Genomic DNA, 72089 nt, shown 5'->3' with positions numbered 1-72089 from the left:
AAAGCACAGAAGAGCAATAGTTATAGGGGACTCTATAGTCAGGGGGACAGATAGGCGCTTCTGTGGACGTGAAAGAGACCCCAGGATGGTATGTTGCCTCCCTGGTGCCAGGGTTAAGGATGTCTCTGAACGGACAGGGGACATTCTGAAGGGGGAGAGTGAACAGCCAGAGGTTGTGGTACACATTGGTACTAATGACATAGGCAGGAAGAGTGATGAGGTCCTGCAGGGGGAGTTTAGGGAGTTAGGTAGAAAGTTAAAAGACAGGACCTCTAGGGTTGTAATCTCAGGATTACCCCCTGTGCCACATGCCAGTGAGGCTAGAAATAGGAAGATAGTGCAGCTAAACAAGTGGCTGAACAGCTGGTGTAGGAGGGAGGGTTTCAGATATCTGGATCATTGGGATCTCTTCAGGGACAGGTGGGACCTGTACAAGAAGGACGGGTTGCATCTAAACCGGAGGGGCACAAATATCCTGGCTGTGAGGTTTGTTAGTGTCATTCGTGAGGGTTTAAACTAGTGTGGCAGGGGGGTGGGAACCAGAGCAGTAGGACAGCAGGTGAAGTAACTGAGGGGGAACCAGTAAATAAGGCCAGTAAGACTAAGAGGAAAAGCAGGCAGGGAGATGTTGCTGAGCACAACGGGACTGGTGGTCTGAAGTGCATTTGTTTCAATGCAAGAGGCAGATGAACTTAGAGCTTGGATTGGTACTTGGAACTATGATGTTGATGCTATTACAGAGACTTGGTTGAGGGAAGGACAGGATTGGCAGCTAAATATTCCGAGATTTAGAAGCTTCAGGCGGGATAGAGGGGGATGTAAAAGGGGTGGGGGAGTTGCATTACTGGTTAACGAGAATATCACAGCTGTACTGCCGGATGACACCTCGGAGGGGTCATGCAGCGAGGCAATATGGGTAGAGCTCAGGAATAGGAAGGGTGCAGACACGATGTTGGGGGTTTACTACAGGCCTCCCAACAGCCAGCGGGTGGTAGAGGAGCAGATATGTAGACAGATTTTGGAAAGATGTAAAGGTAACAGGGTTGTAGTGGTGGGTGATTTTAACTTCCCCTATATTGACTGGGACTCATTTAGTGCTAGGGGCTTGGATGGGGCAGAATTTGTAAGGAGCATCCAGGAGAGCTTCTTGAAACAATATGTAGATAGTCCAACTAGGGATGGGGCCAAACTGGACCTGTATTGGGGAATGAGCCCGGCCAAGTGGTTGAAGTCACAGTAGGGGAGCATTTCGGGAACAGTGACCATAATTCCATAAGTTTTAAGGTAATTGTGGATAAGGATAAACGTAGTCCTCGGGTGAAGGTGCTAAATTGGGGGAAGGCTAATTATAACAATATTAGGCAGGAACTGAAGAATTTAGATTGGGGGCGGCTGTTTGAGGGTAAATCAACATCTGACATGTGGGAGTCTTTCAAACGTCAGTTGATTAGAATCCAGGACCGGCATGTTCCTGTGAGGAAGAAGGATAAGTCTGGCAAGTTTCGGGAACCTTGGATAACGAGGGATATTGTGAGCCTAGTCGAAAAGAAAAAGGAAGCATTCGTAAGGGCTGGAAGGCTGGGAACAGACGAAGCCCTTGAGGAATATAAAGAAAGTAGGAAGGAACTTAAGCAAGGAGTCAGGAGGGCTAAAATGGGTCATGAAAAGTCATTGGCAAACAGGATTAAGGAGAATCCCAAGGCTTTTTATACGTATATAAAGAGCAAGAGGGTAACCAGGGAAAGGGTTGGCCCACTCAAGGACAGAGGAGGGAATCTATGTGTGGAGCCAGAGGAAATGGGCGAGGTACTAAATGAGTACTTTGCATCAGTATTCACCAAAGAGAAGGACTTGGTGGATGATGAGTCTAGGGAAGGGAGTGTAGATAGTCTGGGTCATGTCGTTATCATAAAGGAGGAAGTGTTGGGCGTCTTGCAAAGCATTAAGGTAGATAAGTCCCCAGGGCCTGATGGGATCTACCCCAGAATACTGAGGGAGGCAAGGGAAGAAATTGCTGGGGCCTTGACAGAAATCCTTGTATCCTCATTGGCTACAGGTGAGGTCCCAGAGGACTGGAGAATAGCCAATGTTGTTCCTTTGTTTAAGAAGGGTAGCAAGGATAATCCAGGAAATTATAGATCAGTGAGCCTTACGTCAGTGGTAGGGAAATTATTAGAGAGGATTCTTCGGGACAGGATTTACTCCCATTTGAAAACAAACAAACTTATTAGCGAGAGGCAGCGTGGTTTTGTGAAGGGGAGGTCGTGTCTCACTAACTTCATTGAGTTTTTTGAGGAAGTGACGAAGATGATTGATGAAGGAAGGGCAGTGGATGTTGTCTATATGGACTTCAGTAAAGCCTTTGACAAGGTCCCTCATGAGAGATTGGTACAAAAGATGAAGTCACACGGGATCAGAGGTGAGCTGGCAAGATGGATACAGAACTGGCTCGGTCATAGAAGACAGAGGGTAACAGTGGATGGGTGTTTTTCTGAATGGAGGACTGTGACTAGTGGTGTTCTGCAGGGATCAGTGCTGGGACCTTTGCTGTTTGTATTATATATAAATGATTTGGAGGAAAATGTCGCTGGTCTGATTAGTAAGTTTGCGGACGACACAAAGGTTGGTGGAGTTGCGGATAGTGATGAGGATTGTCAGAGGATACAGCAGGATATAGATCGGTTGGAGACTTGGGCGGAGAAATGGCAGATGGAGTTTAATCTGGACAAATGTGAGGTAATGCATTTTCAAAGATCCAATACAGGTGGGAAGTATACAGTAAATGGCAGAACCGTTCGGAGTATTGACAGGCAGAGAGATTTGGGCGTACAGGTCCACAGGTCACTGAAAGTGGCAACGCAGGTGGATAAGGTAGTCAAGAAGGCATACGGAATGCTTGCCTTTATCGGTCGGGGCATAGAGTATAAAAATTGGCAAGTCATGCTGCAGCTGTACAGAACCTTAGTTAGGCCACACTTAGAATATTGTGTGCAATTCTGGTCGCCACACTACCAGAAGGACGTGGAGGCTTTGGAGAGGGTACAGAAGAGGTTTACCAGGATGTTACCTGGTCTGGAGGGTATTAGCTGTGAGGAGAGGTTGGATAAACTCGGATTGTTTTCACTGGAACAATGGAGGTGGTGGGCCGACATGATAGAGGTTTACAAAGTTCTGAGTGGCATGGACAGAGTGGATAGTCAGAAGCTTTTTCCCAGGGTGGAAGAGTCAGTTACTAGGGGACATAGGTTTAAGGTGAGAGCGGCAAAGTTTAGAGGGGATGTGCGATTCAAGGTCTTGACACAGAGGGTGGTAAGAGCCTGGAACTTGTTGCCGGGGAGGTGGTGGAAGCAGGTATGATAGCGACGTTTAAGAGGCATCTTGACAAATACATGAATAGGATGGGAATAGAGGGATACGGACCCCGGAAGTGCAGAAGGTTTTAGTTTAGACAGGCATCAAGATCGGCGCAGGCTTGGAGGACCGAATGGCCTGTTCCTGTGCTGTACTGTTCTTTGTTCTTTGTTCTCCCTTAATGCCCAAGGCCCATCTGATGCAATATTCAGGCAGGTCTGTAAATGGTTGAGCAGCCTGCTGGACTGAAGCAAGCATAAGGCTGGTTAAATATTTAAACCCGGGCCAAATGCCAGTTGTAGGACCCTGATTGAAATTCTCAGTACAAAAAGATGGTGTATGTACCGTGTCCAATTGTACCAGGCAGTGAAGAGATAGAGGCCCCAAAAAGGTAAGTGAAAAATTCATTTTGTGGACTCAGGAAGGAGGAGGAGTTCTCCATCAGTTTTCATTAGGATAATATAGGCCATCGCTGACACAGTTGTCGCACAAGCGTCTGAAAAGATTAAATTTGAGAGAGTGTTAAGAATACTTCCTACCATGATAATGTAAGAGGTCACATGTGAGAGAGACTTGAAGATAGATGCACTGTGGTTTTAGATGAGTCACACATACTGGTGTGAAACTGTACATAGTTTACTTATTTATTTAGAGATACAGCACTGAAACAGGCCCTTTGGCCCACAAAGTCTGTGCCGACCAACAACCACCCATTTTTACTAACCCTCCAGTAATCCCATATTCCCTACCACCTACCTACACTAGGGGTAATTTACAACGGCCAATTTACCTATCACCTGCAAGTCTTTGGCTGTGGGAGGAAACCGGAGCACCCGGCGAAAACCCACGCGGTCACAGGGAGAACTTGCAAACTCCGCACAGGCAGTACCCAGAATCGAACCCGGATCCCTGGAGCTGTGAGGTTGCGGTGCTAACCACTGCGCCACTGTGCCGCCCTCAAATTGCAATGCAATATCGGTTAATGTTCTGATTACTCAAGACTAAAGAATCTCTCTCAGCTGGACTAACTATGGTGGCAGTATACCAAACAAGCATACAACAACGGTCACAATCCCCTCTCACTCTGTGATTGGTTCCCCCACCCCACCACCACCCCTCACTGAGGACTTACTTTTCTGTCGGCTGGATCCATCTCCAGGCCACCTGATACTGCTTTTCCCAAAACCAACAAACTGCATCAGGGTCCAGAGCTCATAACAATAAAGCAGTCTGAACCTGATTTTGATTTGCGCCTCAATCTAATACAGACAGATGAGTGAAACAACAACACAACTTGCATTTATATTGCATCTTTAATGTATTAAAACATTAAAACAGGGTGCTTCACAGGAAGATTATCAAACAAAATTTGACACCAAGCTACATAAGGAGATATAAGGACAGTTGACCAGAAACTTGGTCAAAGAGGTAGGCCTTAAGGAGCATCTTGAAGGAGGAGAGAGAAGTGGAGAGGCAGAGAGGTTTAGGGAGGGAATTCGAAAGCTTAAGGACCAGGCAGCTGAAGGCACCTATTGGTGATGTGCAAGAGGCCAGAATTAGAGGAGTGCAGAGATCTCAGAAGGTTGTCGGTCTGGGGAGGTTACAGAGCACCACAACCTTATCTCCATGTTGGGTGGAAGTTGAATTGCTCCCCCACAGACTCCAGCTACTCCCCCTCCCCCACCCCCTCCTGCTGATGTTACAGAGATCAGATACCTCAGACCCAGAGCCCATCCTTAAACTGACCAAATATCAGGCACTTCAGATGTATAATCAATAAAGTGTCAAGGAGATTAAATATACTGCCCCTAAAGCATCAGGCAAGTGAACCCTGAGACATTGACTCATCCTCTACAGGAAACAGATAAATAATTTAAAGAACAATGCATTCCTTGCCTTCTGTTTTAAAAGAAGTCATAGTTACACACGCATATACATGGAAGCACGCTAGCTCTTTCACTGCAACACTGGCAGCACTGTGCCATACAGACATAAAATGGATGAAGAAAAACAGGAGCTTTCCCTTATCCAGTTCCCATATAAAGCAGTAGTCCTTCCACGTTAGGTCAGTGACAGTTATACAGTGGTAAGATAAGTTAACCAATATATGTTGCTCATAAGCCCACCTCGCCATATTTGCAGCTTGTTATGTCGATCTGACTGCACACAAGCCACCTCCTTTCCTTGGTTTGTCACCTCAGTCACCTCAGTGACCTTCAGAGATGCTACGAAGAGCATGTGGAACCACAGACCACAAGGGGGTTGAGGCTGTACTCTTAGTCAATAATGTGGCTGGGTGTTCAAGAGGAAGATTTGGGGAAGCTTAGTTATTTTTTAATCAATCTTATCCTTACCCTCTCACTTAGTCAATGACAAATGCTATCTCAAGCACATTTTCTAGAACTTTTTCAGATAAACATTTAGCAAAGTATCTCTATTTGGTTGTACTTTTTCTTCACCATTCCAAATGTATTATAAATCATCTCAGCTCAGAGATTGAAGCAAGTGTTCCAGAGCCTTACTGCTTGTAATATATGTAAAGTACACCATAGCATCCATGCAGAGGGGTCCTTTTGCTGAAATTTGAAATCAAAGCTTTGTGGTGCGGGAAAATCTACAATTCCTCTTTTTTATATTTGTCTATGGAATCTTGAGAGTTGGTCAGGTGGTGATGACACTTTAATTGTTAATGTTGCCTGGAAACAGGCTGCCGCAGTGGATAGTTAAAATATGCTCTATTTATCACACATGTTATTGTCACTTCAAAGGAGTAACTGAGCTTACACTCTGACTTTACAACAAGTATTAGTTCCCGATAATATTACTGAGTGATACTATGAGTCACACAGGTGCTGATTGCAATTGTACACAAATAAGCTGGGGTCAGTTCATTTGCGTGATTCTGTGGTGCCCCAGGCACATCTCCCATGACACACTGAGAGCTCCAGGACCACAAGTCTAGCAGCAACTAGTAAAAGGATGCTGGCTGCCCCTTGTGCGATGGGCAATTCTTCGCCCTGACAGGAAGGACACCGGACATGAGTGGAGGTGGAACATGTAAAGCGCATTATTGGGTGGTCAGGTGGAGGAGGCAGGAGAGCCAAGAGGAAGGGGAATTTTGAAAAATCGTTTAACGATGGCCTCCCATTTAGTGCTAAGGCACTCCAGCTGCAATTTCTGATTGAATTTCTGTCATGGTCGTGGGTCTAATAAGCCCACAGCACAGCTGAGTGCAGCCTCCTAGTCCCTTTTGTACTCACAGCCCTGCATTGTAGGCCTCAGTTCTTCATGCACAATAATTCAGGGAGTGGAAGCCTGACATGATTCAATCATTGCATGTTCAAGTCTGTCAGAGTTTTATTTGTCTATGTAAAAGATCTGGAGACAAGGGCATATTACCTCTTACTGGGTTGCTTTCAATTCAGTGGATGATGCGTTTATGATGGGCACAAAAAGTGGTATATGGGGCATGGAAGAATTTTAGCATGACCCTTACATGGATTTTTGGGTTGGGAGTACATATCATAGAGTGATAAGCACAGAAGGAGGCCATTTGGCCCATTGTTCCCATGTAGGATTTGACCACAGGCTCCTGCAGCTGCCAGCATCTTCATGAGGGATGCAAGAGACCCTGGATCATGGACTGACTGAATATTGATGGAAGCTTCATGGCACTCTGCTCTAAAGTTCCATCCTCCCTCACATATTCTTCACAGGATCAAAATCAAGTTAGTTCTTTCCTGATTACTCCATGGGCTTCTGAAGTAACCAGTGCACTTGGGGTTCTGATCGGACATGGTTCTTCAGGACAACATTGAGAAGGGTGATGGATTGCTTCTGCTTGTCAGATATTCAGCTGACTAATAAAAGAAAAACCTGAATCTGATGAATCTTGCATATGCTCGTTCTTCTTGGGCAAAGCTGTAATGCTATTTATGCTGCATGAGTAATCCACAAAACCATTTAATCACGCTTGTGCAACCTATTTGCTAATAGTCTCGTCGTGACTGTGCCGCAGAGCATCCCATATTGCACACAGGGCTCCACACACCATGCGCCAAACCTTAGACTCAACCACAAATAAACACCCACCATTTGCCTGCTCACTGCACATTACTAAAATGTCGGAAAGAAATATTAAAATCCACCAAATTATTAAATAAACAGAATTTTGCCAAACAAGCATACTGAATATCAAGGAGATTATTTGCAATGGATTATTTCAAATCTAGTTATATCTTTTCCACTCCAGAATTGAATGGCGTACACATTTTACACAGTGACAGCAGAACTTTTAACTGCTCTCCCTGAAGTCAATTGCGAACACTTGGCTGTAACACTCTCCATATTCCCAGTTTCATATTAGCCCCCATCACTAGCTGTATAAAACTAGCTGTATAAAAATTATCTACTTTACAAACTTCAACTGTCCTCACAACATTAACCAAAGTGACAGAAATTGCAGAAATCAGAACCAAACTGGGGCACTGGATATTGCCACAGCCTTAACCTTCACATTGGCAAACTCATCCAGAGACTTTCCAAATAAAATAAATTACACTTCAGAAAACTTGTGGTAAATCTTTATTTTTCCCCTGAAAGGGAAGTCTTACTAGTACAGGAGCCACAGGTAAGCAATGGTTCATATCAGTTCCAGTATGAACTGACACTTCGCAAACACACAATGAATCCTGAAAGACACTCAAAAACAGTAAATAAATTCCACAAAGTGTCACTCAATGTCTCTCAGTGTGTAATTCCACCATCACACTGCCATCTAGATTCAAATAAATACAAAATCATGACTTTGGGAATTATATAAAATACCAACTAAAAGCACTGAAGGGAAACCAAAGCTGCCGTGGTGCCTGCTTATTACCCTTCATTCACCTCAGCATACAGTCGGCAACCTTCAGAACTTCAGTCTGTGTTCTTGAATCTGTCACCTGCTAATGACCAGCCTCTCAGTGTGTTCCTAACTTTTTCCTCTAGTACCTTTTCAACATGTAAACAATGCAGAAGAACATATCTCACAGGAGTACCAACATAAACATTGGCACTTCCTGTGAGTTAGATAGTCATCCAGAGCGGTCTGCAGGTGGTGAAATACCCAGTACGAGTGAGCAGCAACAGGTACCATTGGTAGAGACGGCTCAGGAGATGCTCAACGAGTGGAAGGTCCTGAGCCAGCTCTGATAAACAGGACAGAGATGAGGGCTTCAGGGGAACCAACCACGAAAAGAAAACAACTTGCCTCACAGAAGCAGTTATACCACATATTGAAAGGCCCGCCAAAGGGTTTCAGCACTATAGCTGAAAGTTTGAAGGATTCTGCCTGCAGCCTATTTGATGTCATCTCGCATGGAATCAGCACTCTAGAGTCAAACACGGAGAGTGCAGTCACCTCCAGGGATGCTGCAGCTGGGAGTCAGTGTCACCAGCGTTTGCAGCTTTGTTGGAAACTTAAAACGGCTCATTTGCAGACTCTGGGTTCGAACCTATGCTCTGCTTTGGAAAGGTAGACTTATACTTTGGAGAGACTGGTGGAGCAAATAGATGTGCTTTTAAGGCAGCACCCATCTTTTGCAGTCTGCTCTTCCTCAGTGGAAGTGATGAGTCCCAACCCCAAGGGAATAGTACGTGTTGGCCTCTCAAGCTGCCAGCTTGTTTGTTCCTTTGCCACCCAAACCATCAATCTGGGCCAGACTGATCCAACAGCCAAGATGCAGCAGTCTGAAGCCAGGCCCTTATGTTACTGAGCACACAGAAGTTACTGGCTTTGAGCATCTCAAGGGTCCTCATGTGACCATCAACAGCCATGCACCAGCTTTGCTGAGGCCATCAGGGGAGAAACGTGTAAAACTGGTGGCGATAGGAAACCTTCTTGTAAGAAAGGCAGAACAGGTTGACATTTGAATGAGAAATGAATGCAAAGCAATTATTGTTTTGGGATTTAAATTCATTATCTTTATCACATGTGGCACTTTGGCCCACAGTGTGGTTTTATTGCAGCTTCTGAGTCGGCATTGTCAGTACGTCATTGATATAGAAGCTGTCCAAATGTTTTGAATGTTCTTTAATGCAAGATTAAGGGAATGATGAAGGGTCTAATAAGGACTGTTAATGCAGAAGGGTGTTGTGTAAGTTTTCAGAGGAGGGAAATAAGCTGGTCACTGGAATCACAGTGCAATGAACCATCCCTGACATTTCTTGCTTAAAGGTGTTGAGGTGATTTTCCTTCTGCTGTTTCTTCGCATTCGCCCTTGTCTTCCTTGTCTGATGAGGACTGATGCTGTTAGTCTGCCTGCTCCAAATGCAGGTCTCTCTGTACTGTGACATGTTGCTGGATGCAGCACACCACTATGATGTAGAAGATGCTTTGTGGGGCATTAAAGTGTGTCCCAGACTTGCCTAAACCACTGCTTCAGCATCCCTGTGTTGCTCTCAGTAATGGATCTTGATATAAAAGCAGAAAATGCTTTCATCAGAACTGTCACAGACTTGAAACGTTAACTCTGTTTTTCTTGCTACAGATGCTGCCTGACCTGCTGAGTATTTCCAGCATTTTCTGTTTTTATTTCAGATTTCCAGCATCCTCAGTATTTTGCTTTTGTGTTGAAATGGCTCCTGATAATCTCTTGACTTTGATTATACCAGTATTGCTCAGGTGTAGTGGGGTTGAAGAAGCCTATCATGAGCCACGTGTGTATGGGGTATCCTTTGTTTCCCAGGCAGCACACTCCCGGTACAGCAACTTAAGTGTCAGCCTAATCATGTGCTCAAGTCGCATGAGACATGGGGCTTGATCCTACGAAGTCTGACACAGAGGTCAGAATGCTGCCAAAACTGAATTTATTGCAAGGTGAAACATATTCACAGTTTGCTAAGTGTACCCCATCGGCTATAGAGTTTTTGGAGTCTTTCATGCACTTTTATTATTGCTATGTAGCAAACCCCAGTTATTTGTCAAAACATCGCAGACACTTCAGAGTGCCACTGCTCACTAGATCTGATTTTACAGTGTGTACAAGGAAGTAATAATTAAACTGCACATTTTATAAATAGCTTTTACTGAGCATCATAAAATGGTGTCCCTGAACTGTGTAAATAATTATGAGTTACCACTTAGCTTAACTATTTTTGTTTCCAATCCTTTTTATCTTTAGCAATGGCTCACTAAATGCCTGTTTTTACTGACTCCAAATTTACTTAGGTTTCTGGGGGTTCACTTTCCCACACCCCCCCAAATTTTCTCCCATATTTTGACTTTGAAAACAGAGCTGAGAAAAAAAGCCATAGTTGTTAAATTGGCAACAAAGAAAGAACTTTAATGATCTGTATATATACTGCAGATATACACAATTGTTGTAAAAAGAGACATGCTGTCAAAGCTTTTCGTCTTGCACTCATCAGGACAGATGCAAGAATGCCAAATTTCAAAGGGGGCAACAATTTATATTGCAAGAGAAAAAGGTGCTGATTGGTTGGGAAGTTGACTCTGGTTGGTCGAGGCGTTGCCATGGAGAATGTCCCCCATGCTTTTGTTTAATTCAAAAAAAGGCTCAAAGCCTGGACATGTTCCTTTTGCCTGCAGAGGATAGATCCCTGCGTATGAATATATGTAGCTTCAAGCAAGCCTGAGTGAACCACATTACGAACCTGACTGATAATCTTAAATTGGTTCTTAATGCAATTCTTAGCACTAGGGATTGTTCAGTAAGCGCTGCCCAATTACGGAATCACATCTAACGTTAGACATTGCGTTCTGAGTTTTGCAAGTATGGGCTGGTTGAGTACAGCCAGTACTCTGCCTATTGTGAACAGCTGAAGGGACGTGCTGTTTGATATGATCTGCCAGTCATTGAGATGTACCTGGCATCGCACCAGCACTGAAATTCATACACCACATTACTCATTTGTGTGGTAGGCAGAATGTCTTTTTAGCTGGACATCAGCATCCTGTTAGTGGAAAATACCACTCGTGTTCGTGTTGCTACTGCATAGTATCATCGTGAAGCGGCTAGCTTCACCTGTTGCTGGTATTTTTGAGCTACCTTACTCTTCCAGGGTAATTTGAGGTAGACTGTGCATTTTTCAGGTCTGCAAGTGGTGGCCTTAGGCCCATTCGTGAGTATGCGCGATACAAAACCCTCAAAAAGGTAAGTCAAAATTAAAATTCAGGATGGTGGAGGAAGGTTGGACATGCCAATCTGATGGGAAACCCCCCCCCCCCCAACCCTCAGGGGGCTCGTTGGAGCTACGAAGACTGCCTTTCATGCCAGTGACACACTCTTTGGGCCATGGAGCCTCCAGCTCCGATGGTCCCTGGGCTGCTGCAGGGAGGATTCCTCCATGCGGATTAGTCCACCTTCGGCAAAATGCCGGTACCCCATACAATGGTCTGTAATTGCGGCCTTAATTATGCAAATTGGCTGCCCGCCTCCGTGGAGAGGGCACCAATCTGCCTCGCAATCCGCCTCCTGCCTGTTGCTGTGAAACATCCCCGGTGGCGGGACTGCATCGGGAAGCTGTCCCGACTTGGCTCCCTGCTATTTCACCTTCCCCCTGCCTCCATTCCTGCCAACTAGGGACAGTAAAATTCAGCCCAATATACCACCCATCAGAGTCTATTCTCAGACAACTTATTGGGCTTAAAATAAACAAAATCACAACAGTCTTGTTCATAAATTACTTTATTTTTCAAAATTACATTTTATATTTTTAAGGTATTCACATGACTGATGTGTTCAGCTGATAAACAATATGACATATTCTTAAGGCTATGCCTCTCATCACAATGTATGGACAATACTGCAGATCAGTCCAGCACTAGTACAATACAATGATAAGGCTGTATTTTTTCCTGAAGAATCACAGTAACATCACTCTGATAAAGCATTACTCTTACTTATGAATTATTGTTTAATGGCATTTCTTTTCCTGAACCATCCCTGTCTGTCCCCTTGAGGTGGCTCAGAGGGCAAGAAGATGTCAGCATATCCTCTTGGAGACCAGAACCTCTTGAAAACGTTGATGATAACACATGTAAGTAAATGGATCTCTGCTCAGCAGTGTCGACACACTAAGGCATAGCTATTCTCTCACTGCCCATCACCCCAGGTGAGGCAGTCTACCATCACTAAAACACACTGGATGGCACGCCATTCCACACAATTACAACTGATAGATATAGTTCAAATAACCTTTTCCTATAATTTTTGCACTTAAAACAATTATTTTTTAATTCTTTAAAGTTAATGTATCACTTACTCATCTACTGTGTGAAGAGTCAGTGTTTTATAGTAATAGTTTTGACCTCTGTGAAAAACTCAAATGAGTCTTTGCCCCCTTCCCTGCCAACTCCAGAGGCTTTCATGCCACCAAAAGGCAAATTCAAATCACGAATAAGCCAGCAATTGGTCCATACCATTCCGGTATGAAGCTTCTTGGCAACCCGATGTACACGGCCTACATCACGTGACCACACGGTAGCAGCCAAACCATACTTCACATTATTTGCTCGCCGAATAACCTCTTCTTCAGTTTCAAAGGGAACTACACAGGTCACTGGACCAAAGATCTCCTCTTGCATACATTGCGAGCCATCTGTTATTTCTGTGATTACTGTGGGCAATAAAAAATAGCCCGTTTTGTTTTTCTCGGGAATTTCCAAGGAATCAATTCCTTCACCACAAAGGATTTTAGCTCCTTCATTCTTGGCTAGATTAACATAGCCCTTTACCTGTTCAGGGAAACAGTGAATTCCTTATTATTGGCAGAGGGACAGATATCATTATTGACAGACAAATCATCCAGTAAAATCTACTGCTAAACTTGCAAGTATATAGTGCCTTTGCCACAGTAAAATGGTCCGCAGGTGTTTGACAAGCACAAGAATAGATGCTGAATAGTAATAGTGGAAGGGCATGATCAAAGAAATAAGTTTTCAGGAGGCCTCTGAACACAGGGAGAAGTAGCAAGGTGGAAAGGTTTAGGGAGAGAGATCCAATGTGTAGGGCCAAAACGACTAAAGGCTCTGCCACTGAAGGCCGAGAGAAGGGAAGGAAGAATGCAAAGGAAGCCAGAGCCGGAAGAGAAGAGGAAAGCCAGAGAAGGTTGTAAAGGTGTGGGGGCCAATAGCGTGGAGGCATTTGTGAAGAGGGTTGAACGTTTTGAATTCAGTACCAGGCAATAGAGCTAGTAGGAACAGAAGGGGAGATGGTGGTGTAGTGGTAATGTCACTGAACTAGTAATCCAGAGGCCCATGTTAACACACTGGGGACATGGATTCAAATCCTAACATGACAGCTGGTGGAATTTAAATACAATTAATAAAAATATAGAATTGAAAGTTAGTCTCAGTAAACTGTCAGTGATTGCTGTTAAAGCCCCATCCGGTTCACTAATGTGCTTTAGGGAAGGAAATCTGTTGTCCTTATCTGGTCTGGCCTACATGTGACTCCAGATCCACAGAAATGTGGTTTTCTTAAGTGCCTTCTGAAATGGCTGAGCAAGCCACTCAGTTGTCAAGGGCAATTAGGAATGGGCAATAAATGCTGGCATTGCCAGTGATGCCCACAGCCCATGAAACAATAAAAAAGTGATAGGGTAGCGGGACTTAGTGTAGGACAGGATATGTATGGTAAGCTTTTGGATAAGTTGGGAGCCTGTGTTGAGTGAAGCCTAGTAAGGAGAGCATTGAAGAAGTCAGGCCTTGAGGTGACAAAAGCATGGATGAGGGTGTTGGCACTAGTGGGATGAAGTGAGCAATATTGTAGAGTGCTGATGCAAACTGGGGTGTAATTTTATCCTCTGGTATGTCAGCGACTGGTCATTCTTAATGTGTGAGCCCAAACAGTGTGACACCAACCTATTTGGCCATGGTATCACAGTCGTGCCCAATCCTGTCCTCACCCAACTTCCACACTTGTACATTTTCCAACATGAATCACTGCATAGTGTTTAGCTGCAAACACCATGGCTGAAACTTTTCTCTCTCTAGCCCATGGGCAATGAGGTCAATTGCAGCTTGCTTTTTGACACATAGGGTTAGATCTGTTGATTCAGCACAGAACAGGGATCAAACCCAGACCTGTCTGCTGTGCATGGCTCTGGCTTTGCCAACTGAGTTATTTAGCCCAGAGTCCAGAAACTCTGGTGCCTTCTGTCATCTGGGTGGAAGGCTGCCCACACCCATTCACCCACAGGAGAAACCTTTTCCTCTAACCTGCAGTCCTCTTCGTAATAAATATTTTACTTCAGAGGTCTAGGCAGCTTCCTTGTCCTGGACACCTCCACCCCAGTGGAATCCAGTTGTTTCTTTCAGGGTCAAATATATCCTTTCTAAGGTATGCTGCCCAGCACTGTACACAGTACTCCACATATGGTCGAAACAGGGTTTTGAATAGCTGTAGCAAAAATCCTCCACTTTATCTTCTAACCCTCAGATATTCCAGATGTAAAGGCGAACATTCCATTAGCCTTCTTGATTTTTTTTGTACATTCTGGTGATCTTTGCACATGAACCCCTAAATTTCCTTGCACCTCCACTGTTTCTAGCTTTTCACCAGTTGAAAAGAAAACTCGGATCTATCCTTTTTGGCCCAAAATTGAGGAGCTCACAGATACCTGTGTTGAAATCCATCTGCCACAGTTTTTATCACTCGCTTACTTTATTAATCTTTCTTTGTAAGTTTACGCTCCTTTCTACATGAGATACTGTGCACTTATCTTTGCGTCATCAGAAAACTTGGCTCTCTATTACGTTATCTAAATCACTCAATATAGTGAATAGTTGAAGCCCAAGCACAGATTCTTCTGCGGCACCACGAGTCACTTCCTTCCAATTCAAGTACATATCCACTATCCCTACTCTTTGTCTTCTATTGCCTAACCAATCTCCTAACCATGTCAATAATTTGCCTTCTATTACATGAGCTTTAATTTCAGCCAGCAGTCTCTTAATGTAGGAAGCGCTACCCCCTCCTCCACTGTTGGGGTAGACAGAGGTTCCACTCTAGACTAACTAACATGGAATGAAGTGCAGGAACCAGGTTTTGGCCCATTTCCAGGGATCTCTGCTGCATGTCCAGCAGTTGGGCAGGAAGTGCACCAGAAGGCCCAGGCAAATTCAGGAGGCACTTCTCTTTTTTTAAAAAAACAGCTTAAGTACAAAGCATATTAAACATGTGTTTGCTGAACAGCAATATTTATGTTTTGATTTATTTATCAATGATCAAAAAATAGGAAACTGAATTCTTTAAGAACTTGTTTTTTTAAAAATCGCATTTCTTTTTAATTAAAACCCCAGCATACAATGGTGTATACAAACCTTTTCTAGATGCTCTTTGCTAATAAGAGCACCCATGTTAGCAGTTGGGTCAGAAGGAATGCCAACCTTCCATTTTCTGGCACTCTCCACAAACTTCTCCAAAAACGCATTATAAATATTCTTTTGCACAAAAATTCTGCTCGTACACAGGCAGACTTCACCCTGTCAAAAGAGAAAAGATTCTTCAGCTGCACTCTATTCTAGGTAATAAATATAGGGCGGGGGGAAGGAAGACAGAGAATGACTAATTTTAATCATCTGAAATGTCATACATAAAATGCAGCTTTGCTAATTTCGGAAGGAGATAAAAGTCAGGCTCAAATAAACACTCGTGTCGCAATAGAAACATATTCATTAAGTGTTATAGAATCTCAAGTAGATCAGTATAGTATAGTCAGAAATATTCAGTCATCAAGTTAGATTGTTTACACTGTCAATGCTAGGAATCAAGAATAATTAATACAGAGATGGAAAGAAATGTACAGAGGAGTGCATTGTACAAGGTATTCCACAAATTATATATGTAGAGAAAATACAATCATAAATCATTTCTTTCCAGTTTAAAAATATCTTGAATATCCTACCCCAAAGGAACCATTCTATTTTGGGTCTACTTGCCTCCAGAGACTCTCTAGTGGCATCACTGATGGAGAGCAGCTGTCTCTGTCCTCTAGGGGATATAACATTGTACTGGCCTGGAAGCCAATCTACAGCTGCCTGACCAGAGAAACAAATTGGCTGGTCCAAACAAGCTGGTACAAAGGAGTACTCTCTTTTAAAACTAATGCAGACATTGCCCAACTTGCATTTGCCTCCATAGCCCACCCCCACCAGAATTACCAGTAACCATATATTTCCCATCTGTTGCATGCAAATGATGGCGGGTGGAGGAGGGGGGGCAAGTAGGGCCTGGGCCTGGTGTCTGCCCCATGTACTGCCACTTCCCAAGGCTACCATTTCAAAGATGGCAACAGGCTCCGAGAAACTGCGGTAATAGCTGTCAGGTGCCCACCCGCTCACCACAAAGTGGGGGGGGGGATATATTGTTGCCCTCCCACTCAAGTTTTACCCCCACATATTTTCTTCTGCCAGGGCCTACAGGGAAACCAATTTACTATCTTCAGGGCTCTAATGAACATTTTAAAAGCCCGACCTCTTCTTCTGGTTTGGCAGTGGTGGGTCCTGCGCAGTCTCGCGGTACTTTACAGCTAGTAACTGGCCAGCTCCCTCTTAACAGCAGAAATCCCACCAGCAGTTTGCTGTACATTGGAATAACCCCCAATCCATGGAACTGGGGTCAGGTTGGTGTGGCATCATGGGAATGGCAGAGGTCCCACCCCTACTGAAACTCGAGCGAAAGAGGTGAACTCCCCAGGCAGCTCTCTCAAGCAATATTATTACAGCCGGAAGGGGACTCAAAAATAAGAAATAAAATGTTTTTAAACCCTTAAGAAATATTTTCATGATTCATTTATACTTAGACATTGTGGGAGTACTGTGAATAATGCACTTATATTGTTCTTTAAATATTATTGACATTGTTTGTCTTAAAGCAAAGTCATATGCAGCACCAATACATGTTTTAAAAAGCTTCGAAAACAGTATATTTTATTTTTTGTTCAAAGCTGCAATTTCTGCAAAAACATAACAAGATCATCACCTCCACATCTCGAATGCAAAAGCTCCTTTATCCATCCTGGGGTTCCAATCCCTCCATGACCTAACCACACCCTATCTCTGTAACCTCCTCCAGCCCTACAACCCTCCAAGATATCTGCACATCTAATTCTGGCCTCTTGGTATCTAGGATTTTAATCGCACCACCTGTGCCAGCTGTGCCTTCAGCTGCCAAGGCCCAGCTCTGGAATTCCCTCCCTAAAGCTCCCAACATCATGACCTCTCTCCTCCTTTAAACCTACCCCTTAGACTAAGCATTTGGTCATCTGCCCTAGTATCTCCTTATGTGGCTGGGTGTCAAAATTTGTCTGATGACACTCCTGTGAAGTGCCTTTGGATGTTTTTATTATGTTAGAGGTGCTAGATAAATGCAAATTGTTGTTGTTATCCATCCATTCTGATTAAAGTGCTTGCGTATAAAGTACTTGACATTTTTTTTACCACAATTGTTGCTTTCCCCAATTCCCTCTCAATTGTTCCTCTGATTCTCTCCCCTTCTCTTCTGAAGGCTGTCACTCACACTGGGGCATGGATGATGCCTCCAGTGGTTGTTGGCCTGACGAACGTGACTCTTCTTTACATCTGCACCTGGCACCTGGATGCTGACTGCTAGCAAGCTATGTGACGCCACACAATCACCACCCGCCCTTTGAGAGCTGCAAAATGATAGCTGACCCCAACTTGGGCCTCACCCAATGTTCACGAATGCTGGGTAGTGATCAGAATTTTTTCTCTTTATCTAGGGAACTATATTGTTCATTTTACCTACTGAACCATTAGGTGCCCTTGAACCTGTCATTTTACAGTTATCACCTGTTGAATAGAATGGGAACAAAAATGAGGAGAGGTGCTTAACGGGTCATCGAGCCAATATCACACATTTCACACTATCGTCCAAAGCCAAAGTTACCCCCCAAAAGTCTCCAATTAACCCAGCGCTTTTAGTGCTAACATTCTCTATTGATAAAGTGAGGTTAGCACTTAATCATCTTTTTAAAAGGCAATTGAACATACTCATTTTGATTAAGAAATTCAGTAGGAATAGCTTTAGAAGCAAAACAAAGATTCCTGAGTGTCTTTTAAAAACACAAGCATTACAAAAGCTCAGTGCTGGCTAAGGCCACAATGTGTGGAGATTGTTCGTGTTCTCAATGATGAGACTATATCAACATTAATGTTTTATCTTCATTTAAACAAGGACATATTTGATACTTGCATTCCTGTGAGTATAAGACTGAGCTGTGTGGTTTTCTAACTTCCAAGACAACGCAGGAAGTAACCTCATACAAGTTGCATCCCCAGTTCTTATCTATTTGTAACAGCAGTTTGATGGTCTGTGGTCGGTTTGTATGAAACTTTTCCTATGTTATCAAGTTGCTTTCAGATTTGCTGCTTTTCCTGACCTTGACGCAGATAGTGCACTGTCTTCAGTAGCAGTAGCTTCCAGGAGACACCAAACAATATCTGCCCACGCTTCCGGGGTTTGTTTTTCTTATTACCATTGTACCTTGAGTAGCTTTAGTCGTCATTCTCCCAAATTGGTTTCCCATTGTATTATATGTACTGGATAGGGTAGGGTTGTGGTAATGGTAGTGGACTAGCAGCCCAGAGTTGTGAATTCAATTTCCACTGTTGCAACTTATTAAAGTAAATTTACTAAATCTGACCATTTGTATGTTACCACCAGGAAAATTACTATTATTGTAAAAACACAATTGAATCATTAATGTCCTTTGGCGAAAACAACACCTAACACCTCTACCTGATCTGGCCTACAAGTGATTTCAATCCCACAGTTCTTTTACCTTTTAATACCCTCTGAATTAGCCTAGCAGTCCACTCAGTTTTCACAGTAACTAAAAAGGGGCAGATAAGCAATAAATCTCGCCTTGACCACATCCTCAGAACAAATGAAATACAAAAGTTCTAAATGAAAACTGAAGGTAAACGTCCCTCAATAGAGGGCAATCATAAAATGGTCTGAACTCATTCAGGGCAAGGGCTTTTCACAGGTGCTTAACCTTTAAACACTGCCATTGTATATGGGATGAATCGGTGCCAGTATTTCAGTAAATTTTCTACCTGGTTAGTAAAGCTGGATCGCACGGTGGTTGGAATGCATTCTTCAAGGTTTGCATCATCAAAGATAATGGCTGGGTTCTTCCCTCCAAGCTCCAGGGAGAGCTTCTTACAGTATGGAGCACTCTTCTCTCGGATGTGCTGAGCAGTGAGTGTACTCCCAGTGAAGGATATCAGTGGCACATCTGGGTGAGAGACAATTGCCTCCCCAGCCCTTGGACCAGCCCCAAACACAATGTTCACAACACCAGGTGGAACGCCTGGGAGAAAGGAAAGAAATCATTTCTAAAGAGCAATCAGGTCTAGAATAAGCCTTTTTACTTTGGAGCAGTTCAATGATATGATGCCTGCTACTTGTAGAAGGGAAATTAAATCTGAATGACAATGACTGATATTTTCATGAAAACAATGTTATCAAGAAAGGCTTTATAGAAGCAGTAACATTTCCCAACAATATCATGTTAGCCACAATTCAAAGCAGCACCAAGCCTTTGACAAATATGGAGGGCTAAAAATCAGTGATTCTGAGCACAGCGAGAAGGAAAATGTACCTTGTGTAAGGAATAAGCAATCACCTGAACGTTAGTATGAAACGCTCAAACTGTTCTTCATAAAAAGTTGCAAAATGAGTACAACAAATTCATTCCTTTTCCATCAGTTAGCATTGCTTTACCTGCTTCATCCAAGAGCTTGCACATCATCCAAGCAGTGACTGACGTCATTTCACTGGGTTTGGCAACTACAGTGTTGCCTGTGGCGATGGCTGGAGCTATCTTCCAGGTCAAGAGGTACAGTGGTAAATTCCAGGGACTGATGAGGCCAGCTAAAGAGGTAGAGTAAGAAATTAACATTAGTCACTCCGCATTATGTGAAATTATAACTGGAAAGAAAAAGATAAAAGTCCCTCCCAAAGCTATAGGATGGGAATTAAACTCACATAGTTGTTAATATTACAACAATCAATTTTCTCCTTTCCTAAGTTCCCCATGCCTCATGCCATTTGGTGGCTCAGAGGCTGGCACAGAACCAGCCCCCAGGTTTCTGCTACTCTGTTTGCAGTTACTGGGGAAGCAACAGGAGCGTGCTGGGATAACTCTCCTTGTAATATTCATTCCTGCTCTGTGAGGGAACACCTCACTTCCATTCACTATCTTCCCCAATGGCTTTCTGAAGCCTGGAAAGGGAATATGTGCGGTCTACTGCTTCACACAGCACCTTAGAACACCAATGCGCCACATTACTGGGCAAACTGTGCAACATTTTTAGAAGTTTATGATTCCTTTAATTGTGCTCTTGACAGATTTGGCATTGGCAATCATATCAGGCACTCAATAACTTGATGTCCGGTAGACCTTTGAGGACATTTGTTGTATTAATCGATATCATGATAACAAAGGTACCACATGGAAGATGTTTTGCCACTCCTCATTGCTGGTTTACCTCCAGGACCTGTGCCAGCTCCTCACTATTCAACATTTAATGATCTATCTGATAAAATTTCATGTAGGTTAATCTATACCGATGGCATCACCATCCCCCACTCCCCTGCCCATTCCCCACCACGAGGTAAAAGATTTCACCACCATAAGCGAGACCCTATCGAACTGAAGATTTTGTCGGAATATGTTCAATACTGGCAGCTCTGCCCCAAATCCTTGGTTACAACCTTTCACCTAAAAAGACAAAGCTGCCAAGGAACTATATTATAACACATTTTGTGACCAATGGGTCCAAGATGAGTCCTCTCCAAAATATTTAGATGCAACCACGAACGGACGCTTGGCTTTTAAAGCTCATCTGCAAAAAACATATGAGAAGAAAAAGCAGGGATCAGCCTCACTCAAAAACTCATGGACATCACAGAGAGTGCCAATACATTCACACTAAACAGCAGTTCAATGGCTGTGACACATATATCCCTCCCTTCCTAAAATTCGGAGACTGCTGCTCTGTGCTCTTTTAGTTTTTCAATGGTGAGATGGGAAGTGGGAAGACAGTTTTTCTTCTCAGTCTCTTATTCCTTTGCATCTCATTTCTCTCCCCAACTTTGTCAATATTTAACAGAGAAAGATAAAGTGGGACGGCAGAAGTACCTGCAGAGGATGTGGACGACCCACTACTAAAAACAAATATTCAAGAGGAAACGCACGCTTGACTAATCTAACTGAATGTTTTGAGGAAATCACAGAGTGTATAGATAAAGGAAATGTAGTAGATGTATATATGAAATTTCAGAAAAAATTTGTAATGTGCCACGCAGAAAATTCATAACAGAATATTGGGGCTGGAGATGTGGTGCGTGATGGGCAGTGTAAAAGGCTGTGTAATGGGCTGTGTATTAGGTTGTGGAATGGGCTGTGCAATGTGCTGTGTATTGGGCTGTGTAATGTGCTGTGTAATGGGCTTGTAATGGGCTGTGTAATGGGCTCTGTAATGGGCTGTGCCTCTGCCCTAATATTTTGGTATGTGCAATGCTCTGTTCCAGGAGGACAAATTCAGAAAATCATCCCCATAGAAAGCTTAATGATTTGGTTAAAATAGCAGTTGAAAGAATTTTATAAAAATGCACTAAGCGTTTCTACACTCATGTCCCATGATGATATTCCAAAGATTTATTTTTTCCCCTTTCTTCAATTGATTCTTTTTGTGCCATGTATCATCCTTGTCCAAGGGGGAAGACAGAAAGATGCCCCAATCCTAAACCTTTCTAATGCCTGTCCAAAACTGCATAAAAGGAGGTGTATAAAATTAGATGGGCACATACACATTCATTACCATTAAATACTGCCACATTCTGGTGCTCTGTTACATTGTGCGAAAATGCCACCTTTCGATCTTTGTTTTCTCAGCTGAATTTTCTTGTCATACCCCTCCTGTAAAGATGTGCTCGTTGGGTGTCACATGAAACAGCTCAAGTACCTCACCAAAATGCCATTCTTCATTTTTGACTCTGGGCATTGAATGCTAGCAGGCTGTTCAACACAGCCGTGTCTGCCTTTAATTTTACAGTTTTAATAAAAATCATTTCCTCTTTACGCCCATGTACACCACAAAACAGAATTCCATTTTTATTTAAGTCCTGATGGTAGTGCAAAAGCAGTGGTGGACCTGTTTTAGTGAGAGGAGAGCCTTCACTATGATCACTGCTGAGAATCGATCTACATACAGCAGTGAAGTTTAGGTTATTTTCAGTTCTGCAGAAGAGCAGCAATCGCTTCATAAACTCCTGCAAACTACCTCTTGCTTTGTCTTCAGTCAGTACCAATTTAGGATATGAATCACAGTTGTGAAAGGGCTTATCAAAATATCCCACCACTAGGGCCTACCAAGGACATCAACATCACTTGACCATTTTTACCCGTGTAACTATCTGGTTGGCCACGGTGCAGTCATTTAGTATGTGATCATTTCAGTTGCTAAATTAAGTTGGCTGGAGGCTACCTGCAGGATATTTATCCAGATTCCCATAAAAGTAACTTTAAAAAATGAACAAAAAATGAAGTAAAACTATACCTGTTATCATGCGCAGTGGTTAGCACTGCAGCCTCACAGCTCCAGTGACCTGGGTTCGGTTCTGGGTACTGCCTGTGTGGAGTTTGCAAGTTCTCCCTGTGACTGCGTGGGTTTCTGCCGGGTGCTCCGGTTTCCTCCCACAGCCAAAGACTTGCAGGTTGATAGGTAAATTGGCCATTGTAAATTGCCCCTAGTGTAGGTAGGTGGTAGGAGTATTGAGGGAAGGTGGGGATGTGGTAGGGAATATGGGATTAATGTAGGATTAGTATAAATGGGTGGTTGATGGTCGGCACAGATCAGTGGGCTGAAGGGCCTGTTTCAGTGCTGTATCTCTCTATAAGCTAGGAACCAGTTCCATTTTTGTGGAATGCAAAACTGTGCTAAAGGGAGTAATTCATTCCTCCTGCTGCACTTACAGGGTAGTCTCCCTTATAATAATTTAAACAGTCTGGGCAGTGGAATGAAGGAGATTGCTGACCGAGCTCTTTGATGACTCCCTATCTACAAAGTCTTTATGGGTCTATTGAAATGCTCTTCCAAATGACAGAATTTCTTGCAAGGTATGCTTGTCTTTATCACCTTCCTCAATAGGTATATTTCACACAAATATTTTAAAATTATATATAATAATGGAAAAGAGCATCATAGACCTTCAGTATCTACTCTTTGTTGCCTCACCTACTCCCACTGGAGTCCTTGTGGTGAAGTTTGTACAGCCCATTTGGTCCATCTCTGCACATTCAGTTGTGTGGTGGAGGATAGTTGAGGCAAAGAAACGGAAATTATAAACTGCTCGAGGTATTTCCATGCTTCTAGCTGCAGTTATTGTTTTTCCTGAAATTTGAAAAGGTAAAAATTAGTATTTATGAAATGATTTCATTGGGTCAGTTTTATAAAACCATACTCGCAGTGTGGAGACTTGCCCAATGGAAGAACTTTCACAAAATCCTGGTGCTTGCCCCCTATATCTGTTAACATGCCACACTGAAAAATGTCTAAATCTTCTATATTTTGCTCATACAAGCTTTTTTTTAGTCCACTATGGTTTGTTTCATTGACGGAAATAAATTAATTGTGCACAGATCTCTACAGACATGTGCAAGATTCAGGACTATGTTCTGAGGTAGATTTGCAAAAGGCAAAAATACTTGTAGGGAGGAGGGTTCCAGCCTACAAGTGCTGTCATCAGCACCATTAAGGGGAGTCAGCCTCACTCTGCCATGTCTCTACTGTCATGATCCTGTCTTTTTTTTTCTCTCCGTGAAATATGTGATGTGTTTTTAAGACAGCAAATTATCAGTAATGCTTTAAGAACCAGCAAGCCTCAGGAATTGGAGAAAGTGCATTTTGGTTGCCGTTGGATACAGCCATTAGGAGACTGTGATTCTAAGGGTGCATTCTCATTCCCTTGGATACAGCCACTTGGACTGAGCATCAAGCGATACATTTGTTACAGTTCAATTTTGAACTGGCTTTTTAGTCGAAGACAGTCTGTTCTAACAGACAGAAAGTTGATGTTAGCAACTGAAAGAAGAGCTCTCAGCCATTTAAACTGAAGGAATAGAATTTAGTCTGTTTAATTATTATCTCTCAAAATTCTAAAAAAGTCAAGCCTAAACAGAGATCTCTGATAATTTAAACTGAAGGAGGGGAAGTTAGACTGTGACCATCTTTTATCCCTCAAAAACTCAAATGTCAGATTGATTCTATTGAAAGTGTTTGCAAGTTGCTTATTGTTGAAATCTATCACTGGAGAAGGAAAGCATCACTTACTGCTGGAATTAGACTACGGATTGTTCTACCGTTGAAGAACCTTTTTTCCCCATTGGATGGCTGTGAGGACTTCAAGCAACCCCGGACTGTAAATTTGCAAGGACTCTAATTTTTTTCGATTTTAAATGTTGTTTATATCTTCATAGTGTTTAAGGATTTAGTTTTTTAAATTAAACAGTTAATTTGTTGATTTAAAGACACCTGGTTTGGTTAGCCTCATTCGGGGGTTAATAGATGTACAATTGGGTTGGGTCTTTCTTTAATTTGGAAAGTTTAAAAATGATATGTTAGGCGATCTGTGGAGGGACAGGATTGAATTAACAGTGCATTTCTCCCACCGCAATCAGAATTGTATATTTTGATTGGGGGCTTTGACTGGAGTGGTCGGTCATAACACTACCAAAACCCTTCATATGAGCACCTGGGCTAAGCAATTGGTGACAAGTGAATCTGGTGTGGTATTGGACTTGATCATCTAGAACATGGAGGTGGCACATTGCAAGCTGCCTTGCATGGGTCTTTTCACTGCACTATATGCATGTTTCAGACCCACCGGCCATCCATGTCTCCGCTTTAAAGACGTCTGCAAACGTGACATGAAGTCCTGTGACATTGATCACAAGTAGTGGGAGTCAGTTGCCAGCGATCGCCAGAGCTGGCGGGCAGCCATAAAGGCGGGGCTAAAGTGTGGCGAGTCGAAGAGACTTATCAGTTGGCAGGAAAAAAGACAGAAGCGCAAGGGGAGAGCCAACTGCGAAACAGCCCTGACAACCAATTTTATCTGCAGCACCTGTGGAAGAGTCTGTCACTCTAGTATTGGCCTTTATAGCCACTCCAGGCGCTGCTCCACAAACCACTGACCACCTCCAGGCGCTTACCCATTGTCTCCCGAGACAAGGAGGCCAAAGAAGAAATGCATATAGATGATGAAGAAACACCAAGGGTTGGCAGGACAGTTGTTGGATGGCATTATTGGAAGCTGGCTATGAGAACACATTCATTTAAATTCAGAGCTTGATTTATTTAAAAACAAATCACCGGTTATTCATTTCACTGCCATTTCTGTGATTTGCTGTGTGCAAAATGGCACAATAAGCAAGCATTTGCCAGTGAGGCTCTGCACCTCTGGGGGAACCACTAAACAGTGGGGAATGGTGTGTATCCATGCTAATTAGGTCTGGAGGATGGTGTCAATGTACATGCACATTTCACCATGCTGCTCATGAGGAGATTCCAGTATCTGTTGCCCTCTTAGTGAGGGCTCAAAGCCTTGTACTTATCAACTGTTTAGTGACCAACTCATGACTATTCTTTTTGTCAAGGGAAAACAGAGTCTCTTTGGGGCCTAGTTGTCTCCAACATGTCATGTCTAGCAGTGGAAAATTGAAACTGAGTAACCCTCCATAACAGACTCACAAAACTGATACCTCAGCTAAGCACATTTGCAGTACTCCAGGGTAAAGGCCCGCTCAAGTCACAAAAAAAAAACCCGACCCGAACCTGACAGAACCACATTGGACCCGAGCCCAACCCGGCCCGAATCCCTCCATTTTCCCCCCGAGCCTGACCCGACCACCGCAATGTTCCCTTTACTTACCTTACGACTCCCAATCTTCAGGAAGCTGCAGATGAGCGTGATGAGGTCATAGAGACGCTCACACGCTCACTGCGCAGATTCAGAGTTTCCCTGCTTGACGTCCCCGGACTCCCAGCTCAGGTAAGTTTTCAACCTTTAACACTTACCTGCAATTCTTGCTGTGTGTGTCTGGCCCGACCCCAACCCCAACGCCAACCCGGCCCGACCCCAACCCCAACGCCAACCCGGCCCGACCCGGACCAGGCCCGACTCAACCAGAGCCCGAAGGCCGGACCTGGAAGAGCGGCCCGACCCAACCGGAACCCAACACATGTCGTCGGGTCCTGGCGGGTTCGGGTCGGGTAGCAGGCCTTTACTCCAGGGCACTGTTGATGACTGACCAGCAAGTCTGGCTCATTAATGCAAAGGTTTACAAACAGGGGTTCTTGATCCTAGCATGGCAGGTCATCAGATGTCTGTCCACCTGACATCAGATTTCCACATATTGCTGTGTTGGATGAATGACTGGCATGTTATTGTTGCTATACACTAATAAAACAAGTTTTCTACATTGACTACACTGTTCTCTTTATGATAGCATGCACTATCTTTAAAAATTAAAGCAGAGAGTCCTATTCTGGGTATCTATCGATACTTGCAGGTGGTTCCCCAAAATGTGTTACTATGATCCCCAAACTGAAGATGAGAACTCGCAACGTAGGAAATCCATGACCTCAGCCCTATCCCCTCCCTGGAGATATAGTGGGATTCTGCTGGAACAGCCAAGCAGTTTTCAGCCTGCTAATGTCAGGTTTGTTTTTCCGAGGTGAAGGTAGAATCGGGAAGAGTAAATAGAACTGTGATTTTTAGTAGGATTGGTCATGAAAAATATTGTATTTAGTTAACAGTTTAAATCTTACAATTTATGTTCATTTTTGGTTCCTGTTTGAGTCGCAAACTGAACTTGACTATTGCTGAAAACATTTTTGTTAATTACCTTGTTCTTTTTTGAGTAAGTAGAACATTTGGGTTCCAGTCACTCATCCTGATTCAACCTTCATCCAATCACGCAACAAACACAGACTGTAAAAGCTACTCGACTCTTCCACTTGTTCATCAGTAAAACAGACAGCCACCAAAAGGAACGCTTGCTTATTGAAGCATTTAAAGGCAAAAATAGGAAATAAGACAAGTGTTAGCCAGGTAACATTTGATTAGAGCTGAGAAGCAAAAAGGGTATGATCACACTACTGGGGGTATTCTATAGGCCTCCAAAAAGTGACAGAGAGATAGGTCAGCAAATCTGCAGAGATGTGCAAAAACTATAGAGTGGTGATATTGGGGGACTTTGTTTACCCAAATATCAATTGGGATAATGTTAAAGTAAAGGAAGAGGGGAGGAATTTCCTTGATCATTATGTTCTCGGTCCAACTAGGAAGAAGGCATCGATGGACCTGGTGCTGGGGAATGAGGCAGGCCAAGTGTCTGTCGGGGAATATCGCATTATAAGGTTTAGATTAGCAACGGAGAAGAGCAAGATACAATCTAAAGTAGAACTTCTAAATTAGAAGAGGGCTAACTTCAATGGCATGGGGATCTAGCCAAGGTAAAATAGAACCAAAGTTTGACAGGAAAAACTGCAACGGAATAAATAATGGGTGATCTTTAAGGAGGAAATGTTTCAGGTACAGGCTAGGTATATTTCAATAAGGCAGAAAGGTGGGGGAACCAAAGCCTTGGATGACCAGGGGGATACAGAATATGATGAAACAAAAGCAGGGGGTGTATGATGCATATCAGGTGAATTCTTCAAGCGAGAACCAGGCCAAATACAATGAATTTAGGGGAAGTGAAGAGGAAAATAAGACTGGCAAAGAGAGAATATGAGAATAGAATGGCAGCCAACGTTAAAGAGGACCCAACGATCTTCTACCAGCATGTAAATAGTAAGTGGATAGTAAAAGGCAGGGTGGGGTCTATTAGGGACAAAGAGGGTGATAATTGCTTAAAGGCACAGGGCAATGCTAGACTACTTAATGAGCACTTTGTATCGGTGTTTACTAAGGAAGAGGATGCTGACGCTAAGGAAGAGGATGCTGACAAAATATCAGTAGAAGTGGAAATGGTAGAGGTAAAGGATGGGGTGAAAATTGATAGGCAGGATGTATAGGAAAGGCTGGCTATGCTTAAAGAGTGGATAAGTCACCTGGTCTGATGGCTTGCATCCCAGGTTGCTAATGGAAGTGGGGATGGAGTCAGTGGAAGGGCTTGCCATAATCTTCCAATCTTCCCTAGGTATGAGGGAGGTGTCAGAGAATTGGAGAGTGGCTAATGTGACACCCTTATTCAAGAAATGGTGTGAGGACATTCCTAGCGACTACAGGCTGGTTAGTTTAGCATCAATGGTGGGTAAGATTGTAGAAACAATAATCAGGGTAAAAATTAACAGGCACTGGAGAGGTGTGAGTTAATTAAGGATAGTCAGCACTAATTTGTAAAAGCCAGATTGTGTTTAACTAATCTAACTGAATTTTTTGATGAACTAACAGAGTAAGTTGAAGGGAATGCAGTGGATATTGTCCATGGGGATTTTAAGAAAGCGTTTGACAAAGTACTATATAACAGGCTATTTAACAAAATTGAGGCTCATGGAATAGGAGGGTAAGTGTCAGCTCGGATAAAACATTGGCTTAAGGACAAAAAACAGCAAGTCATGGTAAATGGTTGTTTTGCAGACTGGAGGATGGTAGACAGTGGTGTTCCCCAAGTGTCAGTGCGAGGTCCACTGCTTTTTTTGATATATAAATATATAAAAGGTTCAGCATAACATCCCTGCTTTTGTACTGACTACCTCTAATTATGAAGCTCAAGATCCCATATGCTTTGCTAAAACTACATTCTCAATATGTCCTGCCACCATCAAAGATCTATGCCCATGAACCCCAGGTCTATCGCTGTATACTCCTTAGAACTGTGCCATTAAGTATGTATTGCCTCTCCATATCCCTTCTGTCAATTTAAACATAAGGTTAGGTTAGAGAAGCTGGGATTGTTCTGCTTGGAGCAAAGGAGGTTGAGGGGAGATGTGATAGAGGTGCACATGATTATGACAGGTTTAGATAAGGTAGATAAAGAAAAGCTGTTCCCATAAGCTGATGGTATTAGGACTGGGGGACACAGCTATAAGGTCTCGGGCAAGAGTTGCAAGAAATGTGAGGAAGAACTTTTTTACGCTGCGAGTGGTAATGACCTGGAACTCATTGTCCATTAGAGTACTGGAAGGAGACAATCAACGATTTCAAAAGGAAAACGGACAGGCACTTGCAAAAGACAAGGCTGAAGCATTTGCAACCATCTTCAGCCAGAAGTGCCAAGTGGATGATCCATCTCAGCCGCCTCCTGAGGTCCCCAGCATCACAGATGCCAGTCTTCAGCCAATTCAATTCACTTCACGTGATATCAAGAAATGGCTGAAAGCACGGGATACGGAAAAGGCGATATGTCCTAACAACATTCCGGCTGTAGGACTGAAGATTTGTGCTCTGGAACTGACCATACCCCTAGCCAAGCTGTTCCAGTACAGCTACAACACTGCCATCTACCTGACAATGTGTAAAACTGCCCAGATATCTCCTGTCCACAAAAAGCAGGACAAATCTAATCTGACCAATTTCTGCCCCATCAGTCTACTCTCGATCATTAGCACAGTGATGGAAGGTGTCGTCAACAGTGCTATCAAGTGGCACTTACACAGCAATAACTTGCTCACCGATGCTCAGTTTGGGTTCTGCCTTGGTCCAAACATGGACAAAACAGCTGAATTCAAGAGGTGAGGTGAAAGTGACTGCCCTTGACCGAGTGTAGCAAAACTGAAGTCAACAGGAATCAGGGGAAAACTCTCCCCTGGTTGGAAACTTACCTAGCACAAAAGAACTGGTTGTGGTTGTTGGAGGTCAATCATCTCAGCCCCAGGACATCACTGCGGGAGTTCCTCAGGGTAGTGCCTTAGGCCCAACCCTCTTCAGCTGCTTCATCAATGACCTTCCCTCCATCATAAGGTCAGAAGTGGGGATGTTTGCTGATGATTGCACAGTGTTCAGTACATTCGCGACTCCTCAGATATTAAAGCAGTCCGTGTCCACATGCAGCAAATCCTGGACAATATTCAAGCTTGGCTGATAAGTGGCAAATAACATATGCGCCGCACAAGTGCCAGGCAATGACTATCTCCAACAAGACAGAATTGAACCATCTCTCCTTGACATTCAATGGCATTAACATTGCTGAATCCCCACCATCAACATCCTCGGGGGTTACCATTGATCAGAAACCTAACTGGACCAGCCATATAAATATGGCTACAACAGCAGGTCAGAGGCTGGAAATTCTGCATCAGGTAACTCATCTCCTGACTCCCAAAAGCCTGTCCATCAACCAAATGGAGCAAGTCAGGAGTGTGATGGAATACTCTCCTCTTGCCTGGATGGGTGTAGCTACAACAACACTCAAGAAGGTCAACACCATCCAGGACAAAGCAGCCCGCTTGATCGGCACACTATCCACCATCTTAAACATTCATTCCCTCCACTACCAGTGCACAGGGGCAACAGTGTGTCGCATATACAAGATGTACTGCAGCAACTCACAAAGGTTCCTTCGACAACATCTTCCAAACCCACAACCTCGACCACTTAGAAGGACAAGGACAGCAGATGCATGGGAACACCACCACCTGCATGTTCCCCTCAAAACCACACACCATCCTGACTTGGAACTATATCGCCATTCCTTCACTGTCACTGGGTCAAAATCCTAGAACTCCCTTCCTAACAGCACTGTGGGTGTACCTACCTCACATGGATTGCAGTGGTTCAACAAGGCAGCTCACCACCACCTTCTCAAGGGCAATTAGGATGGGCAATTAATGCTGGCCTAGCCAGTGATGCCCATATCCCAGGAATGAATAAAGTATAAATAAATAAATAGATTTTGGGGATTATGGGATTAGAGCGGGGGAATGGGACTGACTGGATTGCTTTTAAGAGAGCCGGAATGGACTTGATGGGCTGAATGGCCTCCTTCTGTGCTGTAATGACTCTGTGACTCTGTGGGTGAGCTATACAGATTGAGGAAGCCGCACATTCAATCAGTGTTATGTTTGTTCCTGACAGCCAGAACAGCGGTAGGGGCATTGCAATTGGTGTGAGAGCTTCTGGCTTAGAGAGGGAAGCGTCATCTGCAATTTTCTCTCATGATCACTATCCAATGACTCATGGACCCGCTGCCTGAGGTGTGCTCCTAGCGACAGTGCCAGGTTCAGCCGTGATGCTTCCTATAGCTAGGTAACTTGCTGAGACTTGCTGGCTAGGCCCACAGATATAGAACAGCTAGCTGGGCGAGGTACCAGGGGATGACTAACGTCACTGAACCAAACCTCAGTATGGAGCCCATTCCCACCAGAACGGCCTGAGGGTCCTCTGTGCTTTGAGTTGGTGCTTTCAGGAGAGGAAAAGAGCAAAGGACAGAGTTAGAAAAAATAATCTCTGGGTCCTGGTTAAGGATAGGCTGTGCTAAGTAGGCTAAACAGCCATTTCTCTTTCTCAACTGTAAATTACTCTAAACTACATTTATATCCTACAGTGCGCCAAATGAAATATGATGAATATGATGCAGCGAGCAGTTAGGATCTGCAATGTACTGCCTGAGAGTGTGGTGGAGGCAGATTCAATCATGGCTTTCAAAAGAGAACTGGATAAGCACCTGAAGAGAATAAATATGCAGGACTAAGGGGAAAGGGCCGGGGAGTGGGACTAGCCGAGTTGCTCTTGCAGAGAGCCAGCACGGAGAGGACTGGTCGAATGGCCTCCTTCTGTGCCGTAACCATTCTATGAATCTACGATTTCCTCTGTTGAAAGTAAAATGTTATGAGGGTGCAAATAATTAGTTTCAATTCTCACTGTCACACACAGATGTGCATTTGCATAACAGGGTGCAGCTGCAGGCTTTGATGTGGACAAATGTCTCACAGATTGAACGCTGATGATATTGGAAATACAAAAATATTTGAAAACATTGTATGATGGCACCAATAGACAAGTCACAGATTTCCTAATGTATGTTCCTACAATCATTATTGATGGTTAACTCTGCACTTGAACTACTGCACAAAGTCAAGAAATAGATAAAAGGCAACAACATTAGAAATACGGAAACAGTGAAGAGCTTCCTGACCATCAGTCCCATTCGTTCAAAGGATTTTTCCATTTGTGAAACATCTGCTCTCTATATCAAAATAGAATATTCCCACTCCTGATCCATTATCTTGTCTCGTTAATCCGGGCCAGATCCTTTCTTATCTCAATGAACTTGGTCTTTTTTTCCAGTTAAGCACCTTTATCTTTAGCTGCCCATTATGCTTTTGTATTGTTAAATTAAACCTACATATGATGTGATTACTATTTCCCAAGTATTTTCCTACTCTCCACATCAATTGTTTGGCAGATGTAAATTAAGCAATGCTTCTTTGCTCAAAATCAGTCCTCAAGTACAGCCTGCTTTATTATAGATCCTATTCAATCTATCCCATAATCTGAGTAAACGTTGTCCAAAGCTTCTCCAAAATGAAAAGTAAATTAATCAAAACATCTAGGCAGTTGAATTGGGCTGAGCAGTGCCCTCATTTTGGGCACAAAGCAGCCTCCGAAGACAGCAAAATGAGGACAGGAAGCTTACGCCCACTTGCGACCAGAATTGCGCCGCCCGCCATATTGGGAAAGGTCAAACAAGAGGCATCGAAGCAGGCATTGGGTCATTTGCATATGCAAATAAGGGGCTCAGAGCCTGCTCATGTCCATGCTGCAACATTAATTTGCCTTGAGGCAGAAACCAACTCTAAACATTGTATAAGTACAAATAGGTGAATACGTACCATAATTACCACTGCTCCCAGTGCCGAGCCCTGCCATCCAGGCCCAGGGCCAAACTTCTGATCTCACCCCCAGATCCCGGACCCTCAATTCCTCCCTCCCAATCATCCGATCGCTCCTCCAGGGCCGCAATCCTCGTTCCTATGGGCAGGAATTTCCCCACAGGCCTGGGGACCCCGATGTTGGGGTCAAATGGTGGTCAGAGCCCCAGACTGTGTGGGGAACAGTTACCCAACAGTGATTTTCCCCAAACTGGCCAATCAGTAGCCAGACGGCAGGCTCACCTTCCAATTAAAGATGGCAGGCGGGCTCTCAAAGCTGGAGGGCCAATAGGAGGCCCTCCAGCACTGAAGGAGCAGCAGCTCGCAGTTTAGGTAAGGGAGGGAAAGGGTGCCTCCATTTTGAGGGATCCTCTCTCCAACTTTTTAAACTTTTAAAATTAAAAGTGTCTTCAGCAGCCGGGACACCATTGTGGAACCCCTCCAGAGGACGGCCTGCGGCTATAGCTGTGTGCAGGCAGGCAGGGAGGGCCTCAAAGTCTGCCTGGAGCACTGGCCTCCCAGTTTGCCACTTGCAGGAGGGTAGCCCTGCCGCCTTCCCAATCCCACCTCTGGGTAAAAGGCCTGGAGTGGGATGGTGCCAGAAAACTGGCACACTGGCTAGCAGCGTGAATTGTTGCACTCATCTACCTCTGCAATGCCCCCATCGGGGCCTAAAAATCCTGCCCTTTGTTCCTATTTTCCTATGATTCCCATGATCCGGCTCGACCACTTACCTGCCAGGCACAGTGTTATTAAGAACTTGGAGCACTTACTTGGCCTCCAAAGAGATTGTGCTATCTTCATTGTGGTGAAGGGTGAGGCCCAAAATCCAGGGCTCCTCGGATCTCTTCACTTGTGCGTGGGGTATTAACCCTGTGCAAGAGAGTACCCAAAAAATGGGCTCCCCCCAAGTTTAACCCCCCAGTTCTATTTTTCTTATATTCTTGACTTGAATAATAAAAGGATTTGTACAATCAAACTATTACTTAGGTTGCACAGCAGTTGAAGGTTGCAAGGCCATCAGCAGTGTTTTTAGCTGAGTCTAGATGAGTTCAGAAATATTCCATTTTAAGAGGCAACTACACTGTGCCTCCTGTGCCTGATCAGCAGCTACACTATCTGCTTCCCACCAATTCACCGAACTGTGATTGTACCGATTCTAACAGCAATCGGTCGCTTCTGTTACCTTGATCCTTTGATTCTGCTTGAGCAAATTCCTCCAGGTGAGCCTCTATCAGATCTGCCAGCTTATGAAGTATCTGAGAACGCTGCAAAGGACTCTTCGCTGACCATGCAGGGAAGGCAATTTTGGCGGCGTTTACAGCAGCATCCACCTTCAAAGAAAGAGAGTTTAAAACAACAACCAAGTCACAAGAATTCAAACACTCGCCACTTCTTCAGTATACATTTTCTCATGTTATTTTAACAAACTTCAATTAGTCAATGGTTTTAGTTTGCTTGACTGGACCTGGATCAACGAGACCCTGTTTTTCAAAACAGTGTATTGTATATGATGAACCTAATAACAAAAAATACTACTTTTATGGCAGTTTTGAATCTCAGTAAATGTCCCCATTTCACAAAGATCTGGATCACACAACTTACACCTGTAGATCAGACAAACCCAATCATAGATTGGACCCGGGCCCTCTGCACATGTCTGCTGTCCAATTCTCCAATTGAACCTTTGCTTATTCCAAGAAGAATCTGTCAGTGCGCGGGTAGATGTATATAAATGAATGCAATCATGATGTCATTTGCAGGATTTTTCATTAATTCTCCTGATTTAACTGTGTTCCGCTCGTGCAGCCATACAAGTTTACATTTTCGAAGGGCTTATCTACAGAGGAAAATCAGCTTAAAGACAGCAGTAATGGTCTCTTTATCGGGTGGTTGCTGGTTCATCTCTTGATTTAAAAAATATTTATTTTCCTGTTGCCACTGAAGCCTGTGGCAATTGTTGTGGTACTGCTTTTTTCTATTCCTAAATACCATTTCCACCAGCATTCTTCTCTTGATATTTTTTGGAGGAAGAAGAGGTCAGGATGTACCACAAGCACTCAGCACCTAGCCAGCAATTTTCAGTCACTGGCCAACATACTCTCACTTGGCCAAGGGGCCATGCCAGTGGCAGCTTTGAAGTTGTGACAGAGTTATACCACATGCTGAATGCAGACCTAGAGCGAAACTCCTTATACAGACAAGGCACTTCCAGTGGTTGTAAGAGTCACAATTGCATTCGGTTTTATACGTCAGAATTATTTCAAACTGCCACTGAGGTCATTGCAAATGTAAGTGAGACATAAGTACAGATGTGTGATGCAATTCATGGATGCATTGCTTGCTTGAACCAGCTAATTCACCTCCTCCTCCACAGACAACCAACTGTAGCCCAAGAATACTGTGCAATTTACAGAATGGCAGGCTTCCCTAGGCACATAGCGTTGCATGGTACTGTATTTTTTTAATTTCTGTCAATACATAAGGGGTTAAAATCCAGCTTCACTCACAGAACAAAACATGCCCTAGTTTATTTTAATACATATGCTGTTGAGTTGCTTTCCCTCAGCTTAGTGTTTAAGAAATGGGCCATTCAATTCAATTATAAACATCTTGAGGAATTTGTTCAAGTGTATGTTTGATTGACAGCTCTTCTTGAATTTAACAGACTGCCATTTAGTTATATGGTTGGAGGAAGGCTTTAAAGCTGCAGCATCACCTAACTCCTTTTTTCTCATCAGATGCTGCCTGATCTGTTGAGTGTCACCAGCGTTTTCTAGTTTTGTTCTGAATTTTCAGCAGTATTTTACTTCTGGCTGCTTTCTTTGGTCCAGGTTATGTGTGTTTTCTGGAAATCATTTCTCAGCCTGGCTGGTTCACATTGGACAGTGTCTCTGAATCCTTTGGAGTGCCTTTCAGAATGGCTAAATATTTCCCATGGATAGTGATTAAAGGAAATGCCATGTAAGAATACATAATTTCCCACAGCGATCATGACTACTTTTCTACTTACTTGATGAAAAATGTAAGTTTAGTAATTACACCAAAATCTATGCTGTCAACACTTACTCTTTACTGTTTAGTTATCTGTTTGTCAGTTATAGTCACAGTCTATTGTAACGTTACTCTGCCACCTTCTGGAATCAAGGAACTGTGTGAGAACACATGGTAAGTCAGTAAGCCAAAACAAAGTGGAGTGTTTTTCTTTTCTATTCCTAGATATATTTACTTAGATATCTGGGCAAGTGAAAGTGCTGTCTGGCACACAAAGCAAAGACTGATCTATGGGAGTGGTAGATGATGCTGAACCAAAAAAAAATCTAGAGTAAAAAAAGGACAGATGGGCTGGGCGGTAAAAATGTTTAAAATCTCAAAAACCCCCACCCCACCCCGATCTCCGACAACCACTGACCTTCGACTCCCCCACAATCTCCAACTCCCCCCAGCTCCCCGATCTTGGACATCCCCCCACCCCGATCAGCTGTCCCACACCGCGATCCCTGACTCCTACAACTCCCCTAGCTCTGCCTCCCCCACGATTTCGTACTCTCCCCCACCCCCATCTTTGACACCTTCCTGATTAGTCACTCGACACTCCCATCTCTAACTCTCCCACAATCTCCGACTCCCTCCAAACCCAATATGATCTCTGACTTCTCCCAACTCTCTTATCACCGACCAGCAAGGGCAGTTTTAAAATAAAGTTTCCTTGCTTTCCTTGTGGGCCAGGAGGAGCCCCAAACCCAACTGCAATTGCCTCATGACCAAACCCCACCCCCGATGGCAGACTTTAGTGCCAGGAACCATTCGCTTTAGTCCATAGCTGCAGTCTTTAGCTGCCCGGAATACCACTCATGCCCGCCCATCTCCATGTCACTGATGCTGTGTTCGGGCAGAAGTCAACATTCCAAATTTTAAATGAGGTCTGGGAACTAAAATGGCTAAGGCTTTACACTGGTGTGATTGTATGAGCCTGCCACTCACTTCAGCCTCAACACACTATATTTACACCTGCAGGAAAAATCAGGCCTTAAGTCACAAAGCCCATGTGTAACTATTCATCTTCACATGTATTGGTTAATGATCAGAGCCATTCCTGAGATGTCAATTTCTGGTTACAGTTCTGAACTGGTTGGTTTATTCATTTTCTATATTGGCATGTGCACATTCTTTTTTATTCGTTTCATGGGATGTGGGTGTTGCAGGCCAGGCCGTTGAGAAGGTGGTGGTGAGCTGCCTTCTTGAACCGCTGCAGTCCATGTGGGGTAGGTACACCCACAGTGCTATTAGGAATTCCAGGATTTTGACCCAGCGACAGTGAAGGAATGGCCATCTAGTTCCAAGTCAGGATGGTGTGTGGCTTGGAGGGGAACTTGCAGGTGGAGGTTTAGTTTAGTTTAGTTTAGAGATACAGCACTGAAACAGGCCCTTCAGCCCACCGAGTCTGCACCGACCATCTATACTAATCCTACACTAATCCCATATTCCTACCACATCCCCACCTGTCCCTGTATTTCCCTACCACCTACCTATACTAGGGGCAATTTATAATGGCCAATTTACCTATCAACCTGCAAGTCTTTGGCATGTGGGAGGAAACCGGAGCACCCGGAGGAAACCCACGCAGACACAGGGAGAACTTGCAAACTCCACACAGGCAGTACCCAGAATTGAACCCGGGTCGCTGGAGCTGTGAGGCTGCGGTGCTAACCACTGCGCCGCCCATGGTGTTCCCATGAATCTGCTGCCTTTGTCCTTCTAGGTGGTAGACGTCATGGGTTTGGATGATGCTGCCTGGGTAGCCTTGGTGCGTTGTTGTAGTGCATCTTGTAGATGGTACACACTGCTGCCACTGTGCGTCGGTGGTGGTGGAGGGAGTGAACGTTTGTGGACGAGGTGCCAATCAAGCGGGTTGCTTTGTCCTGAATAGTGTTGAGCTTACTGAGGGTTGTTGGAGCTGCACCCATCCAGGCAAGTAGAGAGTATTCCATCACACTCCTGACTTGTGCCTTGGAGATGGTGGACAGGCTTTCGGGAGTCAGGAGGTGAGTTACTCACCGCAGGATTCCTAGCCTCTGACCTGTTCTTGTAGCCACGGTATTTATATGGCTACTCCAGTTCAGTTTCTGGTCAATGATAACCCCCCAGGATGTTGATAGTGGGGGATTCAGCGATTGCAATGCCATTGAATGTCAAGGGGAGATGGTTAGATCCTCTCTTGTTGGAGATGGTCATTGCCTGGCACTTGTGTGGCACGAATGTTACTTGCCACTTATCAGCCCAAGCCTGGATATTGTCCAGGTCTTGCTCCATTTCTCCATGGACTGCTTCAGTATCTGAGGAGATGCAAATGGTGCTTAAAATTGTGCAATGCTCAGTGGACATCCCCACTTCTGACCTTATGACTGATGAAAGCTCATTGATGAAGCAGCTGAAGATGGTTGGGCCTAGGACACTACCCTGAGGAACTCCTGCAGTGATGTCCTGAAGCTGAGATGATTGACCTCCAACAACCAAAACCATCTTCCTTTGCACTAGGTATGACTCCAGCCAGCAGAGAGTTTTCCCCCGATTCCCATTGACTCCAGTTTTGCTAGGGTTCCTTGATGCCATACTCGGTCAAATGCTGCCTTGATGTCAAGACCAGTTACTCACCTCACCTTTTGAGTTCAGCTCTTTTGTCCATGTTTGAACCAAGGCTGTCACTTCCTTCCAAGTTACTTTGCAATAGGATCAAACATTGGCCCGGATTTTGCGGCTAGCGCGAAGCAAGGACACTCGCCACTGATGTCAAAGAAAGATCGAGTGAGAACTTTACCTCTCTCGAGGTCCAATTAATTATAGTGTTGTTCAATGGGGATTCCCAGCGTTGAGTTGCAGTGATGTTAGCAAGAATCCAAGCGGCCAATCACATTGAAGAACTGTCACAGCCAGTCAACCAGAAAATGAAAAGCATGAATAATCAGATCACCTTTCAAAACTTTTACAGGGGAGCAAAATAAAAATTGAGACATACATTTGGGTTGAAGGTAGAAGCTGAAATGTCACGAACAAAGTTTTAAAATATTTTTCTCAATTATTAAAATTTAGTTTTAAAAATCTAGTAATTAATTGTGATGGAGACATTTAACAACATTCCACATATTTTTCAGGGCAAGATCGGTTTTCCATCAATAGTTATTATGCAGATGATCGTTAAAAAAAGTTACACCTCAATGAACAAGGCTTAACTTTTAATGGAGTTTCTAAAAACGACACGAGATCGGAAAAGGGAAGTTCTCACCAGATAAACTGATTTTGCTGATTGGTCGGGGGTGGCGGGGAGGGGGGGCGGATGGGGTTTTTTTTTATTCGTTCATGAGATGTGGGTGTCACTGGCTAGGCAAGCATTTATTACCCATCCTTAATTGCCCTTAAGAAGGTGGTGGTGAGCTGCCTTCTTGAACTGCTGCAGTCCATGTGGGGTAGGTGCACCAACAGTGCTGTTAGGAAGGGAGTGGTCACAGTGCAACCTATGGTGGAGCAGTGAGTGACAGACCGCAACTGCAGGATTTCCATGTTAATCTGCCCTTGCGCTAAATCCTGACGTTGCAAATAGATTCAGAGGGGTAATGACAGCAAAAGCCGTCCAAGCCATGAACAGCAGGAATAAATTTAGTGTCACATTGTACAGAAATGAAAAGTTATATCTTAGTAGCTACTGAGGTGACATAATTGAGCTGAATTTTAACGTTGGGACCTGCTCACAGCAGGGGAGGCCAGTAGCAGGTCGGGAACCCACAAATAGATGGAGCCGGTTTTTCAATGGCTCTTTAACTGAGCCACAGCCTTAATATTCCGCTTCCTCCTGTTCCTGACCAATTGCACCAGCGGGTGTAATCATAAACTGCACCTGACTATTGAAGCTTCAGTATCTAAAGGCGAGGGACAGAATGAAACCCTTCCACAACAGGCAAGTGAGAGACAGCAACTCGGGTGGTAAAGTGTCACTGAGGGAAGGCTGCCCAAGGTTCTCTGAGGCATCCCTGGATATCATGCTATGGACTATAAGGGTTCACAGAGACATTTTTTTTCCTAGCAGATGGGAGGAAGATGCTTGCCTCAGAAGTCAGGCAGGAGTGGCTAGCAGTGGCTGAGGAGGTGTGCAGCAGGAGTGTGGTCCCTCGCTCAGTGCCAGAGGAGTTTCACTGGCCTCATCAGGGCAGGAAATGTGAGTGACACGCCACATTTGAGTGCCAACCCCCTCACTTTGACTTCCCCAACCCTCTCTTACACATGCATTCACACCCATTCTTCTCTGTCGAGGCACCTCCTCACATTCCCATTTTACTCACCACCACTGACACTCACCTTCATCATACTACCATCTCACACCCATCCCTCATAGTTACTCTCCACAAATGCTGTCATTCCACCCTCGCAACACATTCCATTTCTCACACTCATAACTCTCTTCATTCTCTCCTTGCAGTAGAGAGCACAGAACACCAGGGAGAGGCAGAGAACCGGAAGAGGCCCTCCAGTCATAGTCACCCTGATCTCCGTGGTGGATGGCACACTGGAGACAAGCACTGTCTTGGCATGCATGGTCATTGGTGATGGCGAGATTAGTGTCTCACACCTACTTGGTGACAGAATTAGATATCACACAACCACATGGCATTCAACACTTAATCATGCTGACTTGATGTCAGCAGCCACTGAAATATGATCGGCACACTATTAACTTTGAACCCTTTCACCTGGTCAGTTCTATTATTTCCCATAGGTCCTGCAAGCTTCACTCAGGAGCTGGTGCCAGGGGAGGACAAAGACTCCTCACAGGAGGTCGGACACTCTGAGGAAGCATCGTCACACGACTCATGTGCACCCTCCACCAGCTCAGATACACACATCAGCAGGGTCTCCAACTCCAGCAGTTGGGTTTTCACATGGTGAGCCACACAACACAAGTAAACAGAAGTAGATGTTGGAGACAGGAACAGCAATGGATAATCCCGAGCAGAGAACACAGGAATCTCCAAACTCTGCACAGCTGGACGTAGATGCTGAACTTTGGGGGTCATCGACTAAGAGGACTATTCTGGAGCAGCAGTGTGCACTCTTGGAGAAAGATTGGAGGAGTCTGGCTTAAACATGGGTGCCATGATGTCTCAGGTGTTTGTGCTGATGTCCACCTCCATGGTAGAGTGTCCACCTGCAGAGAGCATTAGACTCGGCAGGCAACTGAGTGCATGCTGGAATAAAAACAGTAAGTGCAAAAAATACTCAGCAGGTCTGGCAGTATCCGTGGAGAGAGAAACAGAGTTAATGTTTCAGGTATTTTCACCAGAACCAAGTGCATGCTGGTCCTGACCAACAGCCTGCATACTCAGATTGTCATGTTAAACAGGATGGAGGATAGCCTCGCCTTGGACATTAAGCACCTTACTGAAGTGCAGCAAAATGCTCTCCAGCTCTTGGCTAGCAGAGAAGTGCAGGTAGGCCAGGAGAGGAAAGATGGAGAAAGGGCACATGAAAGTCTGGACTCTGCTCAATGCAATCCCACTCCCCCCGCCCCCTAACTTCCCCCACCACCCCCCTCCCACCTCCACCTAAGTCACAGCCCTACTTGCTGACTCCTATCCTGAGGTGCAGGTGGGGCAGTCTTCGATAGGACCCTCACAGGCTCCAAAATGCAGAGGACTTTGGCCATGAGTATCTCAGCAATCAGAGCAGGGGAACAAGCAGCCTGCCTCTAGCTCTGCTGAAGCCACAAGGGGAACACCACGTAGGAGTAATAGGAAAAGGAAGAGAAAGAATTTGTAGTTTCACAAGGGAAATCACTCGGGTGTTTAAAAGTTGTTAAATTGTCACTTTTATTGTCAATGTTTGTGCACCATAAACTTTATTTCAAAGCTCCACAATCCACATTGTTCCCTGTCACCTGCCAAAAGGCCTTCAGCCTTGAAGAAAATGGCATGACATGAGTAGAAAACAAGCAATGGGTGTCAGTGAGAGGATAGATTGTGCACTGTGGTACGTCTTTGTGCCGGGGACTCAATTTAGCATGTTAACAGCAGACCCACCTGTCCCAAAGGAGTTTCCCGCACGCTCACGAGCGTGTTCCAGTAATATGCGGAAATTGGCTGGCTTTTTTTGATGTTTTAACATCCTGCACGGCACCAACACCTGCCTATCCTGGCAGGTTAAAATTTCCCCAATATGTCCATATGGTGATACAAACATGGCACGCGGACAGTTCTGAGTATGCTAATTTCTGAAAGAACTCGTGTCTGTTATGGAGTGGGTTTAGATTTGAACAGCTATTTTTGTATTACTGTGAAGACATGCAAATCTGATTGCTTGTGACAGAACTGTCTGGAATTCTAGACAAGTCAGTAAAAGGTGAAGAAGGGGTCAAGTTGCCTACAAGTTGAAATATTTCAGTTACTTTAGACTGAGGTTCACATCACAACTCCTTCTAAATTTTTCAATGGCCCGGACTTTGCAGTCAGCAGCAAAGCAAGAACAGTCGCTGCTGACCTCGAACAAAGCTTCCCACAAATATCTAGCGATCTCTGTGGCGGGAATTTCCCTTTCCCCACAGCAGTTTAAATCTAGCGACGTCAAGGGATGTCTTGACATGCAGTAGCAGTGATGGCAGCAAGCAGGTAAGCTTTAGGGAAGAGAATATGCTGTCCTTACCTGGTCTGGCCTACATGTGACTCCAGACCCACAGTAATGTGGTTGACTCTTAAATGCCTTCTGAATTGGCCTACCAAGCCACTCAGTTGTATCAAACCACTACAAAGTCAAAAAATGAAACCGGACAGCCCACCCGGCATCGATCGAGGCACCGGAAACGACAATGGCACATCCAGCCCTGTTGACTCTGCAAAGTCCTCCTTACTAACATCTGGGGGCTTGTGCCAAAGTTGGGCGAGCTGTCCCACAGACTAGTCAAGTAACAGCCTGACATAGTCATACTCACCAAACCATACTTTGAGACAATGTCCCAGACACCGCCATCACTATCCCCGGGTACGTCCTGTCCCACCAGCAGGGCAAACCAAGCAGAGGTGATGGCACAGTGGTTTACAGTTGGGAGGGAGTTACCCTGGGAGTCCTCAACATCTACTCCAGACCCCATGAAGTCTCATGGCATCAGGTCAATCATGGGCAAGGAAACCTCTTGCTGATTACCACCACCCCCTCAGCTGAATAATCAGTACTCCTTCATGTTGAACACTACTTGGAGGAAGCACCGAGGGTGGCAAGGGCACAGAATATACTCTGGGTGGGGGGACTTCAATGTCCATCACCAAGAGTGGCTCGGTAGCACCATGACTGACCAAGCTGGCCAAGTCCTAAAGGACATATCTGCTAGACTGGGTCTGCGGCAGGTAGTGAGGGAACCAACAAGAGGGAAAAACATACCTGACCTTGTCCTCACCAATCTGCCTGCTGCAGATGCGTCTGTCCATGACAGTATTGGTAGAAGTGACCACCGCACAGTCCTTGTGGAGACAAAGTCCCATCTTCACATTGAGGATACCCTCCACCGTGTTGTGTGGCACTATCACCGTGCTAAATGGGATAGATTTCGAACAGATCTAGCAACTCAAAACTGGGCATCCATGCGGTGCTGTGGGCCATCAGCAGCAGCAGAATTATACTCAACCACAATGTGTAACCTCATGGCCCGGCATATACCCCACTCGACCTGGTTCAATGAAGAGTGCAGGAGGGCATGCCAGGAGCAGCACCAGGCATACCTCAAAATGAGTTGTCAACCTGGTGAAGTTACAACACTGGACTATTTGCATGCCAAACTGCATAAGCAGTGTGCAATAGACAGAGCTAAGCAATCCCAGAACCAATGGATCAGATCTAAGCTCTGCATTCCTGCCACATTCAATTGAGAATGGTGGTGGACAATTAATCAACTAACTGGAGGAGGTGGCTCCACAAATATCCCCATCCTCGTTGATGGGGGAGCCCAGCACATCAGTGCGAAAGATAAGGCTGAAGCATTTGCAATAATCGTCAGCCAGAAGTGCTGAGTGGATGATCCATCTAGGCCTCCTCCTGAAGTCCCCAGCATCACACAGCCAATTCGATTCACGTCGCGTGATATCAAGAAACGACTGAAGGCACTGGATACTGCAAAGGCTATGAGCCCTGACAACATTCGGGCAACAGTACTGAAGATCTGTGCGCCAGAACTTGCTACACCCCTAGCCAAGCTGTTCCAGTACAGCGACAACACTGGTATCTACCCAGCAATGTGGAAAGTTGCCCAGGTATGCCCTCTGCACAGAAAAACAGGACAAATCCAAACCGGCCAATTACCGCCCTATCAGTCTACTCTCGATCATCAGTAAAGCGATGGAAGGGGTCATCGACAGAGCTATCAAGTGGCACTTGCTTAGCAGTAACCTGCTCACTGATGCTCAGTTTGAGTTCCAGGGCCACTCAGCTCCTGACCTCATTATAGCCCTGGTTCAAACATGGACAAAAGAGGTGAACTCCAGAGGTGAGGTGAAAGTGAGGCAGCATTTGACTGAGTATGGCATCAAGGAGCCCTAGCAAAACTGAACTTAATGGGAATCAGGGGGAAAACTCTCCGCTGGTTGGAGTCACACCTAGCACAAAGGAAGATAGCTGTGGTTGTTGGAGGTCAATCATCTCATCTCCAGGACATCACTGCAGGAGTTCCTCAGGGTAGTGTCCTAGGCCCAACCATCTTCAGCTGCTTCATCAATGACCTTCCATCAGTCATAAGGTCAGAAGTGGGGATGATCGCTGATGATTGCACAATGTTCAGCACCATTTGCGACTGCTCAGATACTGAAGCAGTCCATGGAGAAATGGAGCAAGACCTGGACAATATCCAGGCTTGGGCTGATAAGTGGCAAGTAACACTTGTGCCACATAATTGGCCGGTTTGGCTCTGTCATAGAAGACAGAGGGTAGCAGTGGAAGGGTGCTTTTTGAATGGAGGGATGTGACTAGTGGTGTTCCGCAGGGATCAGTGCTGGGACCTTTGCTCTTTGTACTTTATATAAATGATTTGGAGGAAAATGTAGCTGGTCTGATTAGAAAGTTTGCGGACGACACAAGGGTTGGTGCAGTTGCAGACAGTGATGAGGATTGTCAGAGGATACAGCAGGATATAGATCGGTTGGAGACTTGGGCGGAGAAATGGCAGATGGAGTTTAATCCGGACAAATGTGAGGTAATGTATTTTGGAAGATCTAATGCAGGTGGGAAGTATACAGTAAATGGCAGAACCCTTAGGAGTATTGACAGGTAGAGAGATCTGGGCGTACAGGTCCACAGGTCACTGAAAGTTGCAACGCAGGTGGATAAGGTAGTCAAGAAGGCATACGGAATGCTTGCCTTCATTGGTCGGGGCATAGAGTATAAAAATTGGCAAGTCATGCTGCAGCTGTACAGAACTTTAGTTAGGCCACACTTAGAATATTGCGTGCAATTCTGGTCGCCACACTACCAGAAGGACGTGGAGGCTTTGGAGAGGGTACAGGTGAGGTTTACCAGGATGTTGCCTAGTCTGGAGGGCATTAGCTATGAGAAGAGGTTGGATAAACTCGGATTGTTTTCTCTGGAACGACGGAGGTGGAGGGGTGACATGATAGAGGTTTACAAAGTTATGAGAGGCATCGACAGAGTGGATAGTCAGAAGCTTTTTCCCAGGGTGGAAGAGCCAGTTACTAGGGGACATAGGTTTAAGGTGAGAGGGGCAAAGGTGAGAGGGGATGTGCGAGGCAAGTTCTTTACACAGAGGGTGGTGAGTGCCTGGAACTTGTTGCCGGGGGAGGTGGTGGAAGCAGGTACAATAGTGACGTTTAAGAGGCATCTTGACAAATACATGAATAGGATGGGAATAGAGGGATACGGTCCCCGGAAGTGCAGAAGGTTTTAGTTTAGGCAGGCATCAAGATTGGCGCAGGCTTGGAGGGCCGAATGGTCTGTTCCTGTGCTGTACTGTTCTTTGTTCTTTGTTCTATAAGTGCTAGGCAATGACCATCTCAAGCAAGAGAGAATCTAACCATTGCCCCCTTGACATTCAATGGCATTACCATCGCTGAATCCCCCACTATCAACATCCTGGGGATTACCATTGACCAGAAACTGAAGTGGAGTAGCCATATAAATACCGTGGCTACAAGAACAGGTCAGAGGCTAGGAATCCTGCAGCAAGTAGCTCACCTCGTGACTCCCCAAAGCCTGTCCACCATTTACATGGCACAAGTCAGGAGTATGATGGAATACTCCCCTGGATGGGTGCAGCTCCAACAACACTCAAGAAGCTCGACACCATCAAGGACAAAGCAGCCCGCTTGATTGGCACCCCAATTACAAACATTCCCTCCCTTCACCACCACCAATGCACAGTAGCAGCAGTGTGCACCATCTACATGATGCACTGCAGCAAAGTACCAAGGCTCCTCAGACAGCACCTTCCAAACTCACGACCTCTACCAACTAGAAGCACAACAGCAACAGATGCATGGGAACACCACTCCTCTCCAAGTTCCCCTCCAAGTCACACACCATCCTGAATTGGAACTATATCACCATTCCTTCACTGACGCTGGGTCAAAATCTTGGAACTCCTGGCACTGTGGGCATACCTACCCTACATGGACTGCAGTGGTTCAAGAAGGCAGCTCACCACCACCTTCTCAAGGGCAATTAGGGATGGGCAATAAATGCTGGTCTGGCCAGCATCGCCCACATTCCTGAATGAATTTTAAAAAAGCCAATCACATTGAAGGATTCACACACAACAAAGCATGAAGTTAAAAGCCTTAATATCCTTTATTTTTAAGCTAAATTATCAGATAGCAAAATAAAAATTAATGATTTGATTTAGATAGAAGCTAAAATAAAGATAAACAAACAAATAAATAGAAATAAGTTTACTTTTTTAAAAAATGACCACGATTTCCACAGCGCTTTGGAGACGGGCTGGGAGGCGGAAGAGGTAGTAAAATGGCAGCGACAGGCATCAGGTGGGAAGCCCGAAGTGTTTCCGTCGCAAGCAGATATTACCAGAGGCAGCCAAACTGCCAGGTCATGCTGGAATGCAGCAGGAAGGTCAGTCAGCAGCCGTTGCGAGATGTATGATTTGGTAGGGTGTGTGATACTGAGTAAACAGCGGCTGTAGTAATCAGGAGCAAAGACAAACTTGGCTAGCATGAGTGGAGGCATTCTGGCTGAGTGTCCTCTCTGACTTGGCACTTGTATGTACAGATTAAGGGCAGGGGGGAGGCCCAGAGAACTGAGTACAACTATTTGCCTTGGGCCTCATTCACTCAGGGTTTGAAACCTCCAGTGAGAAGAAGCATCAGAGAGGGCGAGAGCTGCAGCCACAGGGAGTGAGGAAGCAACACCCAGAGGGGAACCAGGATCATGAGCCTGGAAGGGGGCATGGAAGAGCCGGGCACAGAGGGGCATGTAACCAGCCTCTTATGCATAGACAACACTATCCACTAGAAAGGGTGTACTGTCAGAGGCTCAGGTTCCTGCAAATGTCAGAGCATCAGTGTCGCCAAAGACTGTGCCCCTCCAGGGAAATGGTCACCAAGCTGTGTGCCATGATAGAGGAGAAGCTGGGAATTGGTGGGCGTTGAAGGTCACCACAGAGCTGAATTTCTACGCCTCAGGATCATTCCAGGGATCTTCTGGAGATATCTGTGGGATCTTCCAGTCTGCAGCTCATCACTGCATCAAGATGGTCACCAAAGGGCGGCACAGTGGCGCAGTGGTTAGCACCGCAGCCTCACAGCTCCAGCAACCCGGGTTCAATTCCGGGTACTGCCTGTGTGGAGTTTGCAAGTTCTCCCTGTGTCTGCGTGGGTTTCCTCCGGGCGCTCCGGTTTCCTCCTACATGCCAAAGACTTGCAGGTTGATAGGTAAATTGGCCATTATAAATTGCCCCTAGTATAGGCAGGTGGTAGGGGAACATAGGGACAGGTGGGGATGTGGTAGGAACATGGAATTAGTGTAAGGATTAGTATAAATGGGTGGTTGATGTTCGGCACAGACTCGGTGGGCCGAATGGCCTGTTTCAGTGCTGTATCTCTAAACTAAACAATGTCATGCTCAAGAGTGCGAGCCAATACGTGCGCTTCCATACCAATCCGAACAGTCAAGCTGAGAAGGCTACAGGATTCGGGGCCATTGCTGGATTCCCTCAGGTGCAAGGTGTCATCGATTGAGGTATACAAAATTATGAGGGGCATAGATAGGTGAGATAGGAAGAAACTTTTTCCCTTAGCAGAGGGGTCAATAACCAGGGGGCATAGATTTCAGGTAAGGGGCAGGAGGTTTAGAGGGGATTTGAGGAAAAAAAATTTCACACAGAGGGTGGTTGGAATCTGGAACACACTGCCTGAAGTGGTGGTAGAGGCAGGAACCCTCACAACATTTTAAGAAGTATTTAGATGAGCACTTGAAATGCCATAGCATACAAGGCTACGGGCCAAGTGCTGGAAAATGGGATTAGAATGGTTAGGTGCTTGATGGCCGGCACAGACACAATGGGCTGAAGGGCCTGTTTCTGTGCTGTATAACTCTATGACTCTATGACACTATGACTGCACACGTGTGGCCATCAAGGCTCCAAAGACCAGGCAGCAGCTTTCAGCAATAGGAAGGGCTTCCACTCACTCACTCACTATACAACTGGTCTGCAACCATCGCAAACGGATCCTTCAACCTGTGCGAGATTCCTGGGAAGCTGCCACAATGCCTACATGTTAAGGCAGTCCCAGGGGCCTGACCTTTTCAGACCCCACTGCACACCTTCAAGGATATATACTGGGTGACAAGGACTACCCACTACAGAGATGGCTACTTACACCTGTGAGGAACTTAAGCACAAATGCAAGGAGAGATACAACAGCTGCCACGGGACAACGCCTTCTCCAATCTCATATTCATCTTCAATAACATTTCAGGCTGCAAGCTTAATACTACGCATTGCACTCACCTTGCCAGAACATATCTGGTCATTGACCATCTTTCAGCACAACACAGCAGGTATGGACTACAACTCGGCAACTGCTGACCTTCTCTGCTACTTCCATCCAGACCTGCTTGCTTTGGTGAGCTGGTCTCTTCCTGCAGTGTTGAGGAAATAGGACCTCCCTCCATGCCCTTAGAGCCTGCAGGAGCACCTCCAGGGGGCATCACTGAATTTTGGAGCAACCCTTGATCTGCCTTCAGCCATATCAATTTCTGCCAGGGTGCCCTCGTCTTCCCTCTGGGACTGCTGCATGTACAAGTACCGCTGGCTGCTTTTTAAAGATGGAGCCAGCATTGCCTGAGCCAGAACTTGCCCCCACCCGCGCTGCCTAACTGGCCGACTCTCCCGCCTGCTGGCTGCTAATTGGTGACCGTGAAAATATCACGTTTGCAACACCGCCCCCAGCTCGTGCGGCCTCGCCACACGCTTTCAGTTCCGACGTTGGGGCTTTCTTGTTTCCTGTAAAGTCCTGGCCAACATGTGGAATTTTTTATTGTTATGGAGAAATTTGACATTCCACAAATATAAAGTTCGCTATTCAGGGCCAGTTAGGATGTTTAGCAGAGGTTAGTACACCATTAAAAACCCAGTTACAGTTCATTTAATAAGGTGCAACTACACAGTGAGACTAATAGCATAAATGTAGAATTGATTTCCACAGATTAAAGTCTGTGTGGTGGGGGGTGGGGGGTGGTGGCAGCGGTGGGGGTTGGGGGGGGGGGATGCGTCAAAACCGCACCATCTGGAGAAGCATAAAATCACTGACAGAAACTTCTAGATTCCTGTATTATTCTGCACATGAGCAGACTTCAAAAGTTGTTGTCAGTGTCAGAGGAGTTAATGATACAAACACTGAGTTTTCCTGTCATTACCGCCGCAAATTCCAGGCCATTATATTTCCAAATGCCTGTCCCTGTCTAAAACAATACAGAATGAAGGCAGCCATCCTGTGATAGCAGTTCTCATTTCATTGTTTGAATGATTACTTTCACCTAAAAATACCTCACTTATTCAGAACGATCATTGTTACTGAAATCAGCAAAAGAAAAGCCCTTTGTACCGTAATGCTACTTTATAATTAATCATTACCTCAGGGTGCACAGTTAAATATATATGGTCAGTTTGGAGTACAAAAGTTTATTGATTCTGCAGCAAAAAGATTTTGAGATATTTAGATTGCATAAAGTGTCTGATTGATTGAGCAATTGACACAACAGTTTTATGACACAACAGTTTCAGAGAACTATATTCTGACAGGATTATTGAGCATATAATGAAATTTATGTTTTTGTTTTATTTTTCAGTTGAACGTGTTTAACTGTTTTGTTTGAAATGTACATTTGAAGTTATGGCTAACTCAGAATTCAAAAGCGTACTTTTTCAATTTTACTTTCAGACTTTATTTTAACAGGTTGGCAAGGAGTAGGATAAGGAGAGAATAACAGGGTTTAAAATCCATGATATGAGGAGAATTGCAAGGCAATTTAATTGAGGGATTTTGATAACGTTCAAATGCCACTGACACTGAAAAGTTATGTTTTTTTATTCTTTCATGGGATGTGGGCATCGCTGACTAGGCTAACATTAGTTGCCCATCCCTAATTGCCCTTAAGAAGGTGGTGGTGAGCTGCCTTCTTGAATGGCTGCAGTCCATGTGGGGTAGGTACATCCACAATGCTGTTAGGGAGGGAGTTCCAAGATTTTGATTCAACAACAGTGAAGGAACAGCGATATAGTTCCAAGCCAGGATGGTGTGTGACTTGGACAGGAACTTGCAGGTGGTGATGTTCCCATGCATCTGCTTGTCCTTCTAGGTGGCAGAGGTCACGGGTTTGGAAGGTGCCGTCAAAGGAGCCTTGATGATTTGCTGCAGTGCATCTTGTAGATGGCACACACTGCTGCCACTGTGCATTGTTGGTGGAGGGAATGAATGTTGAAGGTGGTAAATGGGGTGCCAATCAAGCGGGCCGCTTCGTCTTGGATGGTGTCGAGCTTACTGAGTGTTGTTGGAGCTGCACTCATCCAGGAAAGTGGAGAGTATTCCATCACACTCCTGATTTGTGCCTTGTAGATGGTGGACAGGCTTTGGGGAATCAGGAGGTGAGTTACTCGCCACAGAATTCCCATCCTCTGACCTGTTCTTGTAGCCACAGTATTTTATCTGGCTGCTCCAGTTCAGTTTCTGGTCAATGGTAACGCCCAGGATTTTGATAGGGCGGGATTCAGCGATGATAATTCAGTTGAATGTCAAAGGGAAATGGTTAAGATTCTATCTTGTTGGAAATAGTCATTGTCTGGCACTTACTTGTATGATGTGAATGTTACTTGCCACTTACCAGCCTGAATGTTGTCCAGGTCTTAGTGCATATGGACATGGACTGCTTCAGTATCTGAGGAGTTGCAAACGGTATTAAACATTGCACAATCATCAGCGAACATCCCCACTTCTGACCTTATGATGGAGGGAAGGTCATCGATGAAGCAACTGAAGATGGTTGGGCCAAGGACACTACCCTTCCTGGCCCCATGCTAGCTGACATTGTAATGGTTCCCTCTCCTTAGGTACTGCCCTTCTCCATTTCAAAACCACTGTCATCAACCCTCTCGCCAATAAACTCAACCTGTCCTTGCAAACTACCACTGCATATCCCACCTCCCTTTCCACTCCAAAGCTTGTTGTCGCCTCCCAAATCTGCACCTATCTTCCTCGCAGATCCACATTTAAATCTTTCCAATCACCTGAAATAACTCTAACCAAAGTCAAAAATTATATTCTTTGTGACTGTGACTGTTGAGTATTTTCCTTCCTTATTCTCTCTGCAGGCTCTGCATTCAACCACACCATCCTTCTCCAATGTTTCTCCTTCACTGTCCAGCTCACTCAGACTGCAATCACGTGGTTCCACCTTTAACTATCTAATTTTAGCCAGAACTACTTTTCCCACTCCTTTACCTTTACTAGCAGAGTCCCCCAAGAATCCATCTCTACCTCTTATCTTTATTCTGCCTCTTTGCAAAATCATTTGAAGAAGTGGAGTTTGCTTCCAAATGTACACTGATGGCACCCAATTCCATCTCCACCAACTGTCTCAATGCCACCACTGTCTCTGTGCTGTCAGATTGCTTGTCTGACCCAGTCTTGGATAAGTCACAAATTTCTTCAATTAAGCACTTGGAAGGCCAAAACATCACCCTCGGCCCCCACAACCTAGTCTGCATCCTTGCCATCAATTCTATTCCCATGCCCAGCCATTGTTTCAGGTTCAAACAGATTGTTGGCAACCTCGCCATCTATTCAAGCCCGAGCTGACACCATATCCTCTCTATCATTAAGCCCACCTATCTCTCTCTCTGTAAACATCACTCATGTCTGATTCTGCCTTGCCCATCTACTCTTGAATCCCTCATCCATGGTTTTGCTACCTCCACACTCAACTATTAAAACACTCTGCTGATTGACTCCCATCCTCCACCCTCTGTAAACTTCAGCTCATCCAAAGCTCTTCTGCTTATAAATTAAACCACACCAAGTCCTGGTTTCTTAATATTCTTCTCCTTGTTGACCTACATTGGCTCTCAGTCCAACACCTCTAATTTCAATTTCACATCCTCGTGTTTATATCCCTTATCCCCTCCCACACTCTGCAACCTCGTCCAGCCTTACAAGCACCTCCAACCCATCCGTCCCTTGCATTCTCTGTTCCTCCAACTTTAGTCTCTTGTGCTTCCCTACCCCTTACACTCCACCATTGGTGGTCACACATTCTGCTGTTTAGGCCCAACACCATGCTAAACCATAAACTCCTCCACCTCCATCTCCTTCTAAGAGCCTCTTTAAAACCCAACTCTTTCACCAAACTTTTGGTCACTCCTCCTAATATCTCTTTCTTTGGCTCAATATCTATGTTTTTCTGATTATGCCGATATAAAGCATTTTAAAATATTTTTCTATGTTAAAGGCACTATATAAATGGAATTCATTGTTGTTGTAAATTATACTGACGTTATGGAGGTACATTTTGATACCGTTACCCACATAGAGTGTGCGTGGGACATCAGAATTATATCGCCAGTTTACACCACTCTCCAGTTAATGGAAGGCAAGTCTCTGTACATGTGCACACGACTGTATTCACAGCCTTCGACTGCCTGTTAACTTTCTAGACTTAGAAAACAGTGATGACAGCTCTTTTCTGACATTGAAAATTTAAATTTGGATCCATGGACCCCTGGGATCCTTTTATGCTTCAATTTTAAAGTTTCATTTAATTACCATCAATTGCTGTTGTACGGCAACTGGTGCAAAGCTCAAGCATTTCAAACTGATCTTCTCATGGTGCTCCCATACTCACTGCTAAATGCTGACAGTGATTTGGCTGCCACAACACTAAGATTTCTCATTGCTCTAAAGCAGAAATAACTACAAAGATTGCAAGATGTGTAGTATAATTGAATGGTTAGGGCTTGCAGTGGTCAACACTGCTGTCTAGTACTCTGGCAAAAATGTACCTAGCAAACTTTCCTTTTTTGAAGGGAAAAGAATATGTCCATTCTCTTCAACAAATCATCAACCATGGCTGCATAAAATATAATATTGGGAAAAATAAGGCAATCAATCAGTATTTAGCTGCATCAGAAGGTTAGATAGGGTGGATAGTGAGAGTCTTTTCCCTCGGATGGTGATGGCAAACACGAGGGGACATAGCTTTAAGTTGAGGGATAGGACAGATGTTAGAGGTAGTTTCTTTACTCAGAGTAGTAGGGGCGTGGAATGCCCTTCCTGCAACAGTAGTAGACGCGCCAACTTTAAGGGCATTTAAGTGGTCATTGGATAGACATATGGATGAAAATGGAATAGTGTAGGTCAGATGGTTTCACAGGTCGGCGCAACATCGAGGGCCGAAGGGCCTGTACTGCGCTGTAATGTTCTAATTCTAATTCTAATTCTAACACACAATGGTCACCTCAGCTACCAGAATGAACAGATTTGACTTAGATAAATTACAAATTTACTCCACTTCATGCAGGTAGTACACAGAGAAAAATGACTGCCGTGTGAAAAATAACACACTGTGGAAACCTGAACTCTCTTTAATGGTTTTATATCTCCTAGTGGAATAACCTACAGAATGACGATGTGTATTCCCAGACACAGGAAACTGTGGCTATCATTCACTGTAGTCATTCTGGTCTCTAAATCATTGCCAAAATATCAAAAAGTTTCAAAACCAGCAGAGAGATTACAAACTATAAAAAGTGCATTTATGATTTACCATGAAGCACCAGAAAGAAATGTTACTTTTATACAAAAAGAATTAAAATTCAATATTGTGATATGCAAAAATGGATCTAAGTAAGGCCAAAGCAAAACGTGCCTGCAATATATTATGAAATGTGAACCTCATACATCCTCTGATTTCAATGATTCGAGTCAGTTTTATATTATTTACTCAAATCTCATATTCTATTAGTTTGGGACTATAGTCTCATCTATTCGCATTAAATATAAAGCATTCTTTTTGAGGGTAGTAGGGACCTGGAACTCACTCCCTGAAAGAGTGGTACAAGCAGGAACTCTCACCACATTTAAAAAGTACTTGGATGTCTACTTGAAGAGCCGTGACCTGCAGAGTTACAGACCTAGTGCAGGAAGGTGGGATTAGGCTGGATAGCTCTTCGTCGACTGGCATGGACACGATGGGCCAAATGGCCTCCTTTTATGTCATAAATTTTCTATGATTTTCTATGAAATAGCATATATACAACACCTTCAAACTACATGTAAATGTTCTTGCCCTTAATTTTTAAGATCTATATAATTTTAAAAGTTATCTTTCTCAACTTTAACATTCCTCTAAAATCTTCTTGTAATATAGTCCTCATTTCTGTAAAATCCAATGAAGCAAAATCTTGTCCATACGTCTCACTAGAAGAGTCTTCCATATTGATGTCTTTAGGTCAGGGCAACAAGAACATCTGAGAGAAGGAGGTGTCTGATAAATGCAAGGACAACATCTTTGGCTGAGGAAGCCGTAGAGGCTGAACTATTTGGGAGTGTACAGTCATGTGGAGGGAGGCAATCTCTTCTTTGAAGGCATTCTCCCCAGGGCCTATGTCTTTTAGGCTAGCGTTTATATGTGCTGACTAATCCCCCACCCCAAGTAGGTGGGAGCACTCGCAGCCTCACAGCTCCAGGGACCTGGGTTCAATTCTGGGTACTGCCTGTGTGGAGTTTGCAAGTTCTCCCTGTGACCGCGTGGGTTTTCGTCGGGTGCTCTGGTTTCCTCCCGCCGCCAAAGACTTGCAGGTGATAGGTAAATTGGCCATTGTAAATTGCCCCTAGTGCAGGTAGCTGGTAGGGAATATGGGATTACTGTAGGGTTAGTATAAATGGGTGGTTGTTGGTCGGCACAGACTCGGTGGGCCGAAGGGCCTGTTTCAGTGCTGTATCTCTAAATAAAAAAATAAAAAAATAAATAAATGTTGGAGGCTGGATGCACATTGTAGGCATTGTGCAGTATATGTATGAAGCCACAAGCACATTACAAACTGTCTAGCAGTATCATGCAGTCTGCTTGTTGTACCATGCATTTCTCTGGCCAATGGAGTCCAAATAACCTATCATTCTCTATATTAATCTTCTTTACCCCAGCAGGATGTCACCACTCTGACCTCCATACAGTCAGCGTTGGACACCTTGAAAGGAATGCCGGAGCATCATTCGGTGCCAATGTTAAGACCATCCTGACCCAGTGAACAGCATCTTCATTAAGGATTTCCCCCAAAGCCAAACATGTGAAATCTGTAAATAAACACACGTACTCACTGTGACTGCAATCTACCATTTGAATTTTAGCATTTAACTCCCTCACAATTAATATTATAGCTACATAAATTACATAAATACAGCTTATATTTTAAGTTCTTGTCTGAAACTGACATATATTGTACTACTTGAGAAGGTTTACTAGACTAATACCTGGAATGGGCAGGTTGTCTTATGAGGAAAGATTGGACAGGCTAGGCTTGTATCCACTGAAATTTAGAAGAGTAAGAGGCGACTTGATTGAAACATATAAGATCCTGAGGGGTTTTGACAGGGTGGATGTGGAAAGGATGTTTCCTCTTGTGGGAGAATCTAGAACTAGGGATCACCGGTAAAAATAAGGGTCGCCCATTTAAGACAGAGATGAGGAGAATTTTTTTCTCTCAGAGAGTCGTGAGTCTTTGGAACTCTCTTCCTCAAAAGGCAGTGGAAGCAGAGTCTTTGAATATTTCTAAGGCAGAGGTAGATAGCTTCTTGATAAGCAAGGGGGTGAAAGGTTATTACGGTTAGGTGGAAATGTAGACTTGAGGTTACAATCAGATCAGCCATGATCTTGTTGAATGGCAGAGCAGGCGCGAGGGGCCGAGTGGCCTACTCCTGCTCCTACTTCGTATATTCGTATTTCAACACTTGAAAATAATTGCACTACTTCTTGCAGATATTCATGTGTATTTTAAGATTGCCAGTTATGTAGTGAATATAACTTAGATTAACTTGAATGATGTTTACAATCTGAATGTTATTCCACCTACTGGAATAGTTTTGGTGTCGTTTGGAATCAAAGTTTTGTATCAATCACTTCTCGGTTTTAACTTTCTTTCTCATGACTATGATGTTTTAACTTCTCAATTTGTATAAAAGCTGCACATAAATTCCAAATTGTCAGCAGAAAATGAAGTATATGATTCTGGAATCTTCTGTCCTGTACTTCCTGTTTCATTTACATATCAATGTAACATATGATTCAAATTATGTACCATTTCACAGACAGATAAGTTATTTGTCAAAATCATAATCCTCTAAAATCATGGCCCAAATTATGATATCACATGATATCCCATTGTACTTTCTTTAGTGCGGATTACTTTGGCTGGAAAAATGCATGGTGTAACAAGCAGACTGCATGATACTCCTGGACAATTTGTAATGTACTTGTGGCCCCAAACCTATGTTGCACAATGTCTACAATGTGGTGAGTGTTGCAACATTTCCTGACCAGAGATATTAACCAGTATCAAAAGAGTTCATACTTCCCCAATGTCAGATCTCGCCACCTGTAGAAATTCCCGTTTTAAACAGTTTGGATCCAGCCTTCTTTCCTACATTGCAATAAATATTAACATCTTTTATGTCCACAATGGCTTACTCTTGGCCAGAAATATCAGTCACCACTTTCTCCATTGCTATCATCGATGTTGCTTTGTCTTTGGCTGATGTCAGGTTGGGTCTAGACCCAATCTTTCATCTGTCACCCAGCACCTCATCCAGTAATCTGACTGAGAATGTTGAAAGCTGTCAAAACTGAGATTTGCATTTATGGCCCTGGGTTAGAGATAATCTACATTATCCTTGTTTAGGGTGGAGCTGGTAGACAGTGCCACAGTTATCGTCACTGCCATTCCTTGATCAACACATCAGAAAGCATGTGTGTGTGTTACAGAAAGGATCTCCCTCTCTCAGATGACAGCATTGAGACTGACAGGCCTCAAATATAATGTCAACAAATGCTTACCTGGAACAAGATTTCAGACTCCTTATTAAGCCCTCAGAATCAGGCTGATATCTTACCTTTTTTTGAGATAACATTAATCTGTAATTTATATTCCCTCAGTTGTAACATGCTTTATAAGTTCTGTAATACAAACTTAATATTTGACCAGCCTCCTCTTAGTCATTGTTTTGCATTGACAATTTGGATACATCATTACTGTAATAACCAGACTAATATTTAAAAATAGCTCCATACTCTCTACTGGATGGACTTAGGCCACCTCCTCAATACCAACTGAAGCATCGTGGTTTATTTAAGTTAATATTCAATGTTTAATGATATAAGATTAAATAATTTGTATTAGAATAGACTGAACACCTCCTGGGAAGATACAATAAATATAATAGCTTGCATGCTACAAAAATCAATAATCAGATAAATAACTGAAGAACAATGTACCCTGCACAAGAGTAGATTGAAATCATTTTGTCACCAACTTCGGCGGCTTATTCTATTTGCCAATATTATTAAATAATGTTACTGCAATTTTACATGAGCTGACAGACATTGTCTGCGCTGAACCAGTCTCACCTCCTCCTTACCGCTGTCTGGTACTCTGCAATACACATCTCCACAGGAAGGATCATAGGAATCGAGGTGTCTGGAGCACGGCACAAATTTCCCACCAATGTAATTCTCCAGCATTAAATGTGTTCTCTGGTGAGCCATTTTAGGCATGGTTTCCTACTGCTTCCTCACCAGTCCAGACACAATCGCGATCCAACAAGAGTACGACCGCCCCCCTCTCCAAGGACCTGGTGAGCGATGTCTGCCGCAGCCAATCATCGACCCCAGATGTCAATCGTGGCCGTCAATCAAGGTCTCCGTGCACCAATAGGCGGTAATAGGGGGCGGGCTCTGAGCGGCTTGCCCTGGTTGAATCATTGACTTGTCGTTCTATTCTTCTCGCTCCTTCCATTGGACCTTCCACGGGGCGAGGAGTGGGCACAGGAGGAGTTCAAAGCCTGAAACCCCAGGGAAACGAATTCTAGGAAATCTCCTTATATTAGATAAAGAAATGCAATTTTAATTGAGGAGAATGCGTCTTTTCAGGAAATTTCGAGGTAGCCTCTGAAATTAATGGAGCAACTACATCTAAAGCTGTTTACGTTTTTGAAATGTTAGGAGTGAGGTTCATGGTCAAAAATAGTGGGGCAGATGCATCAGAGCAGGTGCATTTTAAAAGGCTTAAAGGAAACCTACAGGACTTGGAGTTCCATGACATTTGTTTCGCATTTTTTCAGCAGAAAATCAGTGCACTTTTCATTCCCACCCCAAAATCAGGGTGGGGATCTGGGAGCTAATATTCATGTTGTTATCTATTGTGCCCCCCACCCGCCATCGGAACTGCAGACTGTACCTTCATGGAGACAGAAGCACCTTATTGCAACTTGGACTGATTGAAACTGTGGCAACTTCTTCACTACCTGGCTGGCAGCCAACTCACAGAGTTGAGTTATTTACCTGCTGCATCTCCAGACAGCTACTGCTACCTTCAGTCAGAAATGGCCGCTTAAATGCTGCATTCTAGATCAAGAGTCTATGGACATGCATGACAAAGATTGCTCAAAGGACCTCATTCCTTCTGAGGGTGCACCATCACATGACACACAACTCATACTTTGATGGGTCCAGTTGGAGAGTTGGTTGGATTTTCACCTGATGATTTGCATTTCACAAGTGAGCACCAACAGACACTGGTGGCAGGGGCACCTGAAGAGAGCCCTCGTCGGGGGGACTGGGGCACAACCCACTATCAGCTCTGCTCAGCTGGACATAGATGCTGAACCCCGGGGGCCATCTTTGAGAAGGAAAATGATAGAGGTACAGCAGCAACTTTGTGAAGTACTGACATGCATGCCATGCACAATCTCCACAATAGTGGAGAGGCAGAGTGGATAGGTGTCATAGGAAATTGCGAGAATGTCTGCCATGAAGAGTGTGGCCACCTACTTGGAGCCCCAAACACAGTTTTGAAATGAGTCTGTGCAGGTCATGGCCATAGCCATGCTGGAGATGTCTGCCACTTGAATTAGGGTGACAGATAGCGTACCATGGCTGGACAATGTGTCATTGATCTGCAGCAAGCTGCTCTCCAGCAGAGTGGTAGCAGTGATATGGCACCCGGCCCATGAGAGGAATAGTGCTGAAAGAAAACATGGAAGTGGCAACTTCACTCAAAGTGGAGTCCATTCCACACCCCTTCTCACCTGTTCATTTTTTTTTTCCTGTGTGAGTCACTAGCTGAACCTTTGAGCTATGAGGGCACTCCCAGCACCCTGGGTAGCGCTGTACATGGCTGGTCTGATGGTGGATGTCCCATCTTCATACTCCTCTTCCTCCTCTTAAATATTCTCGTTATCAGAAGATGATTGATGAATGCCTTGGTCGTGCTCCATCTCTAATCCTCTCTGCTGCACATTCTAGACAGTGTGGCTGGTGAGTACTGAAGTGCATCTCCAGACCAATCTGAGCACCTGAAGTGCATCTTCAACATGCTGATGGCTGATCTATGACATACCTGGGTGGCATGTGGCCTGTCATAGTGCACCTACACCTCACGGGTGTCATGCGCCAAGTTTGAAGGGGGTATTCCTGGTCTCCAATGAGTCAGCGGTTAATTCTGTTTTCTGGTACAAAGTGGCTTGGACTATCACAGTATAAAAGCACCATGGCAGCTTCCATAGAATCTGGTGTATACCTACATAAACCTCATGTGATTGCATCCCAGCTGTGCACTGATGGCATACTATCCCTTGTTGTTGATAAAACCTCCTGATTGCTGTGGTGGTCCTCAGATTACCATGTGTGTGCAATCAATGGCACCCTGTACCTGTAAGAAGCCAGTCAAGGTGGCGAATGTCAGAGTGTGCTCATTCTGGTTAATGTTACCGCAGAGCATGTTGACACAAGCTGACGGACACCCTGGAAAACAACTCAGATGTGGCCTGCTGTTTCCATTTATGTGCAGCAACTGAGAGACCTTTGAGCTATTTCCAGTGATGCACTGGAAGGAGCCAGAGCAAAGAAACTGAGGACAGTGATGGACAATGCATAGCCACCAGGTCCAGCAGGGAGCATCTCTTCTTAAAGGAGGTTGTAGACATCAGCGAACACCTGCCATGACAGTCTAAAGCTGTGGAAGCACTGCTCTTCAGAAAGGCCAAGAAAGAGCCTCTGTCAGTCAGCTCTCTCACATGGGTAGTTCCTCACAGAATCACAAAATTGTTACAATGCAAAAGGAGGCCATTCGACCCATTGGGTCTGCACTGGCTCTCCGAATGAGCAATTCACCTAATGCCATTCCCCCGCCTTCTCCCCGAAATGTTGCACATTCATGCTTTAAATACCACAGTCTAATTCCCTTTTGAATGCCCTGATTGAACCTGCATTCCAGTTCAAACCACTCACTGAATGAAAAAGTTTTTCCTTGTGTCACTTTTGCACCTTTTATCAATCACTTTAAATCTGTGCCCTTTTGTTCTCGATCCTTTCATGAGTGGGAACAGTTTTTCCCTACCCACTCTGTCCAGACTCCTCTTGATTTCGAATAACTCTATCAAAAATTTCCTCTCAGCCTTCTCCGAGGAAAACAGTCCCAACTTCTCCAATCTATCTTCATAACTGAAGTTCCTCATCCCTGGAACCATTCTCATGAATCTTTTCTGTACTCACTCCAATGCCTTCACATCTTTCCTAAAGTGCAGCACCCAGAACAGGACACAATACTCCAGCTGAGGCTGAACTAGTGTCTTGTACAAGTTCAACATAACCTCCTTGTTCTTGTACTCTATGCCCCTATTAATAAAGCCCAGGATACTGTATGCTTTATTAACCGTTCTCTCAACCTGTCCTGCTGCCTTCAATGACTAATGTACATATACCCCCAGGTCCCTCTGCTCTTGCACCCCTTTTAGAGTTGTACCCTTTATGTTATATTGTCTCTCCATGTTCTTCCTACCAAAATGAATCACTTCACATTTCTTCGCATTGAACTTCATCTGCCATGACAATCTAAAGCTGTGTAAGCACTGCTCTTCAGAAAGGTATTAATTACTTCCTTTCACCATAACCTGCACAGCATCTTCTTCCTTGGTAAAGACAGATGCAAAGTATTCATTTAATACCTCAGCTATTCCCCTTGGCTCCATGCGTAAATCCCCCTTTAGGTCCCTAATCGGCCCTACTCCACCTTTTACCACCTTTTTACTATTTATATGCCTATAGAAAACTTTGGAATTCCCTTTTAAGTTAGCTGTCAGTCTCTTTTCATACTCTCTCTTTGCTTCTCTTATTTGCTTTTTCATTTCCCCTCTGAACCTTCTATATTTAGCCTGTATTATCTACCTGACATCCGTCATAAGCACACATTTTCTTCGTCATCTTCATCTCTATCTCTTTTGTCATCCAGTGGGCTCTGACCCCACCTAATAATTTACCATTTCCTACTCTAGTACTATCTACCTCTCCCAGTATTCTGTGCACCTTCGTATTCCTCTCTGATATTTCCTCCTGGTTCCCACACTCCTGCCAAGTTAGTTCAAAACCTCCCCAATAGCACGAGCAAATTGCCCTGCAAGGAAATTTGTCCCAGCTCTGTTCAGGTGCAACCTGTCTGGCCTGTGCAGTTCCCACCTTCTCCAGAACTAGTCCCAGTGTCCCAGGAATCCAAAGCCCTCCCTCCTGCACCATCTTTCCAGCCACGCATTCATCTGCTCTATCCTCCTATTTCTGTCCTCATGCAAACTTGGCTGCACTGTCAGTCTCCTGTCTGCTGTGTTTCACTTTGATCTGCTGTCTGCTGTTCTCTCGATCTGTGTTGTTCACCACTCTGTTGTGCAGCTCTCTTTGCAGCAGTAGCTCAGTTGGTAGTACCCTTGCTTCTAAATCAGAAGGTTCTGGATTCAAGCCTCACTCCAGAGTCTTGAAGACAAAATCTAAGCTGACACTCCAGTAAAGTACTCAAGGAGTGCTGCACCGTCAGAGGTGCTGTCTTTCAGATGAGATGTGGGCGGCACAGTGGCGCAGTGGTTAGCATCGCAGCCTCACAGCTCCAGGGACCCGGGTTCAATTCCGGGTACTGCCTGTGTGGAGTTTGCAAGTTCTCCCTGTGTCTGCGTGGGTTTTCTCCGGGTGCTCCGGTTTCCTCCCACAAGCCAAAAGACTTGCAGGTTGATAGGTAAATTGGCCATTATAAATTGTCACTAGTATAGGTAGGTGGTAGGGAAATATAGGGACAGGTGGGGATTTTTGATAGGAATATGGGATTAGTGTAGGATTAGTATAAATGGGTGGTTGATGTTCGGCACAGACTCGGTGGGCCGAAGGGCCTGTTTCAGTGCTGTATCTCTAATCTAATCTAAATCTAAACCGGGGCCCTGTCTGCTCTCGCATGTGGACATAAAAGATCCACTGGCACTATCCTGAAGAACACAAGTGCCAGGCAATGACCATCTCAAACAAGACAGAATCTAACCATCACCCTTTGACATTCAACAGCATTACCATCGCTGAATCCCCCACTATCAACATCTTGGGGGTTACCATTGACCAGAAACTGAGCTGGGCCAACCATGTAAATACTGTGACTACAAGAGCATGTCAGAGGCTGGGAATTCTGTGGTGAGTAAGCCATCTCCTGACTCCACAAATCTGTCCACCAAGGCACAAGTCAGGAGTGCGATGGAATACTTTCCACTTGCCTGGATAAGTGCGGTTCCAACAACACTCAGGAAGCTTGGCACCATCCAGGACAAAGCAGCCCGCTTGATTGGCACCCCATCCACCACCTTCAACGATCACTCCCTTCCACTGATGCACAGTGGCAGCAGTGTGTACCATCTACAAGATGCACTGCAGCAACTCACCAAGGCTCCTTCGACAGAACCTTGCAAACTCACGACCTCTACCACCTAGAAGGATAAGGCCAGTAGAGGTGTGGGAACACCACCAGCAAGTTCCTCTCCAAGTCACACACCATACTGACTTGGAAATATGTCACCGTTCCTTCACTGTCACTGGATCAAAATCCTGGAACTCCCTCCCTAACAGCACTGTAGGTGTACCCGCACCAGATGGACTGTGACGGCACACCACCACCTTCTTAAGGGCAATGAGGGATGGGCAACAAATGCTGGCCTTGCCAGCAATGACCACATCCCCTGAAATGAATTAAAAAAAAGTAGGAGGTGGATTAGAATTGGGTTGTAAAATTTTACATATCTTACCTTCCATCCCACCGCCACTCCCCACTCACTCATCCTTGAAGTTAACATTCCCCACTGTGCTTTCAGAGTTTTTATCATGTGGCCAAAAATGCCACATTGTGGATTCAAATCAGGAGATTCCCCCAAAGAAATACCCAGCAGTTATTTTCAGGCTTTTTGAGCTTTCAGTGGAACTGTTGATACAGAGTCCCAATAACTGCAGTCTCAGAACTTGTAGCAACTTCCCCTACCACTTTACTAGGGTGAATACAGGAAACCTTTTATACCGTGAGACTCAGGAGATTTTTAATTATTTAGGCACAGTTACAATTATTCCTACTCAGTTCACTTATTAACTCACATAAATAATTGAACTCATGGGCTGCCTAATGTATCCCTTGGAATATCATAACTCAGTCTGCAATAAGCCAGAATGTTTTGTAATTAAAGTGATGAACTGAATACTTTTTGCTCCAAAAACACACAGACAAAAAATTTCCTCAGCTCTGGGTTAATTACAGTATATTGGCAGATTGTACATTGCATTGCTCATAGTGAGTGAGACGAGAGATTTTCAATAAACTACCAATGACAGGATAAGCCTGACTAATTTACTGGATCTCTTTGAGGAGATTACAGGTTAAAGATGAGGCATTGGATGTTATCTTCCTGATTTCCAGGATGGCATTTAGGCACTGTTCCACAAAATGAACTGATTCACAAGGTGCATGCCCAGGGAATATTTGATAAAGCATTAGGCTGGATTGAGGCAGGACTGAAAGAACGACAACAAAGAGTGTTGTTGTGGAACGGAAACCAGTTGCCAGCGCATTACATGGGGGTTGAGATTCGGGCCACTTCTTAAAAATATTTTGTATAAATTACTTAGAGGATGGAATATTGTCCAAGGTGCCAAAGTTAAAGGATGACATCATACTGGGTACAGAGGACAATGATGCTAACCAATGTGTGACAATCAAAAGAGACCTGGACACTCTAGGACATTGTGCAAAGTCATAATAGGGACATAGGAACATAGGAGCAGGAGTAGGCCATTCAGCCCATCAAGCCTGAGTCGCCATTCAATATGATCATGGCTGATCGTCCATTTCAATGCCTTTTTCCCACACTATCCCATATCCCTTTATGTCACTGGTATTTAGAAATCTGTCAATCTCTCCTTTAAACATACTCAATGACTGAGCTTCCACAGCCCTCTGGGGTAGAGAATTCCAAAGATTCACAACCCTCTGAGTAAAGAAATTTCTCCTCATCTCTGTCCTAAGTGGCTTCCCCCTTATTTTGAAATTATGTTCCCTGGTTCTAGACTCCCCAACCAGGGGAAACATCTTAGCTGCATCAACCTGTCTATCTCTTTCAGGATTTTGTAGGTTTCAATGAGGTCACCTCTCATTCTTCGAAACTCTAGAAAATACAGACCCAGTTTCCCCAATCTCTCTTCATAGGACAGTCCTGCCATCCCGGGAACAAGTCTGGTGAACCTTCATTGCACTCTCTCTATGGCAATAATATCCTTCCTAAGGTAAGGGGAACAAAATTGCACACAGTACTCCAAGTGCAGTCTAACCAAGGTTCTATACAATTGAAGCAAGACTTCACTACTCCTGTACTCAAATCCTAATAATAGGTAGAAGAAGCAAGAATATGGATTAAATATTAAATGGCAGCATGTTCGAGGTAATCAAGCGGGAAAGAGAATTGTGGATTTTGGTGAACATATCGTTAATACCATTGGATTATATTTGGCAGCCAATGAAGAAATCAAATAAAAGTTGAGATATGACACCAAGGTTGTGACTTATAAATCTAAGGAGGTGATGTTGAAGTTGTATCTGGCCTTCACATTGCCACATCTGGAGTTCTTTGTTCATAGATGCTGTGTATAGTACAGGAAAGAAAATAAATTCACAGAGACAGTCCAAAGAACGGCTACACGCCTGCTTCCTGAACTTCGAGGGCTGAAGAAAGATCGTATACTTGAAAAAAGAGAGAGAGGGTGCTTCTTCTAGAACTTCATCTGTTTAGAGGATTTGGATTCAGTATGAGAGGTGTAACGACCAGGTGAGGAAGGGGTCTAGGGCTTCCCTCTCGGCCTTTTCCTGGTTTGGCCATAACAGGGTTTAATCTTTAAAACACAGTGTTTTTAGCTTCCCCGCAGTGAGTCCTTGCTCACTGCTCTCTAATTGTAATTGTTAAGAAATCAACCAGACAGCTTCCCTCAGATTTAAACAAGAATGGTGTAAGTTCATTAATCTTAAAACTCTAACTCAGTTAAAACTACTAAGAATACGCAACGTGGCCATGCTAGCATACATATGCAATAAACACACACATAAATAGAGACAGAGGAGGAGAAAGAATTAAAGGGGAAAGGTTTGAAGTAGTAGATGGAATGCAGTTACTGGTTTTGGATTGGATGTAAAGTCTTTGACTGAAGTTAAGTCTTGCAGTTCGCATTGAGGCCCAGTGCATACTTTCAAACTTGTTTCACCAGTATCAGAAGACTTCAGGGTTTTCTGTCTTGAAGTTTAAGTTACTTCCGTGGGTCCCTGGAACTTTGCATGAGAAAAAGAAAGAGAGAGAAAAGTACTTTCTTCTTGAAGTTCAATTGTGGTCTGCTTCAAAACTTTACTGTGAGCACAATTCCGTCAACTCCAGGTTGACCAGCAGGTTAATAATGTGACTAGCTTTTTGTTTGAAACAGCATCGCCTGCGAAGTTTGTTAATTCTTCTGGCTTTTACACATTCAATGGCTCGCAATGTCTCTTGATCATCACTATTGACACAACCCATCTGGCTAATTGAATCAGGGAGTATTTCCATTGACTCTCTCGGCAACTGTCTCTTAGAATGCAAATGTGCAGCCATGTTTTCAGCCACTCAGTCCTGTGATCTTTTTAAACAAGTTTGTTCAAGGTTCTGTACCAGTTCAAATAATGTTTCATATAACGAAATTAATATGTTTCCATTTGGAAGGTGTGGTTTCCGTCACAGAGGGATATAATTATTTAGCACTGGAGGTGGTGGAATGGAAAGCTATGGCAGGTTTTAAAAATGGACTGAATGAATTCCCATTAGAACAGGGGTATAGATGGACACGCTCAAAATATTGCTATTGCTATTTTATCTCATGTGTTACAACATGCAGAAGAGATCGTGGACAAAATTTCTCCCAAGTACATAGGGGAAAGCCTTTTACAGGAAAAGCATTCTCCCAACATGGGATGTTTTCCTTTAATTTGTAAGTTACTCATTTGAATTGGTTTCTTAAACAATAAGTCATGTGTTCACATAAGGAGACAGGAGTTTCCAGTTTGGGCGCAATCAGGAAATGGCACCCAAAATGTGCATGAAAATGCACTGGTTTAGGTTACATTTCAAATTCTGCTAAAATTAATTTGCATAATCATAAATATAAAATCTTATATGAACCGGCGCATTTAGGCAACACAATAGGATATAATTTTTTTCCCTTTCCATTAAAATTATTCCTTGATATATTTAAGAGTGGTAACTTGATGCAGTTTTATTAATGTAGCTGAAAATGGGCTTATTACCAAAAATAAGCATTTTTAACCAGAGTGTCCAATCCTCCACCTGTAAGTAACCTGAACTAAGATCAATGAAAATAATTTGAAAAAAAAACTGTACTGAACCAGTTCAAGGTTCCATTGGTGCACACTAGTCAGCTTCTTCGTAAATTAAACATTATGTGATATGTCAAAATTCTTAAAATGTGCCTATTAGTGCCTGTACATCCCAGAAAATGAGTGCAATTTGAAGAACCTTCCCAAACCAGCACAATTGACAGAATCTTGCAGTTTTGACCTGGGGCCGTGACCGGTTTTGTGGGTGGGTCTTGATGCAGGTGAACTGAATCTTGAGCCAGTGTAAAAGCTTGTGTAAAACACCGGAGTAAGTGGTTTTGGATGTAATTCACATCTTAAATTCTGTGCTCTTTTATGCTGTTTCGGCTAATTTTGCCATGATTGTGCTGATAGAACTGGCAGAAACATGAGGAAACTTGACACAAGAGTGCTTTCATTCAGAGCTTAACCATTTCTTCCCTTCATTTGTATGGAATTATTTATTTATTTATTCTGCTATGGTGGATGGTAGAGGCCAATCATAAGTAGTGACTTTAAAAAAAAAGAATTGTTCCAGAGGGTGGAGGAATGTCTAACCCTTCGTGAGCTCCGTCTTGCTGCTGTCGTGGGTGTTTACCCTGCATGGTCCTGAGGCATGTAATCTATTGGTTCACACTTTAGAAATACCAATATTTGACTACACACCTGAAAAAAATTTATACAGATGCTGTAAAACCTCATATTTTCTACATATGGTAGGCAGTTGTATTTAACTTGTATTGGTGCACAAGTCACATTTCAGGATGACAGATCAGCAACGCACCAAGGCTCCTTAGACAGCACCTTCCAAACCCGCGACCTCTACCACCTCGAAGGACGAGAGCAGCAGATGCATGGGAACATCACCACCTGCAAGTTCCCATCCAAGTCACACACCATCCTGACTTGGAACTATATCGTCGTTCCTTCAGTGTCGCTGGGTCAAAATCCAGGAACTCTCTTCCTAACAGCACTGTGGGTGTACCTACCTCACATGGACTGCAGCAGTTCAAGAAGGCAGCTCACCACCACCTTCTCAAGGGCAATTAGGGATGGGCAATAAATGCTGGCATAGCCAGTGACGCCCACATCCCATGAATTAATAAAACAATATATATATATTACAGTAGAATTCATACATCTGATTTTACCTGGTGGGATTGGGCCTGGTTGACTGTAGGGGTAAAATTCTCACAAACCCAACCAGATTGCATTCATTTCCAATGTAAGAAATTGACATAAATCTTGAGTACAAAATGCTGATGCAATCATAAAAAATTGCAGCTACAGCAAGCATGTTGGCCTTCATTGCAAGGGATTGGTGTACAGGCATAAAGAAGTTGTGTTACAATTGTACACACCTTTGGTGAGTTTTGGTCTCCACATTTAAGGAAAGATATACTTGCATTGGAGGCAGTACAGTGAAGGTTCACTTGGTTGGTCCCTGGGATGAGAGACTGAGTAAATTGAGCCTATGTTAGGAGTTTAGAAGAATGAGAGGAAATCTCTTTGAAACATACAAGATTCTACAGGAGCTTTTTAAAATTCTTTCTTGGGATGTGGGTGTCATTGGCAGGCCATCATGTGTTGTCCATCCCTAACTGCTTTCGAACTTAGTGCCTTACGAGGTGATTTTAGAGGACATTATTACTGAGACTATCTTTTAATACCAGATTTTTATTAATTAATTGAATTTATTAAATGCCACCAACTATTATGTTGGGATTTGAACCCAAATCCCCATATGTTAGCCTCAGCCAACTAGATTGCTGGTCCAATGACATGACCACTGCACCACCATTCTCCCCAACAGGTTTGATTGGGTAGACGCTGAGAGATTGTTTCTGCTGGTTGGGGCATCTAAAACACATGGGCACAGTCTCAGGATAAGGGGCCGATCATTTAGGACTGAGATGGAGAGAAAGTACTTCACTCAAAGGGTTGTGAATCTTTGGAATTCTCTACCCCAGATGGTTGTGGATGCTCCATCATTGAATACATTTAAGGCTGGGATAGATAGATTTTTGGTCTCTCAGGGAATCAAGCAATATGGGGAGTGGGTGGGAAAGTGGAGTTGAAGCCCAAGATCAGCCATGATCATAATAGAATGGTGGAGCAGACTCGACAGTCTACTCCTGCTCCTATTACTTGTGTTCTTGTTTCTACAGCACGAAGGAGGCCATTCGGCTCATTGTGTCCATGCCAGCCAAATCCCACTTTCCAGCTCTTAGTCTGTAGCCTTGTAGGTTACAGCACTTCAAATGCATATCCAAGTATTTTTTAAATGTTATCAGCATTTCTGCCTCTACCAACCTTTCAGGCAATGTGTTCCAGATTCCCACCACCCTCTGGTTGAAAAGGTTTCCCCTCAAATGCCCTCTAAACCTTTTAACTCTTACCCTAAATCTATGCCCCCTGGTTATGAAGGGGAATAGGGCCTTCCTATCTACTCTATCTAGACCCCTCATAATTTTATACATTTCAATTAGGTCTCCCCTCAGCCTCCTCTGTTCTAAAGAAAATAACCCTAGCCTATCCAATCTTTCCTCACAACTAATAACTAATGCTCCAGTCCAGGCAACATCCCCGTAAAACTGTTTGGGGTGGCACAGTGGCGCAGTGGTTAGCACCGCAGCCTCACAGCTCCAGCGACCCAGGTTCGATTTTGGCTACTGCCTGTGTGGAGTTTGCAAGTTCTCCCTGTGACCGTGTGGGTTTTTGCCGGGTGCTCCGGTTTCCTCCCACAGCCAAAGACTTGCAGGTTGATAGGTAAATTGACCATTGTAAATTGCCCCTAGTGTAAGTAGATTGTTGGAGAATAGTGGGGATGTGGTAGGGAATATGGGATTAATGTAGGATTAGTATAAATGGGTGGTTGTTGGTCGGCACAGACTCGGTAGGCTGAAGGGCCTGTTTCAGTGCTGTATCTCTAAATAAATAAAACTCCTCTCTACCCTCTCTAATGCAATCACATCTTTCCTATAGTGCAGTGACTAGAACTGCACACAATACTCCAGATGTGGCCTAATTTGTGTTTTATACAGTTCTAGCATAACCTCTCTGCTCTTACATTCTATGCCTCAGCTAATAAAGGCAAGTATCCCATATGCCTTCTTGACCATCTTGTCTACCTGTTCAGCCACCTTCAGTGATCTGCAGTCATAGAACATAGAACATAGAACATTACAGCGCAGTACAGGCCCTTCAGCCCTCGATGTTGCGCCGACCATCTGACCTACACTATTCCATTTTCATCCATATGTCTATCCAATGACCACTTAAATGCCCTTAAAGTTGGCGAGTCTACTACTGTTGCAGGCAGGGCGTTCCACGCCCCTACTACTCTCTGTGTAAAGAAACTACCTCTGACATCTGTCCTATATCTATCACCCCTCAACTTAAAGCTATGTCCCCTCGTGTTTGCCATCACCATCCAAGGAAAAAGGCTATCACTATCCACCCTGTCCAACCCTCTGATTATCTTATATGTCTCTATTAAGTCACCTCTTCTCCTCCTTCTCTCTAACGAAAACAACCTCAAGTCCCTCAGCCTTTCCTCGTAAGACCTTCCCTCCATACCAGGCAACATCCTAGTAAATCTCCTCTGCACCTTTTCCAAAGCTTCCACATCCTTCCGATAATGCGGTGACCAGAACTGCACGCAATACTCCAGGTGCGGCCGCACCAGAGTTCTGTACAGCTACAGCATGACCTCGTGGCTCCTAAACTCGATCCCCCTACTAATAAAAGCTAACACACCATATGCCTTCTTAACAGCTCTATTAACCTGGGTGGCAACTTTCAGGGATTTATGTACCTGGACACCAAGATCTCTCTGTTCATCTACACTACCAAGAATCTTCCCATTAGCCCAGTATTCTGCAATCCTGTTACTCCTTCCGAAGTGAATCACCTCACACTTTTCCGCATTAAACTCCATTTGCCATCTCTCAGCCCAGCTCTGCAGCCTATCTATGTCCCTCTGTAACCTACAACATCCTTCGGCACTATCCACAACTCCACCAACCTTCGTGTCATCCGCAAATTTACTAACCCACCCTTCTACACCCTCATCCAGGTCATTTATAAAAATGACAAACAGCAGTGGCCCCAAAACAGATCCTTGCGGTACACCACTAGAAACTATACTCCAGGATGAACATTTACCATCAACCACTACCCTCTGTCTTCTTTCAGCTAGCCAATTTCTGATCCAAAGCACTAATTCACCTTCAATCCCATACTTCTGTATTTTCTGCAATAGCCTACCGTGGGGAACTTTATCAAACGCCTTACTGAAATCCATATAGACCACATCCACGGCTTTACCTT

At 44.2% G+C, this 72089-nt stretch overlaps 1 protein-coding gene across 1 annotated transcript; it reads right to left on the bottom strand.

Moving 5' to 3' along the window:
* Positions 1–12026: 12026 nt before the first annotated feature.
* On the bottom strand, positions 12027–58655 carry aldh8a1 (aldehyde dehydrogenase 8 family, member A1). Its single transcript, XM_068026255.1, has 7 exons — positions 58436–58655; positions 34455–34602; positions 23630–23785; positions 20112–20261; positions 19442–19698; positions 15683–15844; positions 12027–13093 (listed from the first exon to the last, which is right to left on the bottom strand). Exons 1-7 carry the CDS (start codon positions 58580–58582, stop codon positions 12641–12643), a joined length of 1473 nt encoding a protein of 490 aa, XP_067882356.1. The 5' UTR covers positions 58583–58655; the 3' UTR covers positions 12027–12640.
* Between the last annotated feature and the right edge of the window lie 13434 nt (positions 58656–72089).

This window comes from Heterodontus francisci, chromosome 3, assembly GCF_036365525.1.
Source record: "Heterodontus francisci isolate sHetFra1 chromosome 3, sHetFra1.hap1, whole genome shotgun sequence".
Lineage (NCBI taxonomy): Eukaryota > Metazoa > Chordata > Chondrichthyes > Heterodontiformes > Heterodontidae > Heterodontus > Heterodontus francisci.
The sequence above is the reverse complement of the archived record's forward strand: the minus strand, read 5'-3'. Positions and strand labels throughout refer to the sequence as shown.

Coding starts and splice junctions, on each gene's coding strand:
- aldh8a1 (XM_068026255.1), bottom strand. CDS start 58,582: ATGCCTAAAATGGCTCACCAGAGAACACATTTAATGCTGGAGAATTAC. Junction 34,603..58,435: donor CAGACAGCGGTAAGGAGGAG/GTGAGACTGGTT, acceptor CTTTCTTTGAAG/GTGGATGCTGCTGTAAACGC. Junction 19,699..20,111: donor CAAGCTCTTGGATGAAGCAG/GTAAAGCAATGC, acceptor CCTTTCTCCCAG/GCGTTCCACCTGGTGTTGTG.